The sequence below is a fragment of the Peromyscus eremicus genome, chromosome 12, assembly GCF_949786415.1.
Source record: "Peromyscus eremicus chromosome 12, PerEre_H2_v1, whole genome shotgun sequence".
NCBI classification, from domain to species: Eukaryota; Metazoa; Chordata; class Mammalia; order Rodentia; family Cricetidae; genus Peromyscus; species Peromyscus eremicus.
The window spans coordinates 10,768,592-10,840,680 of NC_081428.1; the positions used below are offsets into that span (position 1 = coordinate 10,768,592).

At 44.0% G+C, this 72,089-nt stretch overlaps 1 protein-coding gene across 1 annotated transcript; it reads right to left on the reverse strand.

The window, feature by feature from the left end:
* Positions 1 to 14,700: 14,700 nt before the first annotated feature.
* On the reverse strand, positions 14,701 to 53,348 carry Bach1 (BTB domain and CNC homolog 1). Its single transcript, XM_059277588.1, has 5 exons — positions 53,235 to 53,348; positions 34,364 to 34,657; positions 29,697 to 31,043; positions 27,304 to 27,510; positions 14,701 to 15,445 (listed from the first exon to the last, which is right to left on the reverse strand). Exons 2-5 carry the CDS (start codon positions 34,595 to 34,597, stop codon positions 15,002 to 15,004), a joined length of 2,232 nt encoding a protein of 743 aa, XP_059133571.1. The 5' UTR covers positions 34,598 to 34,657; positions 53,235 to 53,348; the 3' UTR covers positions 14,701 to 15,001.
* Positions 53,349 to 72,089: the final 18,741 nt, after the last annotated feature.

A 72,089-nucleotide genomic window follows, 5' to 3' on the forward strand; every position in this document is an offset into this window, starting at 1 on the left:
TGGGTTTTTAATTATAAGACCATTTAGGATTCAAGCAACAGTGTGTGCAAGTGTGTGTAGGGGTGCACATGAGTGTTATAAAAGTATAAAGAGGGCTATGCATGGGAAGGAAGAGATCTCAAGGAGATATTGGAATAAATATGACATGGACACAGACTGATTGTAGGGAGAACGAAGATCAGCAAGAGTAAGTGTATTGGGAAATGGAGCTGTAAAAGAAAAATATATGAATATATTTGTGTATTAAAATGCCATGAGGAAACATCACTTTGTATGCTTACTTAAAAAAAAAAAAACAGCAAAGAGGAGGCTAAGTCTGGTGTGACAGGTCCATAATCCTAACACTCGGGACTCTGAGGCAGGAGGATTGTAAGTTTAGATAGGAAGCGATATGACTGGGCAGAAAAAGGAATATAAGGCAGGAGGAGACAGGAATTCACTCTCTTGCAGAGGCTCTTTCAAGCTGAGGAGTTGGTGAGGTAAGAGGTGGTGGCTGTGGTTTGCTCTGCTTCTCTGATCTTTCTGGATGGGCTACAGGGTGAGTTCAGAGCCAGCCCGAGCAGCATACCCTCTCAAAAGAAAAGGAAGAGAAGAAGGGCTAGCGATGAATCTCAGTGGTAGGGCACTTTCCTAACTACGCACAAGGCCTGGGTCCAATCCCCAGCACAGAAAAACTCAGAATAAACTAGTCATGAGGACTGGGAGAGGAAAATTAAAACCATAAAGAACATTAAGACACATTGTTCTTCAACATTCCGTGTAGCCGGGCATAACCGTCAAATCTCCGTACTCCTGAGCAGGACAAAGGGGGCTCCATCGTCAAGTAGCGGCCCCCCTGAGCAGTGCTGCGCTTTCCCACTCTTCACGCTTCTGAACTCTCTCCTCCCACTGCCAAGCAGTGTGCCCCATGCAGCCACATAAAGGGGCACAGAGAGCTCACAAAAGGACCACTGTGTTATTTAGTCATGACTTAAACACGTTGACCCTTCAAACAAAAGAACTGCAGTGTGTGACAGAAATCTTGGAGCCCCAAGCAAAGAGCTCAGCTCTGAATCTTCAAAGGGCGGCTAACATGGTGGACACGCACATAACCACACAAGTTTCTCCGACGTGATAGTTTTACGGCAACTTGGACCCACGGAGAGCCAAACCAGCCCTACAGAAAGGATTCTGTTGGAATTTCAGCTAATTACTACATACATAGATCATCCTGTCCATGTTTCACTTGCTTTCTCCTGAGATCCCGCAGCGGAGTCCATCCCATCAACTCCCTAAAACCACAACTCAATAGCTGTATGCTCATCGCTAGGTTCTACCAGAGTTCCTTGAACCTTTGCCCTTATGAGTCACCATGGCATTCTCTCACTCACTAGCAACATCCTCCACTCTGTTAGTCAGGAAACAAATAGGATCCTTGCCCATTGACTCCTCTGTTATTTTATTTTATTTATTTATTTTTAGCCAGCTTTTCTCCATTCCTCAGATCTGTCATTCCTACATTTCATAAATCTAGCCTCCTTTGCAAGCACATTTCTACTCCAGCCTACCACAGCTTTGGCCTGACCCTAGCCAAAGCCTCTCATGGGTCTCCCTAATTCCATTCATTCATTGTACAAGCCACTGCCCTCTAAATAGCCAAAGAAATGCTCAGAAACTCAAAGCTGGTCATATCACACAGTTCGAAAGTTTCCCCTTAGAATGAAAGAGATCCAGAGTCTACACAATACCTAAGAAAATTCAACAGTGGTGCCCCTTCCTCGGTTCATGCATCCCACTCCTCCATTCTGAAGCCATGCATACCTCCCCTCGATCCAACATACACAGCACACAACCACAACAAACATCTTTCCTCCCATGCTTGGTGAAACCATCTTGCCTCTCTCAGCATCTGCATATGCCTTTGCCTAGGCTCTGAAAGCCAGTCCCAACTTTCTGCTCATCTCTTTGAATTCCATGTACTTGCACCCCTCCTCCGTCCTAAACTTGACCGTCAATCTCAGCTTCCTTCTTCCGCTGCTCCCTCACTCCCCAGAAGCCCCCTATGTGAAACAGAATGTAGAGGCAACAAGGAGTCCAATGAGGAAGTCCTCCGGGCTCAGTGGGGAGACAGAAAAAGCTCAGAGGGGAATCTGGGCATCATATAAGGAGCACGCAGGCAGATGAAAGCAGTTTTGTTGTAGAACCAACACGCACTGCTGGTATTTTGGAGATGAGAGAGGAAGCAATGCGAGAGATGACTCCACGACTTTGAGTCAGCAAAGGAATGAATGAATGGTAGTGCAATTTGCTAAAATGGAAATGACTCAAAGAAATGCAGGATTTACATCAGGAAATCTTTAAAAAAAATCCATCTTGGTTAAGTGATGGGATTATTACACATCTAAGCAGAAAGACAGCAAAGCCACCTGGAGTCCAAAGTTGTGATGTCTTAACACCTCAGACAACTACTATGTATCAAATCACTCCTGAAACACGGCCCTATAACAACAAGGTTAACTCGTTAATGCTCATGGACTCTGACCTACGTGACTGGTCTCTGTCCTGTGTACCTGAAGCTTCAGCTGGGAAGACTAACGTGGTATGGTGACCAGGGTTAAACTTATCTGGAGGCTTTCACTCAAATATGAGGCTCTGAGTTGGAAGCCAGGCTCAGCTGGTAATGTCAGTGGGTGGGGTCCATACACATGGCCTTTCCACATGGCTTCCTCATAGCATGATGACCTCAGAACATCCCTGCTTGTTCATGATGACTCAAAGTTCCAAGAACAACTGTTCTGGAGCCGAACAAAAGTACAAATAACCTTCTGTGCCATCACTTCCATAGAATAGCACCCTACCGATCAAAGCAGGAGTGAGATACCCAGGTTATAGGCACCATTGCCTCTAAAGAATCGAAAACATCAAGCTGGTGAGGTTCAGACAAGAAGACCAGGAGTTGAAGGCCGGCCTGGGCCACATGCGACCCTGTAGCGGGTAAAAGAATCTAGACTTTCCCTGCACGTGATAAAGAAAATGGGAAGGAGTTTCTGAGTTTAAGAGGCCTGCTTCATGCTCAGCCTGGAGGTGCAGCCCACAACTCCAGCTACTTAAGCTACCGAGGCAGGAGGATCACAAATCCGAAGCCTGCCTGGGCTACACGGTGAGTTCAAGGCCAAGCCAGTCCACTTAGTGAGACACTATCTCAAAATGAAAGCTAGAAAGAAGACTGGGGATAAAGTTCAGTGGAGTGTGTTTGCTTAGCAAGCAAAAGCCAGGGTTCCAGCCACAGTTCTGCAAGAGCAGAACAAGAGAGGACAGGGGGGAGAAGGGAGGCAAGGAAGGAAAGAAAAGAGCAGCTTCCTATGAGAAAGGTCAGGCGGAAGGAGATGAAACATAACTTTACTAGCAGCGGCCTCAGGCTAACAGTAACTGAAAACAACTTTGGCTTATGCTACATACCTGGTGGGTAAGAGCAACCAAATGCAGGCGATACAATGAGGTCGTGTTTTTGTAGACAGTCCCTTCCTGCCTCTCGGAGTGGGTATGGCTTTGGCAAGTCTCAGAACCCCAGCAGCAGCTTTTGCTAAGAGGGTAAGGACAGTTGTATTTTCAAACAGTTAAAAACACAAAATGGAATGTTTAAAATATTCGCTAGTTTGGGAAATTGGACCGTGTCCCAACGGCAACTCAGCACTCCAGCTGCCTTTGAAAATCATGAACTACAGCAGATAGCTGGAGCCTGGCAACACATTCCACATCTCTGTTTGTCTCACTTTGTGAATCTCGTTCACTCCTGCTTGGTCTCAGGACCCTGGGATCAGCCCCGAGGGACGGCACGTGGTCATTTCTTTCTATCCCAGCACCACAGTCCCCCTTCACTGGTCTCATGGTTTTTTCTGCTGTGGATCCCTCCTGTCGAGGCAAACCATGAAATGACACCCTCCACTGCTGCATGGAGAGGCATCTTGTAACCGACATCGGGCAATGGCCACTCCACCCAGGCTCTTCCCTGTACAAACACAGACTTTGTCCCTTATCGTGAAGGCAGGTGCTTTATATGGCTTTAGACTGGCTGACCCCTGTGGCATGCTTAAAGTTCACCCCTATGTGGGCACCTCCAGAGTGCGATGCATGACAAGGTAAGCTGCTTCTCCACCTCTCTCTCTTCCACCTGTTCTCACGGGGAGCTCTGCCAGCCTCTTTGACATTACATTTCTTCAAGGAGATGCAGGATTTTCTGGCATGGTAGAGACCTACATCCCAAATTACATGTCAGAGGAACTAGGGAGATGGTTCAGCAGGTAAGAGGGCTTGCTCTGCAAGCATTAGAATCTGAGTTCAAATCCCAAGCATTCACATAAAACACTAGGCATAACTCTGCATGCCTGTAGGAGGAGGAAGGGTAGAGACAGGCGAACCCTGAAAGCTCATTTGCCAGCCAATCTGAAACCCTGAGTTTCCAGTTCATCAAGAGGTCCTGTCTCAAAAGAATAATGGAGGGTCATGGAAGAAGACACCCTACGTCCTCCCTTGGCTTCACACAAGAGAGGAAGATACTCTGTGTCCTTCTCTGGTCTTCATTTATGCATGCCTGAGCATATATACATGTATACAACACACACAGATATACACACAAGCTAGCATGCACATGCACACAGAAGCACACACCATGCTTTCATATGCACATACACACCTTGCTTATGAACACACACATACCCATGCCCACCCACCCCCAAAGGACTCACATATTAGCCTCACCCAACCAAGGACCACTCAAAGAACAGAAAGTTCACACAAGTCTAACAAAGGAGTAAGATGTTAGTCTCTTCTGCCCCTTGAGAAGCCCACCTCTATAAGGGGCTCCGTGGAGGTATCTCTACTTGATATTACTCCACAGTACTCTCCACTCCTAAGAACCCGCTTAAAGAATCTGGATTCTTGATGAATCACAGGGTCCTATATAGGCTTAGAACCAGAAACAACCTAGCCAAATGAAGAATTTCAGTACTAGTTTCAAGTCCTGTATTTATCATTGTTGATTCTGTCTGTCTGTCTGTCTGCCCCCCCCCTCTCTTCTTGTCTGTCTCTCGCTCTGTCTCTCCTGTGTCTGTCTGTCATCTTCCTCTCTGCCCTCTCTTTCCCTTTCTCTCTCTCTCTCTGTTTTGATTTAAAATACAGTCTCATTCTGTAACCAACGTTATCTTGGAACTCTCTATGTAGTCCAGGCTGCCATGGAACCTGTGGCAATTCTCCTGTCTCCATGTCTCAGGTACTGGGATTGTAGGTGCACACCACCACACTCAGCTGACATCTCTAGTATGTGGGGACACTTGTCTCCTGTTATCCAAAGTTTTGAGGCTTGCACTGAAATTCCAAGGTGGCAAAGCCCCAGCACACCCCTATTCTAGAAACAATTACATTTGCCTTAATTTATCAGTGCTACACATTCTAATCAGTGTTGCCAACAGAGCTTACCACAACAATGACAGCATTCTAAGTATGTGGTGTGGAAAGCAGAGGCCAGCGAGCGCTTGAAATACAGCCAGTGACATTAAAAATTTACATCATGCTTCCAGCCTTCATTAATATAAAGCAGCCACATGTTTATTCTTCTTATGTCACTTTTATCATCCAGTATGTGCATGTTTATGTCTCTGTTAGTTTTTCATCTATCTCAGTTACAGCATAAGCTAGGCAAAGGCAGAGATTTTGTCTCTTTCTCTCAGGCAGTGGTTCTCAACCTCGCCAATGCTGTGGCCCTTTAATACAGTTCCTCATGGTGTGGTGACCCCCCCAACCATAAAACTGTTTTCATTGCTACTTCATAGCTGTAATTTTGCTTCTGTTATGAATCATAATGCAAATATCTGAGATGCAGGATATATGAGATGTGACCCATAAGGAGGTCGCGCCCCACAGTTTGAGAACCACCGCTCTAAGGTATCTTTAGAGCCCAAAGCGTGTGTGGCTTTTCCTGGGGTGTGACAGTGTTTTTCTGTGTGAATGAATGAGTTATCTTCTGGATTAGGCAGGCACTCCAAGGAAGGAATGCCATGTCCTCTGAACCCTGGGTGGATTTATGAGTGAAGGTCTGAAGCCAATATCAGAGGCGGAGCCTGAGGAAGGCTGAACTGTGTACTGCCAAGAGAACCGAGCAATGCCCAGAAGAAAAGGGGGAGGTGCCAGTGTGCTGGCACACGGCTAACGCAGCATGAGATGGACAGACGATGAAGACTCCCGGGTGCAGCATTCCGTTTGAATCTATCTGTGGTGCTGACATGTAAACACAGCATCGCCCTCATTTCCAGTCAAGTCTAGTCAAATCATAGATTAACTTCTTTACTTACCTAATTTGATGGCCCTCAAGCAAGTGTTGGAGAGGCATGCCCCCACCAACGTTAAACATAGAATAAGACAACTGAGACGCTCAAAGCGCTTGATGGAAGCAGGCACCCAGACAGCGTGACCATGAGACTCTAAGTCAGGCGGAGTAATAACACCCACACAGGCCACAGAAATGTCACCTGCCCTGACTCAGGCACATGTAAGGAAACCATGTCCAGGAGAAGTGTGTTTTCTTTTAGCTGTCAAGCTGTCAAGCATCAAACCCAGGCTCCAGCACCCGGTGTCTCTTATGACCAGGACCATGTATTTTTATTCCTCACAGTCCCTCTCATGAGGGCTTGGATCTGTGCCTGAGCCATTGCCTAAATCTGTGTTGTTTCTTTAGTTCTTGAGGGCATACTTCATCCTGACGCGACTCCGAGCATGCCGCAGCCCTCTGCCCTCCCCGACTCCGATGAACACAATCCGCTGCTACGTACACAATCCGCTGCTACGTACTTTGGCTGGCCGACTTCCCCACCTTATCAGAGCAGCTACGTGCTCCGCTCCTCGTTCCTGTAAAATCGAAACTCCAAGCATGGCTCCACATGGAGCTCCACTCCCACATGAACTCCTCTTTGCAGCTGAAACAGCGCAGTCTGAGCAGACAGACATCCTGCTCTCGAGGAAAGCTGTGGAAGACGTCTTGGCAGATTAAACTTCCCACCGCGCCCTGAAAGACACCCCTTAAGGACTGGGCACTTGTAAACACCAGATAAAAAGCTCAAACAAGGCCAAAACCTGGCTCACAAAAGTGACCTCCCTCAGAAAACTTTCTGTTAAAGGCACTAACGGGCTAGCCTGCATCCAACCTTTAAAGCTACCGTTTAAATCAAGGCCAATGAAACCTTCCGCGTGAGTATATCACAAAGCAAGATTCCAGCAGCATTTCCTTTCACACGGTGAATATCATATCCGAAGCCTGCTATGGAGATAGCAACTAGAAAATTGCTTGGGTCCCGGTGTTCAGAAAGGAAATGAACTGTTCAGGCTAGTGCTGACTTTCTAAGAACTATTCAAAGTAAACTTAAAGTTGAAAACAGTCAACGCGAAGAAGATGGCTGTTTAAATGAAGAAGGAATGCACTCTGCTTGGTTCTGAAACCCTCTCTGATCTTTTCATTTAGACCCGAAGAGCAACATACATAATAGAAATGAGGGAGATGGAGGAAATGTCTCAGAAGCAAATACTTTGATTTTCAACCCTGGACCTGTGTCCCTTTTAGAAGTGCTATAAAGATGGGAAGGCAAGTTCGGGGCTTTTATTGGGGTCTATCCCCCTTGAGGGTACCCTGCTGTCTCCCTCAAACTTTTCCACGTAATTTCCTCCACATCTCCCCCACAACAATCTTCTGATAAGTTTCCCCTTAACCTCACTCCTCACTCCAGCCCTTGAGAGGTGGAGTGCCTTGAGTAACCGCTAAATTAGGGAAGAAACCTGGTAGCTCTCACTTCTCCTCAGTCACTTTTCTCCTTGGAATAATGTTCCCCCCCACCCCCCACCCCCACCCCCACCAGAAGCAGTACAGGCCATGCTGTGCTGACGAGAGGAAAACTTCTCTCCATGAAAATCAATGTAGGGAAATGATTTCCTTCCAACAAAAAGCCAACTGCCATTGAACGTCTGTTTGCCTAATCCTGGAATCTACCACTCAACACTTCACCATCATCAATGGGTTTAATTCGGTTTTCCTTCAAACATCATTTTCTTTCTCTAATCTTAACTCCAGGAGTGTGAAAGACATTTAAGAGGCACTGTAGAAAGAAGGTGTGAGAAGCAGAATTTGAAAAGTGAAACATACATGTTTATGATCTCTGAGTCATTGTGTGCTGCACAGGCTCAGAGAAGGCATGACAAACTGCTTTGGTAATGAAGTTGGTCTAGGTGAGCATTTTTAATCTGGAAGGTGGCCAGAGTGTAGTGTTTTAGCCAGCAAATGTGACTTCCTGATGTGTGATATTTTGACTGTGTTCTGACAAATAAAGCTTGCTTGGAGTCAGAGGGTAGAGCTAGCCACTAGCTGACCTAAATTAACCATAGAGGTTTGGAGGACTGTAGAGAGGAGACAGGAAGTAGTAAGGCAGGGCAGAGAGAGGATCTCAGCCCTTTTGGACTGAGGAACGAAAGAGGTAGGAGGCGACTGGTGGTTGTTCCCTGCTTCTCTGATCTTTCAGGTTCTTACCCTGATATCTGACTCCGGATTTTTTCTTGATAAAGATTAATTGGATTAACACTTCAATGGCCTGTGGTATCATTTCCTCCCTTCCTTGGCCCTTAGAAAAGACCATTTAGAGACTTCTAAGCCAATGCCACTGGAACCTTAGCAGAAACATGGTCATCACTCACAGGAGAGTCCTTCAAGGAGTCTATCATATTTGGCCCAATGCTAAGAGTCTAAAGAGACTGATAACAATGATACACACACAAGATGATCACAGCACTGTGCCACCCGTGTTGAAAACACGCAAATATGCAGGGACTAACAGCAGTTATGCCGGGAGAAGTGATACTACCAGAGTGCAGCACCTGGCCTGCTCAGGACTCTGTAGAAGACACTCGGTGTGTCTGCAGGAAGGAAGGTCAACCATTTCATCAGCCTTGCCTTGACTTCTGCCAGTCACTTTCTTTGGGGAATCTATTACCTTCAGAATCTGCCCCCCCCCCACCCCAACTCCATCTCCAAACCCATGGGCTTCCCTTTGAAATGAGTGTGCAGTGTGACTAAAGTCAAAACGTGAGCAGTGGGCTTGTGGGAGTCCTCTCCAGCTCCAGCAGCTGTACAAGGCACAGCAACACCCCAGCAGCAAGCTTTGTGTGGGGGGAAGGAGCTTGGATGCTGCAGCTGCAGTCTTCAGTGAAAGAGAAATTGTATAAGACTTTAAAGTATAAATGGGAAGAATATGTACTGATTATTCAGTTTCCAAGGCAACTGGGTTCCAATGCAGAGTACTCTTAAGGTTCGAGCTTTTGAGAGAGAATTCCAGGCGAGTGGGGCACACCAAATTTCATACTATTAGTCAAGGAGTGAACAGTGGAGATTCCAGCCTTGAAGACAAGTAGCTTCTCTTCAGTAGACTTTGTGTTGTTTAAACCTACTTAGAGAGCAGCCAATCCCAGGGGCAGCAACTGTCTTAGACTACCTCCCAGTGGCCCTGGCCTGATCACATCTGTGCTAAGGAAATGGGCTTCAAGCCCTGCGGGAGCTTGCTCAGGCCCCCTCAACCCCCAGAACTGTCCTGTTGGAACAGGAAGTGTAAATCAAGGCATCATACAATGGTGGGTTTGTCTCCCACCATGCTTACAGTAAAAACCAAGCTATATCTAAGTAGTCCCAGTAGAGATTCTGAGCACAGGTTGTGAGTTCCAGAACAAACGAATCTCTCAGAAGTAGAAACCAGAACTTTTTTTTTTTTTTCAGATATCACTGAATTCTCTTATTACATCGGCAGTACTAGGTACTAAGTTCAGGGACTATAGCTGTCTAAGATAAGTGATTGACAGCTTGGGAATTAGCTTACTTCAAATAAATACGGCTGTGGGCCACGCCTGTGATAATGGTATAACCCCCATAGTCTAAACCAATGGTTCTCAACCTGTGGGTCATGACCCCTTTGGGAGTCAAACAACCCTTTCACAGAGGTCACCTAAAAACCACTGGAAAACAGTTATTTACATTACGATTCACCACAGTAGCAAAAATACACTCACGAAGTAGCAACAAAATAATTTTATGATTGGAGGTCACCAAAACAGGAGGAACTGTATTAAAGGGTCACAGCTGAGAACCACTGGGCTAACAGGTGATCACACCAGACACCCAACCTTAGCTTTAACCCTTTCCAGGTTCCTCCGGGAGCTTCCACAGGGCAGCAAAGCTAAGGCTGTCCTGCTATGAGTGAATGAATATCCGGCAGGGCAATTTGGGGTTCTGTTTTTAAGTTTTTGAACTCTGAATTCAGGTGGGCAAATTAATTCTTTAATTTTTTAATTATTTAATTCTCCTAGACTTACATTTTTAAGCTCTGGATTTTAACTGCCCAAGGGACTGGATCTTTGAATTTGTCCCAACTAAAAGCTGATCAGACTTTTGTTCATCTGCAGAGTAAAACCGCTGTACAATCTTTCAGGTGCACCTCTCTAATGCGCATCTTCCTGCGTCGGCATTCATTTGCTCCCAGTGCAGAATCCCTGACATGCTACTCATGAATGGAAGGGGCAAAGAGAGAGGAAGGAATTATGATTGGAAGGGGCAAAGAGAGAGGAAGGAATTACAAATGGAAGGGGCAAAGAGAGAGGAAAGAATTATGAATGGAAGGGGCAAAGAGAGAGGAAGGAATTATGAATGGAAGAGCTGAGATTTCAGACTGGAGTACACAAGGAACTTCTGGGTTTATTTAGTTACTACTGTGTTGTCGGATCCACTTCAGAGCCTTCTGAAGGACCAACTTATCTACCAACCACCCACAGCCCAGAACATGACAGCTTGAAGCTGGAACCTGATAGGGGAAGTGGCTTCCTCCTCCTGGGTGTCATTGAGAATTCCCAGAAAGTAGCTGTGTCTGCAGACGGACTGATTAGAAGTTGGAAATGTTACAGGTTCAAATGTTAATTACCTATCTCAGGCTAACTTTTTACTCTTGGATGGCCTCAAAACCAGGCAGGTGCTCATAGCTCAGATCTCAAGGCCTTGTTGGAGCAACAGATTTGAGAAATCTGTGCGTGCGTGTTTCATGGATAACTTAGGATGTCATTCCTCAAGATACCACAGTGTCTCTCACTGGCCTGGGACTCACCAAGTAGACCAGGCTGGAAGTCAGAGAGCTCTAAGGATCTGCTAGACTCTGCGTCTCTCGATGCTGCCGTCACTAGGCACCCACGGTTCAAGCACCCATGGCTATGCTTGACACTTTTTAATATGGGTTCTAGGAATTGAACTGAGGTCCATGGCAAGCACTTTACCAACAAACCAATCTCAGACCCTTTACATGCACCTAATTCACTGAAATTAAGTAAATCAAATGCAAGGCTGAAATCTGTGTTCAATACCAGAGCACTGGGGGTCTTTTTTTCAGACATAAGATAATCAACTAATCAAAAATTCTCCCCTACCAACACATAAGCTGACTTGTAGTAACTGATCAAAGGATTAACATTCGGAAGTTCACATGAGTAGTGAGACATGGAATGTACAACTCTATTCCATTAAGAGCAGTATTAGGAACTTTATTTAACTGTCAGTCTACCATCAGCATCTAATACTTATATTTTGACACATTTAGACAAGCATATTAGGAAGAAAATGTAAATTAAATATTATAAAGTGTACTTCTAATGAAACATGGGCTTAATAGGACATGAATATATAAGTTCAGTGGTTTTATTGCAGTTAGAAAAATTATATTATGAAAGATACAAAAAAATCAATATTATTATTTCTGTTTATTTTACAATCAGTACGCCATCTTCTACCGTTATGGCTTTAAATTTTCATTCTATCCAACAGGTGCCAAAGAATAGTTTAGTACATGCCTTAATAAAACAGTTAAAATATTTACAAATTCAAAATAGATGTTTTTGTAACTGAAAGGTTCACCTGAGAATTCACTGTAACATCGCCGTTTGCTTCTCTTTTTTTCCAAGTTGTTAATGTGGCTGAGTGTCCTCACGCCATCTCCACTATCCCCTGTATCATATATATTGAATTTCTAACTTAAAACTGGCTAAGCATCAAGCTACAGTAAATTGTTATAAAGCCTGCAGGTGGAAAACCAATGTTATATCCATATTTATTTTGAATATAACAAGTTAACAAAGTATTTGCTTGTAGCTATAGGATTCAAATAAGGGGCAAAAATTTAAGATGACATTATTGTATTGAGTCAGACATGACAACTTTAACAAAAAAAAAAAAAAAATCACCAGGCATTGAGAAGGCTGGATCATACAACAAGGAGCAACGATTGTGTGACTAGGCAAAACACAAACTAAAAACATTGTCAAAACACTGCATGAAGGAAAAGGCATACGTTGTACACATATCCTATCATTTGTCTTCGGCATCCCCCCCACAAAAAATATTGCCTTAAAACAAATTTTCTTAGAAAAAAAATGTCTTTAAAAGTTCACGTTAAAATAGGCATAAATGTGTAATGCTATGCAATATACAGAAAACTTACCCACCTTATGGCCAAAAGACAAAGGTAAAATCTTTCCTGTCCATCTAATACAACTTGAAAATCACAAAGGTATGAGGTAGTGTAGTTACTTGTATTATATGCTGGCTGTTAAAAGTAATGCTAAATTTTAAAAAATAATACACTTGGCCAATTACCAAACACCATTAAAATTAACCCTTAATGCTAAACTGTTCATAGGTAGAGAGAAATTTAAACCAAGTGTCTTAAAAAAAAAATCTTTAAATTGAGGAGAGGGTTGGGTTTTATCATAAAATGTTAAGTAACTTTCCAAAGCAAACATTTACAGTTACATTTAAAGCAAAAAATTTGTCATATGTACACACAAAAACCGGTGGCGGACAGCCGAGTGTACAGTGAGGTAGGAAATCAAGGATTCCATTGGCTTGTATAGGATTTTACACTTTGTAAACCAGAGTTGTTCTCATATTATTTTATGTTAAGTTGAAATCTAAAATTACAAGTATCAAACAGCTGCGTGGGGACATATACATATGTACACAGCTCTTTTGTAACATGGGATGCACTGTCACAGTGAGCTTTCTCCCAGAAGAACTGAGTGGACTTTTCAAAGTTTCTAGAAAATAATCCTTTCAAAGATAAAATCCACACTATCCTTCCTCCCTCCCTGCACCCCAAGAAAAAAGGGCATCATCCGACAACTATGAAATTATGAAATATTGGTGCTGGTCCCCGTAGCTTCTCAAGCAAACATCAGCGGGCTACCGACCGGATACCACACTCAGGTGGCTCTCCGGTGTGAGTGCCCGCCTCCCCCTCATTAGATGCAGCAGACAGTGAAGGTAAGTCTCTTTCAGATATGTGACTTGGAGAGATGAAGTCCTACTGACTGTTGCCCTGTGCTTTCAAACAGGACTCTACAAATGCTTCTGGAAGCATCCCGAGAGACTCCCTCATCAGAGGTGTTTCAGAACAGAGGTGTTTCACACTTCAGATTTTTTTCCTACTGTCAAATATCCACTTCTACAGAATGTTATGAGATAGCTTGAAGATTAGATCCTCCCCCAAAGTCTTAATGAACTTCCTATGTACCTTTTACATATAGCTTAAAGAAGCTCTCAGAAGATTTTGAATATCCTGTTTTGACTGTAACCTGCCTCATGCGATCGGGATTGGAATATCCCACATCTGCTATCAGCTCGGTACTCAGAACATTTCCAATTTTAAGGCATTTCACATTCCTTGAAGAGGGATATTGAACCTATATATACAGGTTCCACTGCTGAGGTCTACAGTGTGAGATTCCAGAATGGTTAAGAATCACTGCAAAATGTTATGGGGTAGATGCTCAGATTATTATAAATTCATTTTCTACCAGCATTAAAATAAGCACAAGACTGACTTTTCAATGTCCAAGTCAAAGTGATGTGTGTGCCTTTACACCACACCAAATAAGGGGTGGGGAAAAAGAAAAGGATTCGATCTGCTTCTCAAGTGCAAACCCATATTGGACTGAGACCGAATTCCATGGTTTGAAACACCAGCAGAGCTGTGGACCCACGTGTGCTCCAACAAGGCTTTTACATACCACAGCTCCTCATTAGGGTGCCAGTGCCCTCTTGGGCATCAGTGACCTGCGACGAGATGCTGTACAGCCTCTCGCAGTGTGCAGCTTTCCAGATCTGTGGCAACTATGGCTCTGGCCAGCTCGTGCACACTCATACCATTCAGCCTAACTCCCATTTCTTCCTCCAAGGGACAAGAAGGGAACAGAAAGTTCCTCCCTGGCCTAGACATGGCAGAGGAAATGACATTTATCTACTGTTTATGCAGCCAGAAATTCTAGTCAATACTGAGGAGAGGAGGTCTCCAGCTCAGGCCGGCTGTGGCTCTTCACTAAGTCCTGCCAAGGTAGCCTCGGGGTCACCAGGTCCAGCCCATGCTGGACTTTGGTAGAAGCTGAGGAGTGGAGCGTCAGAGTTCAAAGATGATTTCTTTTCCACGTTACAGCTCTACCCAAACACTCTCAGTGCTGATGATACCACCTTCCTGTCTACAGGAGTTTGGGATGAAGGCTCCTGAGTGACACCACCGCCCAGCTTGGGGAGGATTTTTCTTTTTGATCAGTATACTGCCGAAAGGTAGATGCTCGAGCTTCTGCAGGTCAGGCAGACCATGTGCACATGCTTCGAGCTGTTGAAACGGATACAGCAGTTTTCATTGTCGTGGTTACTTTTGAATACTGGGAGATTATTACTCTCTATTTTTACATGTGATTTTTCAGCATCCAAGAGGTAAATCATGTCATATCTCCTGTGAAAATCAAGGAGAACTCAGGGTCACCTCAAAAGAGAAATTCCCCCAATAGGAAGCTACCAGGGGGAAGCAGGGCTACTAAGCAAGAAGACATGGCCATATGCAACTCTCGAGACAATGCCAACACTTCAGTAGGAAAACCATGGGCTGAAGGGTGCTCGTGCGGTTTACTCATCAGTAGTACACTTGTCAGTCATTTGCTGACAGAAGTCTGAGATCCCGCCACTTTGCCGACAGGGTTCCAATAGTGTGGCCTGCTCCAGGGCAGCTGCAGCGGCTGGTGCTGTCCTCGGGGACTCCTGCGCCAGTTCCTGGCCTGCCTTGCTGTTCCCTGGCCTGCGGGGAGGTGGTGCAGCCGGAGGCGCATCAGACAGGCTGAAAACTGAAGGAAAGGCAAGTTCACCATCGGGAATGCTTTTTCCTTTCTCAGAAATTAAAAAAGAGAGCGGGCAGTCTGAGGCCGAGTACTTGGCGAGGATCTGGATCTGCTCTTGACTCAGCGCGGCTTCCTTGCACACTTGTTGGCAAAGTCCCGTCAGGTTCTGCTTTGTTTCACCCAGCGTTGACAAGATGTGATCTCGTTCCTTCAGCAGGCTCTCCTTTTCGCTTTGCTGTGCAGAGGGAGAGAGAACACAGTGGCTCGTGTTTATTGGGTCCACCGACACTTCGAAGGCAATCAAACACTCAGCAGCTACCGTCTTCACACGGCACACTTCCCTTCAATCAACTCCAATACACATCCACGTCAACTCACCCCAGAGATACTGGCGCATCAGGGTTTACGTGCAGCACTACTCACAGGAGCTAAGTCACAGGACTGACCGAGGTGTTGAACCACAGAGGAAGGGATGGTGTGGCATAAATACACAACGCAAGTTTTTCCACCACAGAGAAATGAAGTTATGTGACTTGCAGGAAAGTAGATGCAACTGAAGTTTGCATTAAGTGGATTAATGCTACAAGCCACAAAAATATACAAAGTGGGATTTTAGCTGATTATGACAAAGCTAATATCTGGAAGAAGCCAAGAGCCTTCCAGAGGTCAGGCTGAAGCTCAAGGAGCCTTGGTGATATTTATCTTTTGATTATCAGCCGTTTCCTGCTATGAGTTTCTTGTGTGCTATTGTAGCTTTTCCCTCAATTACTGGGCACCTTATCCCCTCTACTAAAGGAATATTTAGATAACTTTGTGTGCTGACAGCTATGCACGGCCAGAACCCCAGTTCAAGCCTCCCTGTAATTATCATCATTGGCAGCATCCGGCCAGGGCCTTCCCCAGATGAAGGAAAGTACCTTATCAGAGATACCTTTACTCTCTAAGAACAGAGTTGAGTGTCCAGACTACCCATTTGAGAAGGCCTGGCGGATGTGCCAATTAAGCTTAACTTCCTCCTTTCCCAAATCTTTCCTCTAGTTCCAGATCTCTCTTTAACTATCACCAGAGGCATCTAGCTGTACACAGGTTGCCTAGCGACCAAGCACACTTTCCCCCACCCTGCAGAAAAATGGCAGATAGCTTGGACACATAAGAGCCACGGGGAAAAAAAAAGGCAATTTTATTTTCTCCCATTGACCTAGCAACTTATAGATTCTTAACATTTTCTACCAATCACGTTTAAGACTATAGTGGAGCAAATAAGATCCCTCTTCTTAGATATTACCCAAATTTAGCCTTTAGTTAATTCATTTCCCCATTAGTCACTTCCCTTTTGGGTTGCAAATGATAATTAACAATTACTGCCCCTCTATGTGATTCTTATCACCCCTCTGTTTGACCCTGGAAGCCTGGCTTTGCACTGCCAAGGGGTTACTGCTTGTAAGTGTGTATATATATATATATATATATATATATATATATATATATATAACTGGGACTCCCTGGGCACAGGAGGATGGAGAAGATGGAAGAATAAATGACTGGACAAAGAGCCCTGGGTGCTGAAATTCTATTTCCCAAAAGTAGTCCTCGCCATTTGTACTACTCTCTTCTGAGCCCCTGGGATGTGTAATATTAAGGCTGGTCCCTCTAATATACAAGAGATTAAACCAATGTTTGAAACACAAACGTTCTCTCTCGTATGTAGGTCCTAGATTTTAGATAAGACACATAAAAATCACCTATGATATGAAAGCAGAAACAAAACAAGCCTAGAGAAACAAAGGAGACTCAATGAGTAGGGGGTGAGAGAGGGGATGTATTCAGTGTAGAATATGCACTTGTATGACAGCATCCATGTAGTGTGGTACCATGTACCAGGGATATGTAAAATTTAAAACTGAACACACACATACATGTTAAATACCAAAAGCTCAGGATCCTTCCTCCAAAACTCCTACAGACAGGCCTATGTTGGAATTCATAACTTTTCACATTATAGAAAGATAATATAGGTGTGCACACAAGTGCTCCAGTGTGTGCGGAGTTAGCACCCATCATTAAACATCTTTATACTTTTAAATAAAACACTGAACTATCAAATTAGGCAGAAAGTATGGGGAAACTATTTATAGCTGGTTATCAGATTTGACTGGCTTCTAGCCAAGATGCTAAGACAAACTCACTGTTCTCAGTGTTTGAATTTGAACTGTGGAAAAGTGTGACCTTGACACTGTGCAGACACCCACATGGTATTCCTAGTTTAAGACTCACCCCACTGTAAGATTCAGCTAATGCCTGCTTTCCTGTGACAATGAGCCCAAGATTATGGTCAATGTTTTTAAATATGCCATCTCAGCTATATAATCCACACAGTGAGTTGGTAAAGAAGGAAGACTTTAGCATATCCATATATAAGATGGTTGGGAAGCGAGTTTCTATACTATAAGGAGTGAAGGGGTTAATCTGTTTGTTTTCATTAGTGTGGTTTTTTAAATCTCTACAAGTCCACCACAAAATGTTTTCAAGTTTTCCCGGTTCTGTCCCTTCTGCCCACATCAGGTATCATCACCACGAACAGCATGCCCCTTCCCACCCATATCCTGCCGCCTCTTTCACACTCCACCATTTCACTTCTGACCTAGAATGAGCTGGGCAACCTCATCCTCAAGCTGCTTGTAAAGTAAGAGTAAATACATGTTAGCAGACGGCCAAAGGTTTCACCTGTGAAAACTACATGACTCAAGTCTGGGGGAACCAGGGGCCACCTCTGTCTCCTCTCTGCTCAATGGCAGGTTCTGGAGAGCAGGCAATGCTGGGGAACACTGAGATGAGGTATTCACAGGGATAATTTCTAACTGTAACAGTGTATGTCCCCTCGGACACAAAAACAGTTTAAACGGTAGTAAGAGCTTTGCTGGGTGCGTAAGTACTATTACAGCTTCACACATAAATAGCTCTATGAGGCTATGTGAGAATTCAATTATTAGTTGTTTTTTTTTCAAAATATTAAGATATATAATTTTTAAAAAGGAATTCCTTTGTTACAAACACAATATAAATTTTTATAATGCAAAGTAATTCTCCAATTTGTTCAGATTTCTAGGTTTGTTTCAAAATAAAAATAAGAGCAGGTCAAGAATGAACACGTGCACACTTGTATGTCAAGAATGAACACGTGCATGCTTGTGTGTCAAGAATGAACACGTGCACGCTTGTGTGAACGCTAGGTCCACATTCACCACTTCCTCTTACACAGAATCTGTCAGTTACATGCTTCAGATAGAATCAAGCTGCAAGTGTGAGAAAAAGTACATTTAATGCCATTTGTACCCTCTCTTTTTTGGACCTCTCAGAAGCTCATCTTAATAGAAACAAAAAACAAAGACCCCAGAAGAAGATGAGAACCCTCTTTTCTCGTCTCTTGGTTCTTCTGTCAAAGCTGAGATGAAGTCATTCTAAATAGCAACAGAAAAATGCCAAGAAATGTTGGTTTTTTAAATTAGGAAAGATTAACTTTAACAGTGACCATTTGGGCTTCCTCCCACAAATAGGAACCATTGCTTAGAGATGGCACAAAGATCATAAATACAGCCGGGCGGTGGTGGCTCACGCCTTTAATCCCAGCACTCAGGAGGCAGAGCCAGGCGGATCCCTGTGAGTTCGAGGCCAGCCTGGGCTACCAAGTGAGTCCCAGGAAAGGCGCAAAGCTACACAGAGAAACCCTGTCTCGAAAAAAAAAAAAAAAAAAAAAAAAAAAAAAATCATAAATACTATGTAATTTCTGTATCTTCATGCAAATATCTATCTATATGATCCCTCCATATTCACATTCCTCCTGCCCGACTAAGTAAGAAATGACTCCATTCATTAAGAAAAATCCAAGAAGAGTCTGGGGAGATGGCTCAGTGGGTCAAGAATGCTTGTTGCCTAAGTATAAGGACATGAGTTCGAATCCCCAGAAACCTGGCGAAAAGCCAGGTGTGGCCATACATTGCTGTGGGCCCAGTGCCGGGGTGCAGGGAGGAGGGAGGACTACTGAGGCTGTGGCCAGTCAGTCTAGCAGAAAAAGGGCAAGCTGCAGGTCTGGGGAAAGATCCTATCTCAAGAGGGAAAGGCAGAGGGCAATGGAGAAGGGCACCCGGTATCTTCCTCTGGCCTCTCATGAACACATGGGCACACACAGCAAACACACATGCATGCATTGAGTGCGCGCGCACAAAAAAACACACAATTTTAAAAATAAGAATGTCCCACAGAAGATGACTTGTGCCCAGAGCTCCAGGATCTTTCGTCTGTTCCTCTCACTCCAAGCAGCTCTTACATGGCCACATCTGTGGCGGTTAACTGGTGTTTCCATTTCATTCAAATTTTAAAACATAAATTTACCATGGCAAGTCAGAATAGTTGATAAGTAGTAAATTAAAGGAATCCAACATAATCACTTCATAGCATTTATTATCAGCACCCCCCAAACAAAGGTGGTTCAGGAGTTCAAAGCCAACCTAGGAAACTTAAGTGAGACTCTGCCTCCAGACTTTTTCAAAACAGGGGTGGCAACAATTCTGTGCTTACTTTTAACAAGCACGAGGCCCTGGGTTCAATACGGGGGAAGAGGGGCGATGATGTCTAAGTACCCCATCCTAACTCCTTAAGATTATAGTCATGTGTGGTCTTTGACAGGAACATGTCCTAAGACATGTCTTAAGAGGCAACCGGGTCACTGTACAAACATCTCAATGGTGCCACCTGCAACACAGCTGGGCCGAGATACCGCCTGTTAGCTCCCGGGCTACAAACTTGAACAGCACGTTCCTGACTGAAGCCGAAGGCAGCAGCACACACTCTAAGTGTTTGCGTAGCAGCACCTATCTAAACACGAGAAGGGCAGAGAAGGATATGGCTGAGAAGATTAAGAACGTACACTTGCACGGGCCTTGCACAGTGCAGCTTCCAGGCCTGGACGCCGCTCTGGGTGGGAGGGCGGGCCGGTGAAAGGCCTGGGAACAGTACCTCGTACACCAGGGCCCTTGCAACTACACATTCGGGCATTGCCAAATGTTTCCAATGTTGGGTTTTTTCTTCAGTAATAAACTTAGTTTATTGATGTCCAAACCCTAGTTCTATGTCGAACGGCAGCTTTGAATGCATGGGACAAAGTTGAAGAACCAGGAAAAAAAACTGAGTCATTTACAAAGGTTATACAGGGCCCAAAAGAATCTTTCACAGATTTCTTACAAAGATTGACTTCAGCAGTACAGAAAATGGTCCCGAATTCAGAGGCTAGTCAGATAATAATTGAATCTTTGGCCTTTGAGAATGCAAATGCAGCATGCAAAAGGATAATCAGGCCGTTAAAGGCAAGATCTGCACCTTTGGAAGATTGGATTAGAGATACAGTTAATGTTGAGGCTTATGACCATGATGATATGTGGGTAGGAAAAGCAATTTCAAAAGGTTTGAGCAATGTTAGATGTTTTGGATGTGGAAAGCAAGGACATTTGAAAAGGGATTGTAAACAGGTCATTCCTAGAAATAATGTTTCTTCAAGGAACACTGGCAACAGAATGCCCCTTCCTTCTGGAGTATGCAGAAGGTGTGGTAAGGGAAAACACTGGACCAACGAATGTAGATCAACAAGGGACAGACAGGGTAATCCTCTGCCTCGAGCCTCGGGAAACTTCCAGAGGGGCCTCAGGCAGGCCCCCACAGTAAATCCAGTTCAAACCTTTCCTGCAGTTGTAGAGGAAACCCCTACTCAAAGCAACTAAATAACCAAATGTCTATAGGAATAAATCATGTTAGTCGAGATGATGAAACAGAGAAAATAGGGAATTCAGGAAAAAACATAAAGAAAATTTTTTGGCAAACTTCTATTAATGAACAAAGACCAAAACTAACAATAAAAATAAATGGTGTTTTGTTGTCTGGTCTGGTAGACACAGGTGCTGACATTACCATAATTGCACCAGAATTTTGGCATCCAACTTGGCCTCTTCAGGAGGTAAACGTTCAACTGTTAGAAATTGGGACATTATCTCGAGTGAAACAAAGTGCAAGATGGCTTGAATGTATAGGTCCAGAAGGACAGAAAGGAAAATTAAAACCATATATGGCTAACATAGCTATGAACCTGTGGGGTCGAGATTTGTTACAACAATGGAATACTCAGATTAATATCCCTCCAATCTCAGAAACAAATCATAAATTAGTACATGTTTCTGAGAGAAATATTAAAAGATATTATTCTAATGAGTGCTCACCAGCCATCCACGTCATACAAGAACAGGGCACAACTGATAATTTTCCAAAAACACCAACAGCTCTACCTTTAAAATGGTCAACAGATAAGCCTGTATGGGTTCAGCAATGGCCTTTAACAACAGAGAAACTCCAGGCTTTACAAGAGCTGGTGGAAGAACAGTTAAATGCTCATCATATTGAAGAATCAACCAGCCCTTGGAATTCTCCTGTATTTGTTGTTAAAAAGAAATCTGGTAAATGGAGAATGGTAACAGACCTTAGAGCAATTAACAAAGTAATTCAGCCAATGGGCTCTTTACAATCTGGAATTCCTTTGCCTACTCTGTTACCAAAAGGATGGCCTCTCATAGTTATTGATTTAAAAGACTGTTTCTTTTCAATACCGTTACAAGAAAAAGACAGAGAAAGATTTGCTTTCACAGTGCCTACTTATAATAATTCTCAACCGGTTAAAAGATTTCAATGGAGGGTTCTCCCATAGGGAATGTTGAATAGCCCAACTTTGTGCCAATATTTTGTAAAACAGCCATTAGAAGTGGTACGTAAAAAATTTCCTAAATCTATAATTTATCATTATATGGATGATATTTTATTAGCTGACTCAAATGCAGATACTTTAGAAAGAATGTTTGAAGAAGTAAAGAAAATTTTGCCTTGCTGGGGTTTACAAATTGCCCCTGAAAAGATACAAAGAGGAGATTCTATTAATTATTTAGGATATAAAATAGAACTTCAAAAAATTAGACCTCAAAAGGTGCAAATTAGGAGAGATAGACTACAGACTCTTAATGACTTTCAAAGATTATTTGGAGACATTTCTCATCTAAGAACTATTGTTGGGGTAAAAAATGATGAACTGAATAATTTGTTTAAAACCTTAGAAGGTGATAAGGACTTGAACAGTCCAAGAGAATTATCACCTGAAGCTGAAAAAGAATTGGCCTTGGTAGAAAAGAAAGTACATGAAGGGCACGTAGATCGTATTGATCCAAAGCTGGATTGCATTTTGGTTATTTTACCTTCTAGGCATTCTCCAACAGGAATATTAATGCAAAGGGAAGATATTATATTAGAATGGATATTTTTACCAAATAAACCAAATAAAAAATTAAAAACTTATGTAGAAAAAATCTCTGACTTGATTTGGAAAGGAAAATTGAGACTTCGTCAGTTAGCAGGAATAGACCCAGCAGAAATTGTTGTACCTTTAACTAAGGAGGATATTGAAAAATTATGGATAGAAAATGAAGCTTGGCAAAAAGCTTGTAGTAATTTTTTGGGAGAAATTAACAGCAAATATCCCAAAAGCAATAGAATTGATCTTATAAAGAGAGCTGATTGGATCTTGCCTCGAATTGTGAGGAAAAAACCCATATCTGGAGTTCGTACATTTTATACAGATGCCAACAAACAAGGAAAGGCAGGTTACAAATCAGAAAATTTAAGTAAAGTGGTTCAAAGTCCTTAAAATTCAGTTCAAAAATCAGAATTGTATGCTATTCTGTTGGTATTAATGGATTTTTCAGAACCTCTCAATGTAGTAACTGACTCTCAGTATGCTGAAAGAGTAGTATTACATATTGAGACTGCAGAATTTATCCACGATACTTCAGAATTAACTACATTATTTATTCAATTACAAGATACAATCAGAAAAAGGAGTCATCCTTTATATATAACTCACATCCGATCCCATACTGGTCTGCCAGGCCCTCTAGCACAAGGCAATGATGAGATTGATAAATTATTGATAGGAAATGTGCTGGAGGCCTCAGAATTTCATAAAAAACATCATGTAAATAGTAAAGGTTTAAAAAAGGATTTTTCCATAACCTGGCAACAAGCCAAAGAAATAGTAAAGAAATGTCCTACTTGTTCCTTCTACAATCAAACGCCATTACCAGCAGGATGTAACCCAAAGGGTACTCAGAGGAATGAAATCTGGCAGATGGACGTGTTTCACTTTGCAGAATTTGGAAAATTGAAATATGTACACCACACTATTGATACTTATTCAGGATTTCAATGGGCAACTGCTTTGAGTTCTGAAAAAGCTGATTCTGTAATCACTCATTTGCTAGAAGTTATGGCCATTATGGGTATACCTGCACAAATCAAAACTGATAATGCTCCATCATATGTCTCTGTTAAAATGAAACAGTTTTTTGCTTATTATAATATAAACCATATTACAGGTATACCACATAATCCTACAGGTCAAGCAGTTATAGAAAGATCAAACAGAACTCTAAAGGATATGCTAAATAAACAGAAAGGAGTAACAAAAACCCCCAGAAATAGACTACATAATGCTCTATTAACTTTAAATTTTCTCAATGCCAATGAGAAAGGAACAACAGCTGCAGAGAGACACTGCCAGCCACCACCATGATAAGCTGCATGTGAAGATCCTGGTAAGCCACGAGCCATGTGGCAAGGGATAGGTTTATGGAAATGGATTAATTTAAACTGTAAGAACAGTTAGCAAGAAGCCTGCCACGGCCATACAGTTTGTAACCAACATAAGTCTCTGTGTTTACTTGGTTGGGTCTGAGAGGCTGTGGGACTGACAGGTGAGAGAGATTTGCCTTGACTGTGGGCCAGGCAGGAAAACTCAAGCTACAGTTTATTGTAAATTGTTTCCTTTATACTTTAAATTTTTTTTAACTTTTGACTCTTTTGAAATAACACTTAGCTTACAACACAGAAAAAAAAACAAAATCAAATGGTGATGACAGGGAGTTCCGGGCTTGTGCCTAAAATAAGTACAAATACTGTGCAGCTATACCAAAGGATTTCTCTGTCCTTACCCTTTCTCTATTTTCATTTTTCCTTTACTTTTTAAAGTGTTTCATTAAGAACTAAGACACATACACTGGCCCAGCCTGCATCAGTGTCCCCGATGACACCGCCACACTTTGCCCCTCTGGAGGATCTTCAGGGGTGTGACACACACGGACCTGCCCCCTGCTGTCAGAGCACCAGGTCTGCCAGACTCCTCCTGAGGCCCTGCCGATGCTTTGCTAAGAAGGCTCACCCTGCAGAAATCAGTGCAAGGTGGTGTGCTTGTCTCCGGACTCCATCCTTCCTGCAGATGAGTGGGTAACGAACACTCCTCTCCGTGAGGAAAGCACTCCGGGGTGGGGGCGCTTTTTTTTTATTACTATTACATGTATTTCCTTGGAGGGGTCCCGTGCCACGACACATATGCGGTGGTCAGAGAGCAGTGTGTGAGAATCCTCCTGATCCACCGCGTGGGTCCCACGGATTAAACTCACGCTGTCAGGCTTGGCGCCAAGCTCCTTCCTCATCGAGGCAGCGTGCTAGCCTGGGAGCTGGGAGCAACCCCCTCATGGGTTCCTGGAGGCACTGCGGGTTCTGGTTCTATGCTATTCATAAGACCGGGAGCCTTTCTCAGGCCTCCAGCACCGCAGCTTACTCCATCCCCTCTTCAGATGCTTCCTGGTTTCTAGCCAGAGTCCAAATCAATACCACAGGTAAATAGGAAGCCAGCCATTTGGGTTTCTGAGTTCACAGAAAGGTCTGAGGACTACCAGGCTTGCGCTGGAAAGCAAGGATCTTTCTGTTGACCAGATGAAAGGAGCCCTTCTGAGCTGAGAAGAAGGGAGGGGAGGAGGGCCTCCCGGAGTTCACAGCTGTGCTGCTTAGGTTTTTGTCAATTTGACACAAGCTATCGGCATCCCAGACCTCAACTGAGAAAACACGTCTGACTGACTGGCTCATAGGCAAGCCTGTGAGGCATTGTCTTGATTAATGATTGATGTGGAAGAACCCCGCCCATTGTGGACAGTGCTACTGGTCTCCTCTGCCTCAGCTCCTGCTTCCAAGTTCCTTGAGTTCCTGCCCTGGCTTCTCCTGATAATAGACTATGATGCAGAAGTGTAAGCCAAATGAACCCTTTCCTCCTCAAGTTGCTTGTGGTTGTGGTGTTCATCACAGCAATAGAAAGTGAACTCAGATGACAGAAGACATCAGGAAGGAAGCCAACAGAGGCTGAGAAAACCAAATATAAGTGATGATATGGCCGTACCAGGAAATACTAATATTTACTGAGTGTTAACTCTACAGCAGGTACTTGTTGGAAGTTCTTCTGACACATTAATCCATTTGCTCTTTACAAATGAGCATCTTTTTTTAAATTTTATTTTATAATTTAATTTAATTTTACATATCAGCCACGGATTCCCTTGTTCCCCCCCTTCCCCCCAACTCTCCCCCCCACCACCACCCACCTACCCCTGTTCCCATCTCCTCCAGGGCAAACAAACGAGCATCTTAACTGTAAAGTGAGAAGTAACATTATCCCACCCACATCCACACTTTAAACTGTATCTTCTATCCTCCTCATCACCCCAGATATATGGTCCAGCAACCCAGTTTCTGTATTCGCCCCCAAATATGGGACCTTTGAGCCAGGCAACGGAGAATCACCAGCTACTTTCAAACACACAGCACATTCCCTGTGCATAAAATAAAGTAAATCTTCATCCGTCTTGTTTATTTTTAGGAGAGTGAGAAAACTGGGTAAATGCTACAGATGACTATAAATTATGACCACTTGAGGGGAAGAGAGAGAGAGAGAGAGAGAGAGAGAGAGAGAGAGAGAGAGAGAGAGAGAGAGAGAGAGAGAGAGAAATGTAGGAAGCAGCAGAGAGCACTGTAGTTCAATCCTACGCCAGCTTCTAATAGTTGCATGTGGACCAACAGTGTGAAATGCAGCTATTACAGTAACTAACAACAAGCGACACTCTATAAACTCATCCACCCAGAGAAGCTGAGCACTGAAGTGGGATAATAGGAAAGATTACAGTGTGGAAAGGTATGCGTAGGCCAGCTGGCTCTGTGAAGCTGTTCTGTGGTCCTAGGAACTCTGTACTCTCATCCGATTTTTCCTTATCTTTTTAGTTATACTGTACCCTTTCCTTAAAGTACATGCATAATATATACATAATAAAATTTTATGTTTCCACTACTCTGAAAACCACAAAGACATCTTTCCCATTATACTGTTTCTAGTCTCACTCAGAGCTACAAACGTTCATGCTTGAAGACCAGTTACAAACACAACTTTAAACTGCCACCCATGATTAGCAAAGACACAAAACCGAGTATTTAAGGACTCTTTTGATTGCCTCCAGGCTGCTGCCCTGGTGCCTGGCCCATAGGTAGCCCTCAGCTGGCCTAGTACCATAGTTTCCTCTCACACAATACTTCCACCAACCACAGGAGGGAAACAGAAATGGGAGCAAACTAATATATCTTCCAGTTAATTTACATTTTGATGCTGGAAGAGACAGGTCCAATAAGCAAGCACTCCTCATACCGAGGAGCTTGCTGTATCTCAGAAGTTTCTATTCAAACCACAACTTCACCTTGGGATTTTTCCCTTGGCAGAGACACTGGCTCATCTGCTTGGTTTTGGTATCAACCCAAACAGGTAATTCAGGTCCACAGTTCTACCCAACTGGAAAACAAGCTTTTATAGACATCAAACATCATAAAGTACTGTATAATTACTTTAATCTTTATCCAACCACTAAGGATTAGAAAGAAGTCATTAAATTGAAAAATCATTAAAAAAAAAAAACCTACCCAGAAAGAGTTTCCCACCTCCACATTTGAGTACATCATGCTAGAAATGTAGAATACATACATAATCAAATAGTCACTGAAAACCTTATTCTACATCTTCTTATCTTTCTGCACACCTTAATTTCTCTTAAAATGGTATTTGGGATTTCAATAACTATTCATTCTATAAAATCAAAGAGCTGGGATTTAATAGGATCAAGAAACCCACTCACTCACCAGCTTCTCAATCTCGGACTCCAGGTTCTGAATACAGTCAAGTTTCCTCTTGCGACAGCGTTGCGCGGCGATTCTGTTCTTACTCCTTCTGCGGATGTCATGGATACAGTCCAGCTGCTCTGGGGTCAGCTTGTGCATCTTCAACAAGGACTGGAAATCATTCCGGGAGAGCGAAATGATTCGTTGAGCATTAAATGGCAGTTTTACCTAGGGTGTGAAATAAACATTAGGAACTACAATGAAGACATGTATTACACATTAGCTATAGATGAAGACATGCGTTATATTTTTCAGGGGGTTTAAGACGGTACCAAAAACACAGACCTTGGAGCTGGAGGAATGCAGAGGTTCCGAGTGCCTACTGCCCCTGCAGAAAAGCTGAGTTCTACGCCCAGCCACCACGTCAGGCAGCTCACTACTGCCTCTGACTCCAGCATCAGAGAGCTCCTACCCTCTGCTCTCTGGGGGTACCAGCACACATATGCACATACCCACGCAGCCACACACATATGCACCGAATTAGAATAAACCCTTAAAAAACAGGCCTCTGTTTTCCAATTTCTACCCAATCCACCCCATAAGAACTAAGAGTTCAACTGATAACTCCTGCCCTAGGAAAGTTGTTAGAAGTCAAACACTTCAGCAAACGAGACATACCCATCACACAGTACTGCATTCAAATTGGAAATTATCTTACTATTCTGTATTAACATGGACTTTACTATCTATTATGTTAGCAACTTCTTTAAGTTTCTGCCTAAAGTATTTTTAATATGTGCTCCTCATTTCCCCAAATAAAACCCATTTTATCTTTGAATATTACCACACAGCAATGACACTAAACAGTACTGGAATAATTATGCTAGACATTGCTATAGCACTTCAGAAAATTTCATATGACTTATTAAAAAAGCTATACATCTCACTTGCCAATGGACTATTAGGGCTATTTTCTCATCTGCCTGTTTTGGTGGACCTAATGACTAATCCCTGTGGCCTTATAATCCACCTCCTCCCAAAGCCAGAGGATTAACACCCTCTAATTACTACAAAGCAAAAGACCATGAATGGGACATGGAGAAATGGGTCCTTTGTACATGGCCGGTGGGAATCAGTAAGCTACTATGAAAACCAGCATCGAGCTTTGGAGAAAATTAAAACCGTGTGCGTGCCATGGAGCTCATCATCCTACTCCCAAGAGTTTGTGCAAATGAACTGAAATCAGATCTCCAAGTGATGTTTGTCTTTCTACACTCACTGCAGCATTCACTCTCACAATGGCCAAGACGGATAGACTGCCTGAACATATCCACGCACAAGTGACTGGGTAAAGAAAATGTGGCATACATGTATACTGTGACATACTATTCAGCCTTATAAAAAAGAAAGCCTGCTATTTGAAGAACAGTATGCTAAGTAAAATAAACCAAATTCTGGAGAGTGCACCCTACATTATCTCACCTACTCTAGGCAGTAACTGTAACAGCAACCTATAGCAACAGTAGAATGGTGAGCCACAGACTGGGGTGGGGGGGAACCCAGGGGTTCAGTGATATGCCTGGGTATTAATACAGTGTTAATACAATGGCTAGAGCTAACACTGTGCTGTGCACTTAGGAACCCTCCCAAGGACAGGCCTTGTGTCATCGCAAACTTAAAAAGCAAAGAAAGCACACAAAAAGCAAAGGGTATGATTAGAAATTACTTAGAAAAGCCAAGTGAGAATTGCCACTGTAAAGAGAACGCTGACTTTTGCAAACTAAAGAAACCTAATTCCTAATGCATGGCTCCCTACTTACTATTACTGAAGCAGAATCTTACACAAAACAGGTGTTAAGTAGTAAATAGAAACTTATACACACCGAATGCACAGGTCAAGCTTGACATGGCTAATATAAGTCAGTAGCCACACGTAAGTCATGCTGAATTATTAAGATATTCATTAAACTAATGCCTAAGACGGCTAAAGAAAAATAAAACAAAATAATAAATAAAAGCAATAGCCATGAAAAATTAGGTCTAAGAAAACTTGCCCTACATGCCTGCAGCTCCTCACAGCCAACCACAGACTGTTCTCAGGTTTGACAGACTATGTGATGCTTTCACACAAAAGTTACCATTAACCACCAATGACAGAACTGCTATCCTCTCTCCCTCCAGAGGCATCTGATTACAAAGTTACGCAGCCCGTGTGGGGGTGTCCTCCACGATCTGTACATACACCCCAATGTGAAATACATGCACACGGCAGTTTTTCAAACGCCATGCGTTCCATACCACCACTCTGGCATCGGTCACGTGGTCTCCTCCTTCCTCCCTCCCTCCCTGCGCCGGGCACAAGTGCACCTCTGGAGAAATGGCTGTCTCAACAGTGAGAGCACACTTCCACTCACCTCACACTCCTGCTCCCTGGCGGAACAGGACTCACTGTCGCCTTCTGTGTCGGTCTCCGAGTCATCACCCAAGCTAATCACGCAAGCGTACGGACAAGGCTCCTGCTGGGGCTCCGAAACGTAATCGTAGTTTCCAATTTCCAAGTTGCTGGAGCAGGCTTCGGAACTCAGAGTACTTATGAAAGGGCAGTTGACGGAACTGAGAGTTGTGAAAGTTCGCTGGCCTGGCTCTGGGCTCTCGCTGATCCTGATACCCAACCAGGGACACTCGGACCGCCTCTGCGGGTAGCCCTGCTCTGAGCCCTCTTTGGCCGCAGCGGGTGACAACTGCATTTGGCAGGTCGCCTCCGTGCTGCAAATGTCACTCCAGAAGCCTTTGGCCAGGTGCTCTGCCACCTCCCGCTCCACACTGCTCCGATCACCGGATGCAAGGCTGCTGCTGTCTTCTTTGGGGCCCGTGTCAGATTTCAGGTACAAATCCTGATTTTCACCAAACGGCTTCTCGTCCTGGGCATCTGGACCTGACAAAGGCTTTTCTGTTTTCACTGTTTTACTTTGCATCCCAGCAAAGCCCAAGTCACCAGACTGGTCATATGTGTGTAACAGTGAGAGGGAATAGAAGCCATGAGGGTCTGCAGAATTGTGAGGGAAAGAAGCCGCTTCCGTCTGCTCTGCGGGGCACTGGGAAGCGGGGTCTTTGCGCTTTGTCTCCTCACTCTCCATGGCTGGCTTCGTTCCTTCACATTTTAAGATCACTTGTAAATCTGCACAGCCTTGTGCTCCCCCTACACACTCAAGTTCAGACGTCTCATTTGGTTGGACAGAAGCAGCATGGACATCTTTGATGCCCGATTCTAGAGTACGGATCTTGTCAGTTCCAAACGCTTTCTGGAATTTTCTGTATTTGGGGCATAAAGATGGCAACGCCGGGGCACCATCCTTCTCCAGGCACATGGACTGGCACGTCTGGCTGGCACTGTCCTGGCAAGAGGGCGATGCTTTCACATCACCCTGACACCTTTGGGGGTCACACTGAGGAGTCGGAACACTCTTCTTTTCCAAGAACTCCTCTGCTTCATCGATTTCTAGATCTTTCTGTTCTGAAAGTGAAATTTTAAAGTCCGCTTTCTGACAGTGTGAGGAGAAGCATTTTTTTCTTGTACATTCTTGCTGCTCTGCAGTGGAGTCCAAAAACTTAAACTTGAGAAACTGAAAGCAGGCTTCCTCGATATTGTGCACGCTCAGAAACTCCACACACTTGCACACCTCCTCAACGTTGTCCTTACTTAAAATGAGTTTGGCAGTGTAGGCAAACTGAATTAAAGGTTCAAATCCTTTAACTGTCACCTGTTAATACACAAGATTAAACGGACACGTCATTTAACAGCTGTCTAGCCACGACAACGGTAGAGAGCAACAGGGAGATGCCAGCTTCTCTGTGATAACCGAATGGGTCCTTTAGTTTGTAAGAGAAGTTCACCCTCTACGAAACGCACAACCAAGGGAGACTGGTAAAGCGGAGCCCACTCAATTCACCAGGACTAAACCTCCACTTCAGGAACTCCACTCCAACACAGTTTACTCATGAAGACATCATCTATAAAATAAAGCAGGACAGACCCACCCACAGCCCTGCTATGGCTCTGCCAGGTGTCTGAGGTTAGCGCAGCTCCCAAAGGCCAAACAATGTGAACAGTAATAAACTATAGAGTGGAATTTTTAAAAATGAAAAGTACTTATAAAAATATCTTAACTATCAAAAAAGCACAATAAACCAAAGTATTGGCTAGAAAGAGAGGTCAGAGATCGTGGGCACTTGCTGCTCTTGCAGAGAAGCCTGAGTTTGGTTCTCGGCATCCACATGGGAAAGGCTCACAACCACCTGTAACTCCAGCTCTGGGGATGGATCGGGTGCCTCTGCTAACACCTGCACTCACATCATACACACACACACACACACACACACACACACATACACACATACACACACACATACACACACACACACACACCCCTAAAAAAAATAAAAATCTTTAAAAAAATGGTAAGTACTGTCTTGTGTTAAATATTTCTAATAATAAAATTTTTAATGATCCAGAGTGCAAAGGTTCGAAATCTCTGCCTCTGTCCTGCTTCAGCAAAGACTCAAGAGCTCTGGGCAGCAACGCCTTTAGGTAGACACCTGTGCATTTATACTGAGACTGTATTTGCAAGGCTGGGGTGAAAGAGTCTGCAATGTGCAAAGAATGTTCACTCTGAGTTCAAAATACAAATTACACTTAAAACTTGGAGTTACTGTCAAACTGACCAAAATACTAGGACTCTTCTAAAACATGCTAATCTCACAGCATTTAGCTTGAAACTGCTAATATAAACACCACCAAATTCTTCAAGAACAATGAAACTGAGTCATTTCCAATGCTGGGAGTGATATCAAATGGACACCCACTTTAAAAAATCACTGCCGGGCGGTGGTGGCGCACGCCTTTAATCCCAGCACTCGGGAGGCAGAGCCAGGCGGATCTCTGTGAGTTCGAGGCCAGCCTGGGCTACCAAGTGAGTTCCAGGAAAGGCGCAAAGCTACACAGAGAAACCCTGTCTCGAAAAACCAAAAAAAAAAAAAAAATCACTAGGTAGTTTCTTATCAAACTAAATGTGCAAAACTACCTTATGACCAGAAATTATACTTCCTTTTTTTAATCCCTAATTAATGAACTTACTTTCACAAAAAACCTATACCAACTTTTATCTGTAGCAGATAAAAACAAACTAATCTCAGTTCCTTCAATGATGGAAAAGGTTTTAAAAAGGAAAATTAAGACATAACTATTGTAGTATTCATGAGCAACACAGAATAAACTATTGGTACGAGAAATTGGAATAATATCAAGGAAATTATCCTAAATGTGAAAAAGGCAACCCTAACGGGCACGTAACACTGCACTATCCCACTTACAGACGATTTTGAAATGACAGAGCGTCACACAGGGACAGATAAGTGGTTCCCAGCATCCAGAGACAGAAGAGGGCAAGGGAGTATGGGGCCCAAGCATGGGACGGAATTAGAGTAAGAAACATGCAGGATCCTTGGGTGTTCCAGATCCTAACCGGTGGTGAACAGAAACCTTCCCAGAACCTCCAGAACCTAGTTAATGCATGTGACACTACAGCCATTTGATCACCAGGAATGGATGGTGTCCACATCAACATTCCTGTTGGAACATTATTCATTTTTCAAAACATTATCAATGGACCACTGAACAAAGAGTAAAAGGCAATTCTGCATTACTCCTTAAAACTGTACTGAATTTATAATAATCTGAATAAAAAGTTCAATTAAAATTTCCCAAAATATGCCAAATCAACCAAATAACATATGCAATGTTTTCAACTTGTCACTGTGATGAAACAGTTCAAATATTTGAAACCTTGTGATTTATACTTCATCAGAACAAATATAAAACATCCAAATATACACAATACATATGTATGTGTATTGATATATACATCGTCTCTTAAAAATCCATCCAACAAACGTGGTCCTACCTGTAAAGCCTTATGAAATAGTTTGAAATATGAACTGTAGAAAGCATGCCCTATTGTGAGTCATGTTCTTCTGTAAAATCAATGATCCGGTACCCTTGACTCACACCCCAACACTACAGCCAGAGTCACACACACGAGGCGCAGCACCAGCAACCAGCTCCACTATAGATCAGTTTGCAGTTCATCCAGTTATGCCCAACATCACACAGTATGTCATACACAAGAAGTTCTACACACTTTCTCCTCCTCTCCTTAAAAGTCCTTGTGTCCAATGTCAAAATATGCTAAGAGCAGTGACTGCCAAAGCACGTGCTCCAATAACAGAGTCAGAAAGAATCAGTGTAACCAGCCCCACCCCACCTAAGACAAGCCCCTTCGGGCTAGCACAAAGACAAACACCCTAGTACTTACACAGACTGGGGGGTGGAAAGGCGTATATAAAACAGAGCTCTACAAGTAAGACAACAAACTACTTCGGTTTTTAATGTTTGTTTGTTGGGTGGGTGGGTGGGTGGGTGGGGGATGTGGGAGGGTGTGTGCCAGCATACATGAGGTCAGAGGACAACTTGCAGGATTCAGTTCTCTCCTTCCACTATGTGAGACCAGGGAATCGAACTCAGGTCAACAAGCTTGGCAGCAGATGCCTTTATGCTGAGCCATCTCACTGGCCAAGACAACATACCACTTCTTTCCTCCCAAAGTATAAGGACCATCTCAAGAAAAAGGAAACCAGGGAGAAATACACTTGCAGAGTGCCTGCTTTTCATGGGAGATGTCTCAGGAGAGAGAGTGCACACAGCTTGAACTTGTCACGGTGTCCCTCAGAAGACAGAGTCACACAGCCAGCACCCAAGCCAGAACCCTTCCAAATGCCTGTAATCTATCAGGTGGACTAAGATGCAGGTATTGTATCCACATATTCTACTGCTCAACAAGTATTAACATGCAAAGCGATCATTTCACATGTAAACATTCCCGTAACAAAAGCCAGAGAAGGGTTGCTACAGAAATGCTCCTCGAGATGCCCATCTCCTCAGGGAGACTAGAGTTTGTGTTCAGCTTATAACCAGAAGGTAGCTAGGTAACAACAGGTTGTGATTGCCAGCACTGTGGCCCCTCACCTCTTCAGGCAGTGTGATGGTGAGCTTGGCATCAGTCTGGCCTACGATTCTCGAGTGGAAGTAGCTGCTGCATGCAGCCAGCACCGAGCGGTGGGCTCGGAACCGCTGGCCCTCCACCACGACAGTGACATCGCACAGCACATCCTTCTTCCGCTGGTCATTGAGGCTGAGTAAGACGTTGGTGCTGTGCACAGAAGACTCATAGGCAAACACTGAGCTCTCACTCACAGACATCCTGGGTGGCAAACGGGATCAGGGAGAGCAGTGGAAAGCATGCTTCTAACTGTCATCGACCTGCAAAGATACAGGGAAGATGTCACTTAACAAATCCTGTGGGGAAATGTGTTTTAAACAACAAACTGTCAGCATGAATTAAAATACGTACTTGTCACCAACACAAAAGTGGAGACAAAAGTCTCCAGAGGGACAATGTAGATTCATTCAACAAACCTCAAGTAAAGCAGGCTGATGATAGTAATTCTAATTTCAAGGCAAGGATCTTAGAGAGAAAGAGTAAGAACTTCCTGAGCCCAGGACTTCCTAGACGTCTGAAAGTAAGTTCACTCTGAGAACAGGTCTGACAGGAGCCATAAGCTGGCCCAAACCTTCAGTCCAAATCCCACCCTCTACTTGAAGACAGTTCACGGCTGTGGCCAGGGGAAGGTCACATTGGGATGGGGTACTCCACCATTCTCCATGTCCTGTTCACTACAATGGAGAGATGAGGCAAAGGCAGAGCTTCCCATCCAGAGGCTCCAATCAACACAAGGTCAAGTTCATTTGGAAGCACAGGAAAAAAAAGGTTCCCATGTGTCAGGACACATTTTAGAACTCGCTTTTCACATGCTGCATTCTGTGAGGCCAAAGTCAGGCAAAGCCACATTATCACCAAGAACATGGTTTATCATGCGCAGAAAGCCTTGGTTTCCTCAAAACACTACAAAGTAAGTCAAACTCATCATCATTTGGACATAAAATGGCTTCGAAACATTTTTTGAGCACATGCACAATACTAGCACTCAAAGAAAGGAGGTACCCCCCAAATACACATATGCATATTATCTCTGACATGACTATTCTGATACATACACCCTGAGACACACAAGAAACCGTAAGAGTCTAAGTAAGGGATGCTATTTTCCTGCAGTCCCCATGGTCTGCGCTGAGCACTCCCAGTAGTGTGCACCTCAAAGATGAAGCCCATAAGCCTGCTGTATCATTCATTCCTTCTGACACTGTCTGACCCCCAGAGGGTCTGTGAAGGAGACACTGCTGTGCCTTCAGATTTGATACAACACAAGAAAGGAGAAATCAGAACTACTCAAATTCACTCAGACCACAGATGGGTTCCACTTCAAAGTTCTGATGTTTTAGCTGCAAATAAACAAATCAATCCATAAATTCTCTTATACTTTGTGTTTGCTTTTACACAGGTAAAAGGTTAAACTCCACAGAAGTGTAAATGAAAGTACAATCTTTCAGGAAACTCTGTCTCAGGTTAAGGATCCAGCCTTCCTTTAGCTGACCCAGCATACCACATAACATCATTGGTGACTTCAACATTAAATGTGAAGGTGAATGGAACTTTGGGATTATACCCTTACAGAAGGAGCAGTCAGATTCTTCTTAAAATAATTCTTCATGATTCAGTTATCAACAAAAGGAATTACTAAGAACTGCTAGGAACAGTAGAGATGAACTTTCCAAAATCCTGTTATCTCCTATAGGTGGGAATTCAGGGGCCACGAGTGTCCTCCTTCAAGGCAGCTGTCCACACTGGCCTGCCAGCCAAGGCCAACGCCAAAGCTACCACCCGGCCCATGATGGCTCTCACACTTTCCAGCCACCCAGGTTAAAACCTTTAAAGTGTGTTAGTCTTATACTTATCACTGTCGTTCTAGTGAACACCACACAGCCAAGGGAAAGTATAAAAGCTTAGGGATTGATGTTGCCAGCAGTGTGTGATGTCGGGAACTCCACCTGTCCACCAAAGTTCTATACATGCCCTTCTCTCGCCTCACAGTGGCTTTCCAACTTGCCATGTTTCTCTTCTCCTTGGAAAGACAGATGGCACACCATAACCTTAAGGTTCTTTGGATCCCAAGGTGACTCCAGCAAAAGCCACCCCACCATTGGTCTGGTGGCCCCCCCTTGCTTCTCTGAGGTACAGTGGGCCACAGCTTACTTCAGACTCAGAGAGAATCACATCTGGTTTATCACCCCTGCTCAGGCATTTTTCGGTAACAGATTACGTCACGGTTCCCATCCTCGGGTAGGATGTGAACATTCACACTGGTAGGATGCCAACCCCAGGTGCAATCAACCGCAGCTGAGAGCGGCTAGCATCGGGAACTGAAATAAACGTGAGGACCCACTAAGAAGGACCAAGTACAGCTCACATTAGGAATTTCACTGCTCCCACGGAACTCTGGGACCCACTCCTCACACTTTTCTCAGCCAGGTACACATATACAACTGTACAATTCTATGCTGAGTCCTGGGGCCTCTACCTTACCACTGAGGGCTACACTTCTCTCCAGCTCTAACCCAAGCACTCAAGTCCTACTTCTACAAATGTTTATCCTTCTACACAGCTCCCAAGTTTACACATGTACCAATGCAGTTACATAAAATTAAAATATAAAAAAAAAGCTTCATATATTAGCATTTAATCCTTACCCCATACAAAGTACTCAGGTATTTTCTACTTTTAAAAAAATAGTCCAAGGGACTGGAGAAATGGCTCAGAGGTTAAGTGCTCTTGCAGGAGGCAGGAGTTTGGATCCCAGCACCCACTCTGGGCAGCTCACAACTGCCTGTAACTCTAACTACGGGGTATAATGCCATCTTCCAGCCTCTGAGATCATCTACATACTGGTGTGCATACACTTACACAAATGCCCACACAAAAAAAAATAATTAAAAATCTAAAAAGTAAAATGATACCAGTTGTGATCTGCTCAGTTTAAAGATTCACAGATGGCTGGTACTAACTAACAGCTTGGGACTGAGAATCTGAGATTAACTGGGATCGAATCCCAGCTCTACAACAGCTGCATGGCTTGGACAAGCTCATCAATGTGCTGTAGCCCAGCCCCTCCATCTGTAAATCAGGGATGATGTCACCAGCTCCCTGAGAGGTTGGGATGTTTCTGTGGGGTGATGAACGAAAGGGACTGAGCTCACAGCAAGCAAACAATACACACTAGCTGTTCTTTAGGAAGACTTGACATTAATGAAGCTCACACCACTCAAGTAACCCTGTTTCTAAGTGATCTTCCTTGCTGAAAACCTTAGGATAACTCTTCAAGTTTATCAAAAGTATACCTAGTTCCTTCACATGTTCTTAAAAGTCATGTGGTTGGTGGGCTTCCGGTCTATTCACCAGCCCTCCCCTCTCTCAAATCATTTTTTCTTGTCTGTGCTACGCTCCAGTCACACACCCCTTCCTGCCTGCCACACTAACACCCTCTAGACCCCAGAGTCCTCCCTCTCAATGTGCCTGCCACTTGGAAGACTTCAGGCAGCTGACTCCTCACCTTTCAGGTCTCAGCCTAAATGTCACAACTTTGTCTAGACTGCGCTCTGCCACAATCCAAGTACTCGAGCCAGTACTTTACCCGGCTATGAGTACTTGCTGCTGAATGACTTGACACTTTTAATACAATCCAAACCCAGACCATATACACTTTCCAAACATTCCATTTGTGGATGGCAATGCACTAATCAGGGCTCACAGAATGAAGAACTTAGGTGGCTTTTCCAGAACTACAAAAGGCCAAAAAGATCCCAGCTCAGACCTCTTGGAGCTACGAACACTGCAGAAGTGGCTGAGTCAGGGCCGCCAACTGTAAACACCATCAGGACAGTGACTTGAGCAACAGAGACACCTTGACCTCTGTCCTCATTACAGCGGGCCCTACCCAGGGGTGTTCTGAACTGAGCAGTCAATAATCCTTTTTACCCAACACCTTACCTACGCAATGACCCTGCACAGCTCCTATCCACATCCACCAGGCACAGTCTCACACTTCTCAAACCTAAAAGCAAACTACCGCATCCCAGCCGCTCACATCTGTAACCGTTAATTAATTAAACCCAAACTTAGACTCACTGCACTTGAATGGTTCTGTATTCTTGGACAGACACCATTGCCTCAACTCAAGCCAAGGTGTGCTGACCTTCACAAACTGCTGATTCACTCCCTCGCGTTGACAAAGGATGAACATGCATTTTAGAGCTTCCTGAAGTTCAGATTCCTGGTGTTCTGTTCTCCACCCATGATGGACAAGTTACATTTTAATACAGTTACTGTTTCGCTGGTGTATTCACCTTCAGAAGGACACTTGAAAAGTAAGACAAAAGGCTAGGATTCGTTGCGTCTTAATAACTTTTCAGATAATTTACAAAGGAGAGAACTCAGCCTGAGATGATCTAAGATGGCAGGGCCAGGTCTGTAGGGTGTGGCTTAGCATGACTATAAAGCCGCAAGTGTACACAGAACTACTTGCTACACGAATCTCAAGACGACGATGTGTGTTACGTCTCAGTATGGGGGTACAGTAAATAAAACTACCACCCAAACATTCTGTTGTCACTGAACAGTGACACAGGTTCTTTGTACGAGGGTTCCCTCCCTGTGTGTGCCACCCTATGCACCAACAGCCACAAGACCACAAACGAAGGGAAGGCCCAGTCAAGAATGTGACTTAGACGCTCAGAATGGGAATGAGACCGCAGGGTAAATAAGGCAGCAGCAGTCACCAATTCACACAAGACACCCAAAGGTATTTATATCAAAATATATCAAAATAAAAGCTGGTCATTTTTCATTTAATCGTACTATTTAATTAATGAGAAACAATACTGTCAAAGGAGTTTTGTTAATCCTGTGTGTCTGTCTGTGGGTGTTGTCTGTGTGTGCATGAATATCCGTATGTCTAGACAAGTACTGACCAACAGACATCAGAAATCATATTTTAAAACATTCATCATGGCTTTTCTTTCTAAGTGGAACCCTGGATCTGCAGCTGATCCCGCCTCCTGAACATGTCTCCTCCTTTCTGGTAGATTCTTCTCAAGGCTTCTGCCTCTGCAGTCTTTATCACCTGTGGTGACTTCACGTCCACCTACCTGGAATGCAGAGTTTGGATGGCAAACTCCTGTACCCGTTATCTTTTTTGATCCTTCTAATTCCCCAAGTCAGTTCCTGTATTCCACACCGAGCTACCCAATGTGAGTGTCCTGAAATCTGGTAGTCAGCCTTATCATCAATCTTTCACGTAGGTGACAGACAACTGACACACTATGGTATGTACACATTTAGTCCTTCGCCTCCGGGGCCTTTTTTTCTTTAAAACGTTAAAAATTGAGATGAGGTAGCCCATAGAAAAGAATCATGATGTTTTCATTATTATTCTCAAGTTTTCAATAAACCTTAACATCCAAAGCTTTGTGGAAATATAAACCAGCACCGTCTTCCAGAGCCCTTGAGACTTGCCTCACTGGCCAGGGAAAAGCCAGAAGGAAAAAGAAACCAGTAACCGAGAGCTGCTCTTTCCTTTAACCTCTTGGAGGCTTAAATATCACAGGTGTTCAGTCACCCACACCTGACAGCACATCTCTGAGGGCAGCTCCCTTAGCCTCAAGGAAACCTAAAGTAGGACTCGACAGGGAGTGCTGGTGAAGTTACTTTTTTTAAGGAAGAAGAAGGGCAAAGCAGAGTTGCCCGCAGCACCATCCAAAGGGGCGAGTTTCAAAGCGAGGAGCTCAGGAGAGCCTGGAGAGCTGGAGTCCAATGTTCTGCAGCTTACGAAGCAGAACTTCTCTAAATTAACACTGTACGTCAGCAAACATAGCGGTAGGCTTCAGCACAGCCCTTTCAAACACTTGGTTCTAATTGCCCCCCACGCCCTCCCCCACACCCCACCCCTGTTGTGTCTCCCTGCCCCCCACCCACCTGCCCTGCTTTTGCAGCACTGAGGTGCATCTTGACTCGGGCTTTTCCCTTTCTTAACAATTACGTAGTTACGTAATGCCGGCTTCGTTAGTTTTGTTCTCTTGGGGGTTTTTTCTTCGGGTTTTTGGTTTTTTGAGACAAGGACTGACCTGGAACCCACTCTGTAGACCAGGCTGGCCTTGAACTCAGAGATCTGCCTGCCTCTGCCTCACAGATGCTGAGATCAAACATGTACACCACCATGCCTGGTCTGTCATATATTTACTGGATTAAATGTTGTATTTGAAATCTTAAGACAAAGTCAGGCTTAAAAGTGAGGAGCTGGAACTGTCAGAGAACCTGAAGAAAGTTGTCTCCTGCTCAGACATCAGCAACAGAAGGTTCTTCATACCGCAAATCTGCAAAGCTACCTTTGCTCGTTCAGGTTCCTAAGTTTGGAAAAGCCTGGAAGGCAATTCTGGAACAATATGAAAGAAAACAATAAACATTAAAAAAACAAAACAGAGTTCAAGCTGCAGAACTGAAAACAAAAGAACCACCACTTTACCTGCCAACCTCCCTCAAAGAACTGTAGGAACACTGGGCCTTCTGTTTGCCCAATGCACGGGCCAACGACTTAAAGTTTAAAAGGACTGCTGCATCTTTTAGGAAAACACGCACTAGCCGCTCCAACTGGTCCATACCAACAAAGCATCCTTCCTGAATCCAGACTTCTCATGAGCATCATCAGTCACCGTTATCATCTGTGGGCTACACATGACACACGATGAGCTGCCTGTGTTTGAGTTATACACTACAGTGAGCTTTCACTTTGGTAAGATTGGTTTGTTCAGACATGTCTCATTATGTAGCCCAGGCTGGCCTCAAACTCCAATTCTTCTGCCTCAGCACCCCAAATTTCAATAAGCTTTGAAAACTGCATATACACATGAGAGCAACACCAAGGCATATGGGTTTCTGTCCCTCCTCAGAATCCACATGACTCTTTCAGTCATCTCTTCTGTATGCCTCTGGCTATGGGGAGCCAATGATCTGTGTCTATCACCATCACAGTACAGTAACATGAATTTCCCTTTTAACATGCAAATAGATTGTATCATGTACTCTTTTTTAAGTTTCTTTCACTCAGCTGAATGGTTTCAATACACACTGATGCTAAGAACATCTGATGTTTCTTTTTGTTGTTGCTGGTAGCAAATATTCCATTATACAAATATGCAACGATTTGTTCATCCACTTAATTGGTGATAAAGATAGATAACTGACCTAGTCTCAGCTTGAGATGATACTAAAATTTTATTAAACAGCTGCCTGGACATATACTCACTCCACGTTCCCGGGGTAATTACCTAGGAAGACAGGAGCTGAGTGATATGGGAGGTGTATGCTCTTTAGCAATCACACAATAGTTTCCCAGATGGACTACATCATTTCGCTTTGCTACCAGCAGTGTGTGGGCCCATCCATACCAGCTCTATACCAGCACTAACCCTTGGCGCTAATCCTCTGAATCTTGGCTCTCCCGGTGTGTGCAGAGTACTTCACCGTGGTTCTTATTTGTCTTCCTGGTGCTAATAACACTGAGCATCCTCACATGTGCTTGTGTTGGCCATTTTTCATCTCCTTGCGTGAAATACATTAATTCTTCCTAGACATTTTTTTTATTATCTTTGAGTTGAAAGAGCTAGTAGAATTATAATTAGGGTTGCAATAAAACTATATTTATTTAGGGGGAACAGCTAACAAATCGAACTCCCAGCTCATAAACAGGGCTTCCCGCTCCATGTGCCAAGGACTTCTGTAATATCTCTTCATGTTACGATGATGCTGTCTAGAGCAAAGGAGGTTTGTGCATCTTCTATTAAATTTATTCCTACGTGTTTTATGGTTTCTGGAGCACTGTAGATAGATTTGAGCTTTTATGCTTTATTTTACAGGTTTACTACATAATTGCAACTGTATCTCTGAGATATGAACCAAAACCCAACTGAACTAATTCATTCATTCTGGGGCTTCTTTGTAAACTCTTTACTGTTTTTCTCTGTGCACAATCACGCCATCTGAAAACAAACGAGTGTGCGTCTTCCCGCCCTTCCTGATGCCTCCTTTTCTCCCCTCACTGCAGTGACTGACCACGAGTGGTGTCCCGACTCACTGCCTTATCAGGAAGTGTGCACTGCCCGCCTCCAATGTGGGAGAGCTATAGAGTTTTGGTTTTTTTAGATGAACAAGTAATGGGCAGAAAATGACCGCCCCAGTTAACTTAAGACTCCCACAAGAAATTCAAAAGGGGGAAACTGAAAATCTCCCAAAGAGTGAAATTCTGGGTCACTCTGCCTCCCCCAAGCCTGTGTCATGCCTAAGTACGCACTTCAGACATCCCAAAATCCACAACCAGATGCCACTAAAGAGAAGGCAAGAGGATTCTTAGAAAGGAGCGAGGACCCTCTCAGAGTCTCACATGTGGAACGGCGGCCGCTGGGGGACAGAGTAGTGCTTGAAGTACTCCATGTCTCCCCAGCCCACTGAGCAAGCTCCTTCATGTCTCTTTCTCTTAAAAACAAAAACAGTCATTTTTCTTGGGAAAAAGAGAAGGTATACTTAATATGTTTAGGATAGCACCTGGCATATGATTTTATTTTTATGTTATACACATGTGTTTTTAATGCACAGGGTGACACCAAAACAATTCAGAAAGAAACGCATTACCACAGTTTGTTCACACTCAATATTAACACAGGTAAAAATCACATAAACATTGTTAATTGGTTCTCAGAGAATGGCATCACAGTTATAGGACAGAATGAAAGTTATTACCAGCCTTGACAAAACCAAACTTTCGCTAGGGGATGGAATCCAAGAAGCCAGAAAAAGAGGTAGTATTTCTGCATGACTTATAATGTAGGGTTCAACTGATCCTGTCATATTAATGAGCCCAAGAAAACAATAAAAACACATTTAGAGTCGAGTGGGAGAGGTTCTCAACAGCAGAAACAAAACTAACCTGACTATGGGGGGAGGGGAGAGAGAGACAGGAAATCAACAAAGTCTCAGACTGACACACAAACATCTTACAGACCCAGAGGTGGTCACCAACAAGTTCAACACCAGACAGGAGTAGACTCTGCATCTCCGCAGAATTACAGCACAGTGAACCAGGCTGGTCCCTCTAACTTTTTATTCATATTGATTTCACTAGAAACAAACTTGAAAGGTGTTTACAAAAAGAGTAACAAAGAACAATCAGATTCAGTTCAATAGAAATTGCTGGTAAATTGGCTGTGAGAACTGATGAAACTTTTAAAGATTTTTCAAATAGGAAAGGCGTCTAAAAAAGAGAAAATCAATCTTAAACTACGATCTTAACAAAAAGTAGATTTTAGCAAAAATGAGGAGTTAATGGAAGGTGGTAAGATACCCTACAGGGACCAATATGAGGATTCCCATCATCACAGCATAATATCCCTCTCGAAATTTCTTGACACACACACCCCCATCCCCTTTGTGATAGCTGATCAACCTGACAAGATCTGGAATCACCCGAGGCAAGCCCCTGGACGCACCTGTGAGGGCTCTTCTCGATCAGACAGACAGACCACAGTGGGAATGCCCGTCCTAAAGCGGGCAGCGAGCGCCAGCCGGCAGCAGCCGAATCTAAGGAACGGCTTCGGCGCTCTGCCCGCTTGCTTTTGTGTCTTACCAGCTGCTGCTACCACAGTCACTGTCTCTCCCCTGCAGCCATCATCCCATGCAGGTATCACAGCTCAGATTCTTCAGCCTTCCCACACGGAATGAAAACCAGCTCTGGAGGAATCCCCCAGGGCTTCGGCACACGATTGGGACTGCTGAGGCATCCAGCCTGGTGTACTGAAGAGCTCTGGTTCTCAGCTCCACCTTCCCCTCACTCAGAGGGCGGGCAGTCAGTGTTGGCCCACCCAGGCTATATCATGTAAGCCAATCTACTTAACCCTCTTTCAATATACCGCATCAACCCTAGCCAATACCCACGGATACCTACAATCCTCTTTTCTTCCCCAGGAAGAGCAATGCACACTCACACTGTCTCCACTTCCCTCTCTGCAATTTCATGTGAGTCCACCAAAGGGCAAACTGTCAGTTTTCTTGCAGTTACCTCAGCAATATTCAACAGCTTTTTCATCTTCTCCCTGCAATCCTTAGGCTTCCAGGATCCCACAGCTCATGGACTTCCAACCTGCCCTCTGGCATCTCAAATTTGACATGTGAATAATACTGGGTGCCAGCCATCACCAACCACACTCATTAGGATATTCATCAAAATATTGAGGTAATTTTTTTCTTTTTCTTTCTTCGGTTTCAGCATTCAAACTGTCAGCTATAAACACATATTACCTTATAAATTTGAAGCAATAACTATAAGCATAAAAGTATGCCTTGGTTAAAAATGTCGCTCACGTTTATTTTAAATGTCGATTAAATTAAAGGACAAGTAACATTTCCGTCTTCACAGTGGGATTTTCTGTACCCACCAACGAGGATTCCATCAACACTGGAAAACCCACCACTGAAGCCCACGGCTATCACCTCACCATGACTACCAAAATACATACTAAGTTTTACTTTAAAAAGTGGCTGGGGGCTAGGGAGGTGGCCCACGTTAACTCCGCAAGCATGGGGATCAGAGTTGGGGTCCCCAGCACCCAGGGTGACAGTTCACACTTAGGAGCCCAGCACTGAGTTGGGGAACACAGGGAGGTGGAGCCAAACACATGTCTGGATTGTACTGACCAGCCAGGCAGGCCAATCAATAAGGTCCAGATTCACTGAGAGACCCGTATCAAAAAAGAAAACAAAAAAACCAAGGGGTGGGAGTGATAGAGGAAGACATCTAGCTCCCACATACACAGACACGTCATTAAAGCCAATCAGAGGTGCCATTCATTCGCCTTGACACTGACATCTCTATGTGAACGCTGGCTTGGGGGAACACAGACACAAAGGAGAGAGAAGAGCTTTAGGGAAAGTTTTACACACAGATAAAGAAGCATCCCGTGGCAGGGGTGGGTATCGTCTCCCTGCAGAGAACTGAGTCATTGAGATAAATGAGCTGGGGAAGCTATCTTGCCACTGGAGGAGAGCAAGTGCTGCCGCTGTCTCCAGCCTTGATCCACAGCTAAGCTTCTGCAGAACGTCTGACTTGCCAACGAAAGCAGCATCCTCCAGCAAACCACGCAGTCATCTTACCACTCCTAAGGCTCGTCTGACTTCCCCAAATGCAGGCTTCTCCTCATCTGCGATCCCCTGGCTCATTTCACTCCAACTGGCCATCCTATGACAGAAAGCTGGGCTCTTAAGGTGTAACTTCTAGAAAGTTCTGCCAGTGTCTAGAGAGGTTCCCGGTATATAAAGACGTAAGTTTACATTACATGTAAACCCAGTATCTGACAAGCTTCGATGTCACAAATGCTGAGATAAATTTAGCAACCCACCCTACTATCTACAGACTCAACAGATGTGTATCTGTGTGTGAGTTTGGGAAGAGCAGCAGCATCCACGGGAGACAAAGAACAAGGCACCATTAAACCCAAACACTCAACACCCCCACCCTCAACTTCAGAGTGAGAGCCGCTGCAGTTAACAGCAGAGGGCTTGGGTGGAGGGGCAAGCTCCTAGCTGGGCTCTTCCACCAGGAACAACTCTTTAGGTCAACCTACTCCAGTGACTCGGTGCCCCAGATGCCTAAGGCCTGAACCCAACTAGACCAGGGATGAAAGGCAAGCCCTCAGAAATAAAACACACCTCACAGAAACTCAAAGAACTAGAGTTTGATTGGTACTTGGGGAGTCCTTTACCACAAAGACATAACGGAGTACAGAAAGTCGCCAGTGGTCACAGTCTCAGCATCAACGGGAATTTCCTTGTATTTCTCTCAATGACAGCTACAACTTGAAGGCATTTTGGTGAAGATGCCTCCTCAGCAGGACGACATGCTTTTCACCATTAAAAGTCTTGCTAAGAAAGACTGGTGGTAGTGGCGCACGGCTTTAATCCCAGCACTTGGGAGGCAGAGGCAGGTGGATCTCTGTGAGTTCGAGGCCAGCCTGGGCTACAGAGTGAGTTCCAGGACAGGCACCAAAACTACACAGAGAAACCCTGTCTCGGGGAAAAAAAAAAAAGTCCTGCTAAGCCAGGCACACCTATGACCCCTTCTCAGTGGAGAGGCGGAGGCAGGAGGGTTGTGGCGTTCAAGGCCAGCAAAACCCTACCCAATAACAAAGTTTTTTACTAAAATGAAAAAACAATTCTTAAAAGAGCCATAAACTAGTTTGCTGATTCTTCTAATTTAACAGACGGCTCCTACACAGTGGAAAACTGTGTGCTGTGCCGAAAAGACACCCCAGGAAATACAGTAAATAAACATCAGTACCTTGGAAATGACACCTGAGCCAATACACAGTAACAGCTTTTCACTGCAAAACCAGTGCTTAAACATAAAATATATACTAATAAAATTACTGTTCTTACTGAAAACCACTTACTCTGGAATTACAACCTAATAAATGTACTAAAATGTTAATAAATGTTTATAGCTAAGTATTTTATAATCAACTCTCTGAACTGATGGAGCTGACTTCTAAAAGATGTTGGCATCCTCAGCAGAGGGAGAAGACATTAAGCACAGGAGGACACCGGCAAGCAGGGAAGTCAGCGGGTTGGGGGGGGGGGGATCTCCCTACTTCTTCAAGTGGATGCTGAAGACTTCGCCACCTCAGTCAAGAGCACCTTCCTAGGGTATCCAGGAGGCAGACAGTCAGTTAGATTAATGGAGAGGAGTGAAGGAGGGCAGGGCCCTCGCTCTATTATTTAATCAACAGCCTGGGAAATGGCCCATTGCTAATGTCCACGCCACGAAGGACAACCAGCAGAAAAGGACTCTGCTATAAAGAAGGGAGGAGAGAGCAGAGCGCAACCGTCCAACGCCACCGACCCCACCTCAAAAATGAACGAAAGTTGTTTGTTTAAAATGACTTCATTGGATAGTTTGGTGGTCTGAATAAGAATTGCCCCCCCCCCCATAGGCTCGTAGATTGGAAGGCTTGGTCATGAGGGAGTGGCACTACTTGAGAGGAATTAGGAGGCGTGGCTTTGTTGAGGAGGTGTGTCACTAGGGGTGGGCTGTGGGGTTTCAAAAACCCAAGCCAGTCCCAATGCCTCTCTCCTCCTGCTGTCTGTGGATTCAGATGTAGAACTCTCAACGACTTCTCCAGCATCATGTCTGCCTATGTGCCTCCATGCTCCCCGCCTTGATGAAAATGGACTAAACCTCTGAAACTGTAAGCCAGCCCCCATATAAGTAAGTGTTGCTGTGGTCATGGTATCTCTTGACAGCATAAAACTGACTAAGACAGATAGAAACCAGGAATACTTGTTACAAAAATATTCTTTTGAACAAAGACTATCCCAGGGCTTTTAAGAAGATGCATCTAAACTTCCTTTTAACAGAATATAATTTGCACACAACGTCAGTGCATTATGAACATGTCCCAACTGCCCCAATGCTGAGAAGGGAACCTGCATCTGGCCAGCTTCAGGGCAGTCTTCTGTGCCCTAACAGCAGTTGGTTAGTGGGCAGCCTCTGTTTCTTTGTTTCCCAGGTTTGCCTTGGGGCAGGTTTTAATACCCTACAAATGCATCCTAAACTCTGAGGTTCTGAAGAGAACTAAGAAAGGTCTATTCTGAGAGTTGCTGTGGGATGGTCTGTATGGCAAATGTGTTGCTGATTAGTCAATAAATAAAACACTGATTGGCCATTGGCTAGGCAGGAAGTATAGGCGGGACAAGGAGGAAAATAAAGCTGGGAAGTGGAAGGCTGAGTCAGAGAGACACTGCCAGCCGCCATGATGAGAAACAGCATGTGAAGATGAGGGTAAGCCACGAGCCACGTGGCAAGGTATGGATTTATAGAAATGGATTAATTTAAGCTGTAAGAACAGTTAGCAAGAAGCCTGCCACGGCCATACAGTTTGTAACCAATATAAGTCTCTGTGTTTACTTGGTCGGGTCTGAGTGGCTGTGGGACTGGCAGGTGAGAGAGATTTGTCCTGACCGTGGGCCAGGTAGGAAAACTCTAGCTACAGAGAGTGATGATTTGAAAGGTGTTAGGTATACAAGATGGGTAACATCTCCACCACCCAAATGGTATTTGCTCACTCCAAGTCACTGACAAGTAAAAAATAAATCCCAAGACCAGTTTCCTTTTTATCTCGAGAGGTAAATTAGAATAATGAATTAATTCCAGCCACTTCCTCAGTCATCACAATGTATGGAAGAAGAAGAAACTCAAAATCTGTTTCAAATTACTATACAGTCAACAAGTGCACAAAATACCCGCTCCTGCAATCTGCTCCAAACTGCCAAGGTTCAAAGCCCACAGAACCAGAACTGGCCCATACTGGGTCACTCTGCAGCCATCAGTAGACATCTTAGTAAGCAAACACAGCCAAGGCACACTGAAAGACAGCTGTTCACCAGCAGGACACTCACGCGGGGGTGAAAGGAAAATCCAAGTGTCTGACACACCTTTCTGAACAGAAACAACTACAGCTAAAAACACACTCACTGTCTTTGGGTCCCTAGCACGGGTAACTTCTTTACAGGCTCGCTGTCTAAAGACAACACGGGACTTACAAGCTGCGACTGGAGGGTGCATTACACGTGCTCCCCATAAACTGACAGAGTCCAGGAAGTAGAACTGAGAGGCCAGTTCCATCCCAGCACTAACAAGCAGAGAGGGAGTGGCCAGGCTGCTAAATCCAACGGGTCAGAGCATCCTCACCTGGGATGCAAAGGAAGAGCCAGAGAGAAAATTCTAAGTACTCTTTATTTCTTCAAACACCAGTTACATTTAACTGGCAGGACACCATGGGGTGCTCCAGAGCTCAAGGCTGAGTCCATAAGTACCAACCTGAAACCCTGCTACCACCTTACCAATAGAGTCCATTTGAGTTGTATTTCTAGTAACACTACCCGCCCAATACACGCCACCAGCTCATCTGTGGTGGTGGCTGCTAGTTCAGCTCCCAGAAGCTACCTAATGAGGCCCTGTAAGTAAGAACACAACCTGCCTCATTCCGGACACCATAAAATAGGACCTAACAATTTATGTCCTGACACTTGGTTCACAGTAACACACTAGATGCTCACAGCAATCTATGATACAGATATCATCATCATCATCATCATCATCATCATCGCCACCATTTTCCAGAAACACAAGTAAATTAACAGCTAGCTCCAAAGCCTAAAAGATGATGACTTAGGCAAAACCTGATATTTAGCAATACAGTTCTACATCTCCCACTAAGAGTTCATAGCTTCTCTGTCAAATGTACAGGGACCCCAACTTCAGATCTGTTAATGCCATGCACTATGGAGGCCGGGGGTCCACCAGGGTGATGCAAAGTAGTAATTTATCTGCAGTTTTGAAGTTTACTCTCTGCAAAGGGCCTGGATTTAGGAAACAACACTCAAATTATCCACGCTTTGGCTATCAGTTGAGTCTCACCTTTGGCATATTTTTCTAAAATCAAAAGGATCTCATATATCATCCATCCCACCACCTAAAATAATCTTTTCATTTTGCTGGCTCTTCAAGAGACACAGGGTTCAGGGTTCAAGCAAGTGTCCTACTAATAGAAAGTCAGAAAACTGAAGGGGGGAGGTGACTGTTAAAAACCTCAGCCATGGGCAGAGCAAGCCACGCTGTGAAGAGTCCTCTGCCATCTGGTCATGTCAACAAGTTTTGTAAGCGTTATTGTGAGAGTCACCTCCACAGTACAGAGGTACAAAGGCGTAGGCCTTGAGGTAGGACTGAATGGCAAATAGTAGCCACACCTCCTGGGCCAGCGAGATGGTTCAGTGGGTAAGGGCACCTGCTGCCAAGCCTCAGGGCTGGAGTGTGATGTCCAGACACATGGGATGGAGGAAGAGAACCTATTCCCACAGGTTGTCCTCAGACCTACACACACACACACACACACACACACACACACACACACACACACACATACCATGGTACCTGTGTGCCCATACACATAAACAGAGAGAAAAGAATACATTAAAACAAAAAAATGTAAAATTAGTAACCTCTCCTAAAAGGCTGACATTTTATGAAATACCACTTTCCCAAGGGATTATCTAAATGCACAGTTTTAATAATTCTCACAAGAGTATGAAAAAAGGGGGAAAACACATAGGCTCTCTTAGAGAACACTGTCACTTTAAAAACTTTGCTATAAATATTACACTCCAACGTGTAAATTATCAAGCAAGTGTTCCTGCTATCCCTTCTGCTACTCTCCAGATCACACACATTCAACCACCTACCCACTAGTCTTACCTTCAAATTCAATAAACATTATCAAATTTAACTGTATCGTTTCTTATTTCTATCACTAACTTCAACAATGTAGCCAGAAATTACCACCTTCTATTCTTTACAATATAAAAACTATATATGAAGTGAAAATTAAATACTAAGAGTATTTTGAAGTAACTACAGCTCGCTGGAAGAGATCAGAAATTAAAAACAAATAAACAAAATAAAAAAACCTGTTGCAATTTTGGAGTAATGGTATTAGCAGTGGAAAGTGAATTGTGGATCCCTCAAGAGAAAACAAGATAAAAATGCATATAACCACATTACTTAATACACAAGTAATAATGTCACTCTGCTTCTTTAACTTTTTGTCTTTTATTTTTAAGTATTTTTAAAAGCAAAGTTTGGGTGTTTTCACCTCAGATAAATCACCCTGTATACTACCTGACAGCTCCTAATATCTGAAAGATGCATGATTGATAATCCCTAAATCTAAAGCAACAAAGTAACTGTTTTCCTACTACAAATGTTTTAAAGGAATTGACCATCCATAATAAAGAATGCATCATCATTCTTGGGCCCATAGAATGGCTGAGTGGGTAAAGGCACTTGCCACCAAGCTAGATGACCCGCGTGTGATCACCAGAGCACACGGAATGGAAGGGGAGAATGGTAACTGCAAACTGTCTTCTGACCTCTGCATAAATAGATGCAGAAAGCAAAAATAAATAAGTAAACGTAAAGAAAATTTACAGGGAAAAAAATCTATTATTTTGGTAAAGGGGAAGAAGAGAGCTCTCCTCCCCCTCATACACGTTTCCATTTCTAAACTTTGCACTGAGGACTGACTGGTATGGGTATGTATGTGCTCGTTTTTTTCAAGCAAAAAGCAATCACACAAGATCCATAAAATCAAGAGAGTGAGACAGACACATTCTGTCTTCCCATAGACCCCTCGGTCTAGGCTTGACCCAAGAGAACCTGCAGACTTCGTCCTTTACCACCTCTCTGACCCTAGAAACTAGTTATGCAGGAAAACCTAAAAACCCTGAAAGGAAATCCCCTTTGTGGCCTCATCAAAAACAAACTTTCACAAAGAATAACTTAAGCGTGTGTCTTCACCACTCAGCATCAACACTAAAAGCGAAACAATTACTTAAGGACATCAAGAGAAGGGAATGTTTCATTCCAATACTGTTGAATGCCTTCCTTCTATCTGAAATCTCTCCAGCACAAATTGTTTCTCCCGCAGTAGGCCACGAGGCTGCTGTTTAAACACCACCTCGGTGTTATACTTGGCCACGTCCTAAGCGTGCTCTCCCACGTCACCCACTGATTACCTGTATCAAAACACACAGCCCGCAGCGGGGGGGCCCCCCCTCCGGCCTCCAGAAGCAACCCCTCGTGTGTGCAACTCAGCCTTTTATAGTGGAGGCATGTGATGAGCGTATCTGCACCAGCTGTTCCTAATTACCTCTCAGACTGGGGTGAATGACTCAGCAACACAAACTCTTTTAAAGAGTCACCCTACCTTGTTATCCAACCGACGTTGCGAACAAAGGGAAGCCACTTGACAGATCCGTCGGTTAAACAACAATACAAGAGGCGATCACGCCTCCAAAGCCACCCAACTCCAAGATGACTCACCAGGAGCCTCCCCCCCCCCCCCAGACTACCTTACGATGTCCAAAGCCAGAAGTGGCAAGCGCCTTCAAGCCCAGCCCAGAGCTTGCACCACTACCACCGCCAGAGCAGGAAGAATAGGCCAACCCATACCCCTTCCCATTTCTCTGTACGTGTGTAGCGTTCAAAGGCTCGGCCACTAACAAATCTAGGGTGTCCATCCTTTAATCTTTCTGAACTGCCTTCCATGTAAACCCAGTGGGCTGAAGAGTGCTCAAAAAACCTAAACAAAGACCCAGCAGGGGCATCCTCCACGGCGAGCAGTCACAACTGTATACAATTCTCCAAAAAGAGCAGCATCCTGCAAAAACAGCCTTTGTTCTTCCAAGCCTGTCGCTGGAGCTGGATTTTTCCCACACACGTTCTTTCAGAATTACTACGTCTGCCTCGACTCAGCCCATGCTGAACGTAGAGAGCTCACTACATAAAAGCCATCGGCGCAATTCCACCAAATGACACCAAAGTGCCGGAGAATGCTGAACGAGAACGCGCTGGCCCTGGCGCTACCGGACACGGACACAAAGCTGGTGTCGTTATTATCATCGAGACCCACTTCTGCCCAGGCAGTGAGGAGTCTAAACCACAAACGTGCGTAAAGCTGCAACAAAGGGAAGCCCGGAGACCGCAGGGTGGTCCCGGCGTCCGGGCTGGCTCGGCCTGGCCCCCCGGCACGCAAGCAGAGCGGGACGCGGCCCGCGGAGCTCGGTGCAGGGCGGCGCCGGCTCGGCCGGTCCGGAGAGTCCGCGCAGCGCGTAAACAGCGCGCAGCCTGCCGCCCCCCACTCCCAGGCCCGCGCGGCCGCCCGCCACCAGCCTGGTTGACCCCCGGGAAGGACGGAAGGACGACAGCCCGCACCGACCGAGCCCACTCACCGGAGCCGAGGCGCGGCGCGGCCCGACTGAAGGCTGCAAGCGGCGGTCAGGTGACTCACTCCCTCCGCGCGGCCGGCCGCCGTCCCCTCCCCTGCGCTCCGCTCCACTCCGCCACCGCCGCCAGCGCCTCCCGGCGCTAAAGCCCCGCCCCGCCCCCAGACTCCGCCCCGTGGCCGAAACCCCGCCCCTTGGCTGAAACCTCGCCAGGCCCCCCCCAGGCCACGCCCCGTTCCAGGCCACGCCCTCCACTGGTAAGAGCTTCCCAGTCTCTCCTGGAGCGGTAAACTGTTGCGTTCGGGAGCTTGGAGCTGAGAGCCAGGCCTCCAGCCCTGTCTTCCTACCTCTGCCTTCCGTGGTAAGGTGATAAACCACCGAGGACCACCTCCTCCTCACCTGCTGAGGGAAGAAAAGAAAGGCTGACGCCTCCAAACCCCCAAGGGTTGTTGCATTGCTCAGGGAACACCCCACCACCATCCCACAACAGGTCAGATAAGGATCTTCGGCCCCACGCTCCCCAGAAACCGTGGAAGCTCGGTTCAGCCATGCTCCTGGGCTGCTTTCCAGTGGGGGTGAGAAAGCCTGGTGTTTGAACTTGCCGAAAGGAAAGGGGTGTGTCAAGAACTTTGTCAAGTGCTGGGCGGAACTTTTAGAGCAGGTTTGAGAGGAGGAGGCTGCTGCCCATCTCAGTGATCACAAAGTTCAAGTACTGTCCGATGAGGCCTTTCCTTGAAAACCACAAGGCATGTGACCTGGGGTGTACTTTGCTCATTATAACCCACTAATATGAAGGATTCCTCCGATCAAATCCCTTTGCTGCGTGCATGCCACACACACTAAGTCAGAGTTATCCCTGTGCCCTTCATACTTGCCTGAGTAATCTGCACTCTTTTTCTTTTTGTTTTTGTTGTAGTTGTTCTTCTTTTCAAGACTGAGTTTCTCTGTGTAACCCTGGCTGTCCTGGAACTCACTCTGTAGATCAGGCTGGCCTCAAACTAGCATATCCACCTGCCTCTGCCAGGTGCTCGCTCTAGGATTAAAGACCTGCGCTTATCTGCTTGCTGTGGTCCGCTGCATTCACCAGGGAGCAAACACATTGTGCTCGACTTCACATCCGGAATATGCTACAAAGTGTCTGGCATCCCCATCTACGCTGCAGCTACCAGGAAATATGGACCCAGTTCCAACGGCTGGTGGTGTCAGCCCTCTCCTCTCACGCCCTGGTCATGCTGTCATCCTCAACTGCTTATTCAAGCACTTATCCAATTGTTTTTTAGTTTTTATTATGTTCACTCTCAGGGAGCAAACACATTGTGCTCGACTTCACATCCGGAATATGCTACAAAGTGTCTGGCATCCCCATCTACGCTGCAGCTACCAGGAAATATGGACCCAGTTCCAACGGCTGGTGGTGTCAGCCCTCTCCTCTCACGCCCTGGTCATGCTGTCATCCTCAACTGCTTATTCAAGCACTTATCCAATTGTTTTTTAGTTTTTATTATGTTCACTCTTGTTCAGAGCAGTGTCTTTCTGCGAGGCTGCATGCACACGTGGCAAAGCTTACTGGTCTGTACAAAGAGTGGGCTGCTCTGGCCAACCTAATTAGACATAAAGAAGGAATCACCACCCTTAAGGCCTGTAGGCTTAGCCGTGGAGGGTTTGTGGAAGGGAGTCATATTGCTGGCTTCTGAGTTCAAGTGGGAAGATGGAGAAAAAATGGGTAGCTAAAACACCAGCAACCCCAAAATGTATGTACTCCTTAAACACAGGCAGACAGCCCAGGGACTCCAAGAGAGGGGTTGCTACCAATAGTAATATCATTTGCATGATTGCATCTGTTCAGTGCAGAAGCTCTTGTGACTTAAGGACATTCAGTTACCTCCAAAATAGGTGAGAGGATGGCATAAGTGACCGGAGATGACAATGTGGGTGTTGAAGTGATGGCTTCGTGAGGAAGGAACAGCAGAATAAAAACCAGGCCTTAGTTGAGATGAATGTGGTCCAGCAGGCTATGGAGGGATCCAGAGATGGAGGTAGGTGGCATTTTCAGATGCCTGAGTTCATGATACAGGTATTTATTTAGTGAGAAATGAGGGAAGACACTTAGGGAGAGACGATGCAAGAAGGATGAGGGCGCTTATAGACACTCCGGAGTTCTAAGGTTTCATTCACTCTCCTGCCGTTCTGAGCCAAGGGAACTATAATCTGCCTTCTTTTCACACCTCTAGCGTGCATTGCTTTGATAAACGGCCTTATGCTGTATGGTATTAGCTCACCCAGAAGCTTCCTCCAAGCATGCTTATCCTGACTTGTCCTCCAAGAACATCTCTCCTAGCACGGGCTGCCCTGGCCCCCAACTCTGTGGCATGGAGGAAAGAAAAGGTTACTATTGCTTCTCCTGTGATATGAAAAGGTCTACAGCTGTGGCATAATCCTTCTGTACACTGTGAGGATGTGTTGCTGTCATTGTTAATAAAAAGCTGATCGGCCAATGACTAGGCAGGATTTATTAGGCCAAGAGAATGCTGGCTGGGGAGAAGGAGGACAGAGTCGAAGAAGACACCATGAGACTCAGAGCCAGCAGAATAGGAAGTACATACATGAGGTAAATGAGCCTCGGGAAACACATAGATTAATAGAAATAGATTAATTTAAGTTATAAGAGCTAGCTAAAAACAAGTCTAAGCTATCGGTTGTGCATTTATAATTTAGTAATAAGTCTCTGTGGTTATTTGGGGAACAGCTGTCAGGACAAAGCTGATCAGCAGTCTAGATGGAAAACTCCAACTACAATTTACAGTGGAAAAAGAAGTCAAAGTTCAGCCATGGGAGTCTCAATCATGGGGAGAAGGCTCAACTGGGAACTCCAGCCGACTGCTTCAAATTCTGTAGTCAGCCTCTGTTTGATGTTGTAAGAGCTTTTTTTGGGGGGGGGGTTGGTTTTTCGGGACAGGGTTTCTCTGTGTAGCTTTGCGCCTTTCCTGGAACTCACTTTGTAGACCAGGTTGGCCTTGAACTCATAGAGATCCACCTGCCTCTGCCTCCCAAGTGCTGGGATTAAAGGCGTGCACCACCACCGCCCTGCTGTAAGAGCCTTATTTGATGATGTCATCTCTAAATCTTAATTAGTTTTCTTTACTTAGAAGGGACACTCTGCCTGGGACTCTTGATGGGGAACTGCAGGTACCTTAAAGGTACTTGCCCAGTCTATTTCTGTTGAATGTTTTGAATGTTTTGCGTACCCAATTTTATGATGTATTAATCTGTCCATTTACCCTTTGCTATTTATTCTTTTACTTTGGCTTCTGTATACTGAATAAATTCACTCATTCAAAAACAAAAGTATGGCTATTATAGATGATTCTCCAGACAACACCTATGCAGTCTTTCTCTGGTAGGGATGCACATTCTTCTCTCCTCTAGACCATGACTTTGATGCGTTCTCACCTGATCATGATGGTCATATATTCTGATCAATCCTATGGAACTTCCCTACAAAAGCATCCCGAGATGTTGAGGCTGTCGGGACTGTGAGGAGCAACTCAAATGTCAGCGAGTAAGAATTATCTACAGGACATTAAAATGCAGACTTCTGGTCCTGCCTCCCTGACATTCTAATTCCATAAGACTCAGTGGAGCTCAAGGATCAGCATTTTGAATATTGAGGCAGGTAGGCTTCAGATCACCATTGAGAAACCCTAACAGAGAATGAAAGATGTTCAAAAATAAAAGCCACACCAGTGGGAAGGACCATGCACTGTGCCTGAAGCTAGACTTCATCCCTAGGCTGACGAGAAGTCTTTAAGTCATGTATTATTTAAATTAATTCTGAAGTTAGGGGGAATAGAAAGGGTTGGATAGGTTGGATGAAGGAAAGGGTGATAATTTTCAATATTCTTTGCTTTGAACCAAAACCACTTTAAAAAAAGAAAAAAGAACACATCTTTCTTTTAAAGCTTGACTATCAGTACAGATATTCACAAACAGCTATATGGTCTGAGTCAATCTTCTGGACTTCCTGAATTAGCATAGCAGATTAGCTGCTAAACCAACCACACTTGGGCATTTTCCTTGGTTGCAGGTTCACTGTACTCCAGTTTTTCACTCACCCTGCTGAACATGTGCACAGATTGAAGAACACAATTTTCTATATTCTTCTAAGAGTCTCTTTCATCATTTTGGGTCAACTTTTAAAGATACCAGTCTTGGGATCTTCTGCATTATGCCTTCATTAAACATTAATAAGAATTGCTCAAACTTATCTTTGACTCTCATGAGATTTGGTGCTTCTTCCCAATTTTTAGTGGAAAAAAGTTTTTAAGATTATGAGGAGGCAGCTGAAGAGATGGCTAGGTCATTAAAGTGTTTATCTTGCAAGTGCCAAGACTTGAGTTCAAATCCAGTACTTACTTGTAATCCCAGCACTGGAAAGGTGGAGACAGCTGATCCCTGGAGCTCTAATAGCCAGCCAACCTAGCCAAATCAACAGGCTTCAGGTTCAGTCAAAGACTGTGTCTCAAAAGCAAAATAAGGTGGAGAATTGTTACAGAAAAACCCAGGGTTGACGACTGACCTCCATATACACAAGCACATGCATACATGTGCATAGACACAGGAACACATTCACCTATATCTCCTATACACACACACACACACACACACACACACACACACACACACATTGTAGGAGGGGAATTTGATTGGTTGGTGCTTCTTTGTCCCATAGCTATGGATTCCTAGTCCCTAGGAAGATTTGCCTATGAAGCAGAGACATCCTAGCCTGTCAATCACTTATGCTCCTTGCCTAACAAAGTGATGGCGAAGTTCTCTGTGTGAGCGGCCTTTGTCAACACACCGTCCTTCTCACACATCACTATACATGTGCATTATCACATTTATTCCAAAAATAGTGCTCTCTTTTCAAACACTTCTCATCTTTATTTTCTTTTGAAACATTATACTGGCTTTATCACAAAAAACAAAATTGTGTCATTAAATTAACACTGAAAAGCATTTAAACGACTCCAAGATTCAAGCCAAGACGAGATTTGTTCAAAGAAATCTAAACATATCCACCATCATTTTCTCTTCCAGGGACAGAATGCCTTGCATGGCTCTCAACAATGAAAAATCCAAATCCTACCAGAAAGCAGCACGTGGTGACCATAAGGGAGAAGAACATGGCACAATATTTGAATGAGACATAATATATTCCATATTGAATGATAATTGGACTCCTTCTTTTTCCCTTCATCAGGGGAGATCTGCACATTCACATTTACTACTCACCCACACTCAGCTCTGTGTCTTAATCCTAGGACACCCTCCTCATTCTCTAACCCTGGCTCAGGATGTCCATCATCGTGCCTCCAATGTCTTGAATTTCTGTAAGTAACCATCCTGGATGGGGGCGAAGTCCAGGCTTTAACCTGGGAGTCGGGGGATGTTGAGATAAACAAGCAGCTTCTACCTGCAGAAACACTGCTATTTAACGCTCCCCTTGGAAGTAAAGAAGACTGAAGTCATAGCCCCCCACCCTTCATTTGGAACTGCAAGAGAGAGAGTGTGTGTGTGTGTGTGTAAAATGCATACTTTATTTGAAGAGAATGAAAGACTCCCTGGAGAGCAGTGTTCACCTGGTAGCTGAAATGAAAAAGAAGATACAGAGAAGATAGCCTCTGACTTGTGATGCCCACGAAGTCTGTAGTGACGATGGAAGGCAGAAACCAGGCACGGTGGCACACCCCTGTCGTCACAGCTCTTGCCTCATCATAAGGTTGAAATCAGTCTGGCCCCTACAGTCATACCCTTTCTGTATTCCAGGTAGGGTACTAATGATAGATCAGAGTAATGACTCTTTCTCCCTATCTTGGTGAATCAATAAGTTTGAGGATTACTTATAGAATGATGAGTGAGGGGTGACTTACTAGGTGGGAAACCCCAGAACAGCAGTACAACTGAAAGATATCAACCTGGTATGCATGACTACTTCTCCACAGAGGTACTGGTGGAGTCCTAGTTTTCCAAATGCCTAGATAGCAGACAAAGGAAAAGGGAGTCCTGGAGCAGAAAAACTCCATGTGACGAAGACCAAATCCGTGAACAAGGCGATACTGAGACAGCAGATTTTTTTCCCCCCTGGCTGTCATCGAACTAGCTCTGTAGACCAGGTTGGCCTCGAACTCACAAAGATCTGCCTGCCTCTGCCTCCTGAGAGACAGAAGATTATTGACCACCAAAGTGAATCAAATACAAGAAATATCCGCACTTCTACAGTCCAGCAGAAGGCTGGGCTAAAGATGGCCATGGAATTTGTCATCCTCCCTGTCCTCTCAAATTTGGGCCTGCCCCGAGGAAAGCAAGGCTGGATCTAATCTTTCAAAGGAGTGGCAGTGATTTCCTCTTCTGAAATGACCTCCCTTAGAATGTCATGCTGAAAAAAGAAAAAAAAAAAAAACAAGCCACTTTGCTGTTAGAAGGCCAGCATGGGATGCATACCGCCTCTTCCTTCTAGCCTCAGCAGTCACCAGCGTCAAATCCTAGTCTGGTGAGTGGGCCTCTGCTGTGGAGTGCTGTCCTCCGGGCATAACAAACCATCACCAACGTTATCAGAGCAGCTGGGAATATCTCCAGGAGACCTTCAAGATGGGACCTACTGATGTTCCCTCATAGCCGAAGGGGAAGCGGCTCATGAGCCCCTCCTCTGAGATGTCAAGGACTCCCTCTTGCACCTCCTTTCTGCCAGCTGTTTGCAATTCTTCTCTAGCTGCTTGTTGTCTTGGGAGATGCTAAAGTAAAGCATAGAAAGTTCACTGAAGGCTGGAACTCCACCAGTGCCTCTGTGGAGAAGTAGTCATGCATACCAAGTTGATATCTTTCAGTTGTACCGCTGTTCTGGGGTTTCCCACCCTCTAGGAAGTCACCCCTCACTCATCATTCTGCAAGTAATCCTCAAACTTATTGATTCAGCAAGATAGGGAGAAAGAATCATTACTCTGATCTATCATTAGTACCCTATCTAGAATGAAACTGAAAATATATATCCTTGACAAACGGGGGTCCAGGTAAAACAGTACTTGAGCTTTGGACTGGGATGGCCACAGGGAGAGGGAGAAGTACTGAAATCCTAGAGAAGGAAAGAGTCATCATCATAGACTTCCATCACAACAGCCTAGTTCCTGGACTGGAATGCCGTGAGTAAGAAATACTTTGAGTAAAGAAAAGAATACCCTCTGAGATTTAAAATCTATAAATAAGATCTGGGATGGAAGAGGAGAGATGTCTATACTACAGAGACACGGAGAATTTAATTAATTGGAAGTGGCTAGTTTGCACCTCTAGCTACTCCAGATTGCTCCTTCACCTTCTCCACCCTGTCCTGTGTTCTCGGAGACATGCCCCTTAGCATGCAGGTTTCCCTGATCAGTGTCTGTGTAATAGTAGGAGACGTTAGCAGTTTAACTGCTTCCCTACTGCACCATGTGGGGAAATGTCCATATTCCTCTCTCAAAAGCCTCAATGCCTTCCAGGCCACCTCACCTATCATTGTAGCCAACAACGGCATCGCTTTAGGGGTGGTGATACCTCCGTCCCGTTTTTCTTATCTCCCACGTAGGATGCTCCACCCTCCCACAGCATGTTCTGTCCTCCTCCCTGGAAGTGGTCTCATCTGGCTCTTGCCAGTTTCCCCACTGATCATCAGGTCAGGAGTTGGATGAAAGTGCAGTGAATACATTAACGCATATAAACAAGAGACGAAGCTGTAGGGAAAAGAAGTTGACCCCTGAAGCCAAGAAAAGAAAGCCTAGGGTACAGCTGCAATCCTGTACGCTGCACCTAGAGGTGAAGATGCACAGCCATAAGCTTAGTAGTTGATCCCAGGCACTCCTACCTGGGAACACAGGAATGCAGATGGCCGTGATCTGAAACATCTAGACCCTAGCCCTCAAAATCATTCCACTCACATTCCTCTTTGATTCTTTCTACTGACACCTGGCTTTGCAAGTAACATACATTTGCCTACAGAGAGACAGAATAGTGGGTAAACAGTGCTATTTGACATACATACTGGTAACAGTCTCATTGTAAATTACTCATCTCTCCAGTGTTCCCACCGCTTCTGCAGCTTTGTGAGTGTGTCTTTGAAAACAAAATCACCACTGATATGTTTGTAGGTCAAGGTTCAGAATCAGCAAGTTCAGAGTCATAGTGAGTTTGATGAGGCAAACTCTGGTATAGTCTGGTCAGGTAGTCCATACTTCCCAGAAACATGTTTTCGTCATTGATATTCATTCATTCATTCATTCATTCATTCATTGGTATTCATGACCCCCTTATTCTCCATTCCCATTACCTTTCTCTAACTTCCTTTATGAGAGCCACTAGTAGGTGCTTGCTCAATATCAATTTCTCCTTCATCCTTTCTAACATAATTGTGATTAAGTATGCCATATACCTACTGAACACCTTCCCAGACTCTTTCATCACACACCTAGTTCTGTTCAACAGGAACTTTATGGGATTTTCAGAAAACCTCTTCATTTCCTGAAACCAAAAGACCAAAGCAGCTGGCGAACAATTTTGACCCTGGCCTTCCCTCCACTGAATGACTGGAGAAGGAGTCATTTCAATTAGTCAAAAGTATAAAAATCACAGCGTCTCGGGCCAGCAGAACAGAACATGTAAGCTGCAACTCAGGTCCTCAGCTGCTTCCTTGAATAGATGACCCATCATGGTTTCAGGATTTACTCTTCTTATTCAAACAAAGAAATCCTCAATTTTCTTAAGCTTCTAAAAGTGAGTTTCCATGATAATTGGCTAGAGAGTGTGTCCCTGTAATCTCAGGGCTTAATCTCGAGTCCCCCATATTCTTTTGATACACTCCAGGATAAGTAGGGGTAAGTAGACTATTGAGAAAAGAATGGATCCAACTGAACTTTTAGCACAGCCAAATTCATTTGTTGAATTCTACCCCCACCTTATGATAGGAGGATGTGAAATCTCCCGAAGGTTGGTAGGTGATAAGGATGTAGCCCCTGTGACTGTGCTAGTACCCTGGTACAGGATTCCTGGGGAACTCCCTCACCCTTTCTACCATGAGGGCAGAGAAAGAAGACAGCCAACTGGAAGGCAGAAGAGAGTTCTCATTAGAGCCCTGATCTGAAGGTGGGGTGGCCATGGCACACCTGAGAGGCAGAGCCAGGTGGATCTCTGTGAGTTCGAGGCCAGCCTGGGCTACAGAGCAAGACCCAGGACAGGCACCAAAACTACACAGAGAAACCCTGTCTCGAAAAAACAAAACAAAACAAAAAGAACCCTGATCCTAGAACTCCAGCCTCCGTGACTGTGAGACATAAAGGTTCAGCCACTGCCGACTGTGGCATTGTGTTATTACAGTGTAAACGCTTGAGACGCTCAGCCCCTGGGTGTGATCTGGAAGCTGGCAGGTGAACAGCAGTGTGATAGTGATGACAATAAGAGAGGAGCGGATAAATGGATCAGACCATGAAGTGATGGAGATGGTTGTTATTGACTTCCAGATCGCTACTTCCTCTTGGGGATCAGTAGATCCCCAAGAAGATTGCCGAGATGTCAGTAAAAATACTCTAAGTTTCAGGAAATGACTCTTTTGAGACATGGGACAGCTGCCAGAGAGGGAAAAGGGGAAGTTCCGGTCCTTCAAAACAAATTCACAAGTTTAAGCTCTGTGTAAACACTGGGAGAGCTTGAGAAACTGTGTGGAACTGTCCTGACACTTCAAACTTTTACCCCATTTTGATGCATTATAGAACAGAACAGCTCGTGAAGAGCAGCATAACTGACGGATTGCATCAACTGCTAAGTGGGCAAAACTTTAGAAATGGGGTGCATGTTAAATCCTCTGGTTGAAATGAACCCACAGAAAGAGGAGACATCAAATCCCATTTAGTTAAAGGACATATCTTTTATATACTAAAAATCTGACATAAGTCAAAGGAACATCTTAAAATTTGCATTAATCTTAATAATTCTGAAAGCATCAAGTTAAGTTAATTAGAATACTGGGAAATGGTCCATTGGCTAAATACAATCTTGGAGAAGTATTATGGGACAGGGTTGGGCAGTCGAAGGGCACTGGATGCTAAGTAGAAGAAAGATGACAGAAAAAAATCGTAATCGTTGCTAAGCTACCATTAGACCCTTTAGGATACATGTCGCCCACTCAGTAAAATTCTTCTTAAATGTCTATTTTTAAGTTTGATGCTGAAAATAAAACATATAAATACATTGTGATTAGTAAGGATGTGGACGGATGTTCATAGGAAAGTACAAACAGCAGGAAGGATGCAGGTAGAGCTTTACCCCATTCAGGATGCTGAATGTGTCCTAGGCTTTGTTTCTGTTGATACAGCAGATTTAAAAGGAATCATCCTAAATGGAAGGATGACTTGTCAAGCAAAAGGATCACAACAGATGCCATGTCGTTCTTTGAGCTCATTGGTCAGGAGCCCTTTCTTGCTCCAGAGACCTTCTCCAAGGATCTTGGAAATAAGTATAGGTAAGAGAACTCTGCCATTTTAAATGTTGCCCTCTTACACTGATTGACCTGCATGGCTAAAATCTTTAGTATGTGTGCCCTGTGGTGTGCCATCATTTCTAAAGCTGGACCGATTTCTTTTTTTTTTTTTTTTTTTTTTTTTTTTTTTTGGTTTTTCGAGACAAAGTTTCTCTGTGTAGCTTTGCGCCTTTCCTGGAACTCACTTGGTAGCCCAGGCTGGCCTCGAACTCACAGAGATCCGCCTGGCTCTGCCTCCCGAGTGCTGGGATTAAAGGCGTGCGCCACCACTGCCCGGCTGGACCGATTTCTTAACAAAGAGGGTGTTCTAATCAATTTTTCTGTCATGTTCTACAATGACAAACCCCTGGACTCTGTGGAGTCTAGCCTGGAGGTCATCTCAAGCAATCCAGGGATGGTATGGAAGAGAAGACAGGAGGGTGTGAAGTTGGACTTCCTGTTTCTGACTCATCAAGTTCAGAGAACAAGTACTAAGTACTAAGATGAGTACTTAGTAGTCCAATTCACAGTGACAGAATGTCACTGATGAGAAGGCAGAGGGAGCGCACATCAATGCAGGACCAGGAAAACTTGTGATCAGTAGTCATCAGGGTAAACCAAACCAGAACATAGGGATATTATTAGCTCAGGTTCTTCAAAAGGGAAATACCAAGATGAGATTAAACATTCAAGGATCTAGTCAGAGGGAATGTTTCTATGAAATGAAGTAGGGAGAAAGCTGGAAATGGCTGGCAAAGCCTTAATAAGACTCTGTAGCAAGTCTAATCCCGGAGATGAAGACTGTGCAATCTAATGAAGGGTCAGCAACAAACACACCACCAGGAAAACCCATGAGCCTAAGTCAGCATCAATAGAATGGTCATGGCTCCATGAACAGGGTTGCCAGAGAGCTCCTGCACTCTGCCACTGGTCAGGTGCAGCCCTTGGGGGCTGTGGCTTCAAGCAAAGTTACTCATGCATTTCCAAGATTAGTAATCAGTAGCGCTGATCTACAGCTATGCTCTATACCATTCAAGCATTGGGGCAGGGTGCATTCTCATGGCCCCTTTATCACATACAAAAAATGTCTCTGTTGGAACATCTCCTTTATTCTCAATGGTTTGAAGAAAAAAAAATTCAACTAGTCACCTTTTTTTTTTCTCTTGAGACAAGGTCTCATATATCCCAGGCCAGCCTCAAATTCACTATATAGCAAGCTTGATCTTGAACAGTGAATCGTCCTGCCTCTGCCTCCCATTGACTGCTGGGATAACAGGTGGGTACCACCAGGATCGATCTACACAGGACTAAGAATCAAACCCCGAGCTTCATACACAAGGTGCAAACACTCTAAAATCTGAGCTAACACCCCAGCCCATTGTTTAGTTTTTATTGAGGACTTACCTCTACCAGTAGCTCTGCTGAACACTTGATGTATTTTTTTCTCTTACAGTCCCACACCTGAGGGAGGGAGGAGATACCACCATTACCAGCCTACAGAAAAAAAAAAAATTCAGGGTTCAGAGATGTTGAAGAATGTCCCTAGTAATACAAACCCAGAAAGGAGTAATGTCAGGGTTCAACTTAGGTATCTGACTCCTGAAGCAGATTTTTGTCTTGAGCACCTGATAATACCAATTTCACGTTAAATAATGTTTTTATGAGAATCAGATGAAACCAGCCAGGTAAAAGCCCACAACGCATTGCTCAGGTAGTAAGAGCTCAAAGAATAGTATGTTTACTTAGTAGTTGAGCCTAGATTCAGTCCCTAATGCTAATGTCTGTGTCTTGGTCACTGATCTTGAATATCTATCCATGCAAAATCACCATTCCTATCAGATAGTGTTGGGCGTAGCTGGAAGGAGTATTTACAAAGCAAAGTGTAGCTGGAATTATCTGTCTTCTTTAAAGAAACACTATCAGTCACACAGATAGAATTCAATGATAGGGGAGCCTAGAAATGCCAGGTATGTTTCCTTTCATTCCCCAGGGAAGAAAGTCACACAGGTGTGGCCTGTTTCCTGCCTATTCATAACTGGAATTATGTAAGATTTATGAGACAGAAGTGCCAGTGAGAAAAGGATGAGAAGAATCACACTCGATCCAATTTTAAAAGAAAAGAGTGTGTTGTAGAAGCTTCAAGATCTTTACTTCTGGCCAAGATAGCACAACAGGAATAAGATTTCCTGTTCTACCAGAAACAAATAGGCAAACACTTTAAAAAGGAATGCAAATTGATAATGCCTTTATATGCTGGAGTCTAGACACATGGGACAGTGTTCCCTGAAAGAACAGACCTATCGAGGACTATGGGGGTCCAGCCCTTCGATAGTCCCCTCCCAGGGTCCGGGAAGAATCTACAACCAGCTGATAATTAATCTTTGATTAAAAGAAATGAATCTATGTACACAAAACTCCTTAGTCCATATACTTTATTATTCTCTGTGAGTCCTCTCTCTATAAGCTTCTATTCTGCTCTCATGCCTAGCTCCTTTCTTGCCTGATTTCTCTCTGTTTATTTACTGCTCCGTCTAAATTCTATCTTAATTCTGCCTCATCTAGGTCCTCATCTTCCATCTTGTCCACATGCTCTCTCTGAACAAAATCCTCCTTGTCCCTCTCCGTTTTCTGTCTCTCCATCCCCTTAAGGAGTCCAGTGATAAATCCAAGCAATAGCAGTCCCCTGGTCGAGCAAGGTCACCAGGCTTGAATTCTTGTGTGGTCATAAAGGTAGGTAAGAATTTTCCTCAGGCAGTGACCATCAGGCTTCCAGGGTCAAACAGAGGGATGATAAGAATCACATACAGGAGCAGTAATTGGTTAATTATCATTTGCAACCCGAAAGGGAAGTGACTAATGGGGAAATGAATTAACTAAAGGCTAAATTTGGTTAATATCTAAGAAGAGGGATCTTATGTGCTCCACTATAGTCTTAAATGTGATTGGTAGAAAATGTTAAGAATCTGTAAGTTGATAGGTCAATGGGAGAAAATAAAACTGCCTTCTTTTTTCCTGTGGCTCCTATCTGTCCAAGCTATCTGCCGTTTTTTTGTTTGTTTGTTTGTTTGTTTGTTTGTTTTGTTTTGTTTACAGGGTGGGGGAAAGTGTGCTCAGTCACTAGGCAACCTGTGTACAGCTAGGTGCCTCTGGTGATAGTTAAAGGGAGATCTGGAACTAGAGGAAAGATTTGGGAAAGGAGGTAGTTGAGCTTAATTGGCACATCTGCCAGGCCCTCTCAAATAGGTAGTCTGGACACTTATGTCTGTTCTTAGAGAGTACAGAGGTGTCTCTGATAAGGTACTTTCCTTCATCTGGGGAAGGTCCTGGCTGGATGCTGCCAATGATGATAATTACAGGGAGGCTTGAACTGGGGTTCTGGCCGTGCATAGCTGTCAGCGCACGAGGTTATCTAAATATTCCTTTAGTAGAGGGGAAATGGTGCCCAATAAATGATGGAAAAGCTACAATAGCACACAAGAAACTCATAGCGGGAAACAGCTGATAATCAAAAGCCAAATATCACCAAGGCTCCTTGAACCTTAACTTGACCTCTGGAAGGCCCTTGGCTTCTTCCAGGTATTAGCATTGCCATAATCAGCTGAAATCCTACTTTGTATGTTTTTGAGGCTTGCAGCATGGACCCACAAGGGATAAGTATTATGAGCATCCCTTGACTACTACACAGAGAATTCCCAGGCAGAACCAGGTAGTTAAGCTTAGAGCTAGCAGTCTAGGAAAAAAACAAGATAGCTAGAATTTACATAGCATAAAACAAGGGAAGGAGTTGTTGGGAGAGAGGGGAAAGAGAGAGATGGAGATGAGAGAGAGAGAGAGATGGAGGGAATTGAAAGAGTTCCCCAGCCCAGCTCTTGAGTTTTGGTTGGTGCATGCATTTGGAGAAAATGCTAGCAGATGGGAAAATAATTACACAAATTTAACAAAAAGGCAGAGAGAACAAATTCTACAAGGCACACAAAGCTGGAAATAGTTGAAGCATCTCCGTGCTACGGTGGAAACCCCATTCACAAAGCATACTGTAGAGCACTCATAAGGACATTGATTTAGAATTAGGGCAAAGTCGGCTCTGAGAAGTTGCTCTGGTCCTATTCAGAGAGGCTCAAAGGTTTGAAATGATCTATCAAATTCTTAATTATCAAATTCAAGAATATTTATGGAGGGTCAAACCTGTCCATTCAAAATGAACTGCTTAAAAAATGTTGAAGGAAATTAACAGTACATTAGACGTTAGGAAAGAAGTATTAATTTGGAGATGCATCAACAGTAGTGATTTGTGGCAGTTTGAAAGAAAATGGCTCCCAAAGGGAGTAGCAGTATTAGGAGTTGGGGCTTTGTTGGAATAGGTGTGGCTTTGTTGGAGGAAATGTGTCACTGTGGAAGCTAACTTTGAGGTCTCATGTATGTTCAAGCCACACACACCCAGTGTCTGAGACCACTTCCTGTTGCCTATGCAAGATGTAAGGACTCTCAGCTCCTGCTCCAGCACCCTTATTGCCTGCACGCCACCATGTTGCACCATGATGATAATGAACTAAACCTCTGAACTGTAAGCCACCCAGAGTCATGTATTACTGCTATCAAATATTATATAGTATACGTAATTGTACACTCTATACACTCTATATTTTTGTATATAGTAGGCTTTTTAGACAATTACCAGCACCAACCAGTGAGTAATGTATTGTGTGACAACACTAGAATGTCTATGTCATCATTCGCTAATAGGAATTTTTCATCAATATAATCACATTTGAGCTATCACTGACCAAAATGTTGCATGCAGTGTACACTATGTTTGTTTGGTTTTACTTTTTTATTCAAACGGTATTATTACAGATAATCCCTTGGCACTTAGTTCTTTTTACTTATTATATTTGTAAGTAAAATTCATCCATTAGTGAATCTTACAGTACTTAAGAGGAATTAATATTCCATTGTGTGGTTACTCAGTGGTTCTCTACTTCACTGTCTGATTGTGGGGCATTTGATTTCTTTCCAGGTTTTAGCTGTTATTGAATGGTGCTATAAACTCCCTTAAACATGTATAAGAGTTGCTTTATTTTTATCTTCCTAAGAGTAGGATTTATAGGTCACCTGGTATGCTGGTTAATTTTAACTGTCAACTTGGCGCAATCTAGAATCACAGGGGAAGAGATACTTAATGAGGAATTACCTTGATGACGTTGGCCTGTGGGCATGTCTGTGGAGACTGTTAATTAATATAGGAAAACCCAGCCCACTGTGGGTGGCAACACTCCCTAGGCAGGGCTGCCTAAGAAAAGAGCAGACAGTAAGGATGCATTTATTATCTCTGGGTTCTTGGCTGCGGATGTGATATGACTAGCTGCTTAAGTTCTTGCATTGGTTCCCCCAAAATGATGGACTGTAACTTGGAATTGTAAGCCAAAGAAACCCTTTTCCTCCTGTGTTGCTTTTTGTCAGGGTACTTGTCAGAGCAATGGATACAAAACTGGAACACCTGGTATATATATGCATGTCTACCATTAAAAGATTATACTATCTGCTTTCCTAAGTGATTGCACTTGCTTACGTGCCTGCGAGTAATGTGAAAGAACTGATTGAATTTTAAGGCTTTCTCTTTCTTTTTCACTAAAAACTACCCTAGCCTTACTATCCTTAAGTGTATATAAGAAATTTAATTCTTTCCTGGAAAACAAAATCTAAATTAACAGAAAAGCCATATCTGAGAAAAACAGCTAAGAATTCCGATATATAGAAATTGAGTTAGCTTCCAATAAGGCGATAATATTCCTCAAATAAGTGTAAGCTTTCACTTCAATTGCTTAAACAGGGAAAGTCTCCAGCAAACTGGGATGAGTTGATCACTGTGTTGACTCATTTTATGTCAACTTGACACAAGCTAGACTCTGTTGGAGGGCTGGAGAAGTGGCTTGGAGGTAAGAACACTTGCTACTCTTCCAGAGGACCAGAATTCATTTCCCAGAACCTATGTCAGGAAGCTCACAACAGCTTGCAACTCCAGTTCCAGGGGATTCATCTGGTCTCCATAGGCACCTAAACACGTGTGCCATACATACACATACCCATAAAAATAAATAAATACATAATTGAGACTCATTTGGGAAGAGGGATTGTCAACTGAGAAAATAGCTCCCTAGGATTTGCCTGTAGGCAAGACTATATAGGTGCATCTTCATGATGAGGGACTGATGTGGGTGGTCCCAGGTCACCGCGCATGGTACAATCCCTGGGCAGATGGTCCTGGACGGTATAATAAAGCAGACTAAGCAAGCCAGTAAGCAGTACTCTTCCATTGCCTCTGCTTCAGTTCCTGCTATGATTTCCCTGGATAATAGACTGTAAGCTCTAAGATGAAGTAAACCCTTTCTTCCCCAAGTTGCTTTTGGTCATGTTTTTCATCACAGCAATAGAAACCCTAAGGAAGACCTTGTCTGATGGTTGTTCAGCCGGTTGTCAGCCAACTTGGTCCCTGCATTGATTGGCTGTCATTATAGCAAACATGTGAGATGGTCCATAGTTTGGACAAAGGTTTGTTTCAGCCTCACAGCTTTAGGAACTCTGGTGCTTCTGTAGGGTTGCAACCCAGCATGGTACCAGCACACAGAGGAGCAAAACAGCCCCACTCAGGGCCAAGAATCAAAAGACAGAGAGAGGGGGAAATCAGAATCCCATCATCCCCTTCAGGGTCATAGCCCTCCTCCCAGCAGCTTCTCCAGCCTCCTACTGCTGTCTCCCTGGGAACTAAGCCTCTGAGGAACACTCCAAGATCACACCATCACAGTGCCTGGGTTCTTCTCTTTGTCTGAGCTCTCTACATAAGACCTCTGAGGAAAATGAGAAGGCCGGGAAGGGCAAAGCATAGGAATCTTGGGTAGTTTCTAATTTTCTGAATGTTTTCAGTAAGAGAAATGCCACAAATCTCTACTGAAGTCATACCTCAGGACTTTAAGTAGTAGGTTCTTAGAACTCCAAAGTAAACAAGATGAATTTGAATGCTAATTGTAGAGGAAACTTTCCTCAGAAAAAAAAACTGTTACATGTACTTAAGTAAAATTGGGTGGCTTTTTTGAAGTGATGTGGACAATTATGAATCTGCTCTTCAAAATGCAAGCATAATCATAATCATTTAATTGTTTACATGGTGCTTATAACAGGCACAGTACTGTAGAGAAAATTTACATTACAGTCATACTTTTATGTACTATATTTTTGTAGTACATAGAAGTTCTTTATATATGGTATTTTTATTCCCTTTGTTGGAGTCAAAGCGTTAAATTCCATATTTTGAAAGGGTTAAAGAAATTTTACTTACAGCGCCTCTTTTATGATATTTTCAGTCAGAGCTATGAATCACTTCGTGTTGAATCAGCAACCTAACCCATGATTATATCATTAGCACTATGACAAAACAGTGTTTTTAAGTGATGAAGTTTCTGCAAATACACCATTAGTCCATCTTCTGTTACTAATGGCATAACACCACAGATTATGTAAGTTATACATAATAGGATTCTGGCCAAAGGTCAAGGGTCCAGAGGTGCTGATGGCCTTCTTGCTGGCAGAGTTCAGAGGTGACTTGGGGCATCACATAGTGAGAAACAGGAAATCAAGAGACACAACCCATGCTGGTTTTTATAGCAGACCATCAGATACATGCATGGAGCATCAATCACATGATAAGGTCTCAATTGGCCCTACTTTTGACTCTCATAACGGAAATTAGGTTCCCACGTGAGTTTCAAAGGCAACAAGCTTTATTTAGGTCACAGCACACTGCAGATAAAGGAAGCATATACTTATATTGCAATAATATATCTCAAGATGTAAAGTCCATAGTTTCCATCCATGCACATATATTTAATGTATATAGCGCAAAGAGTCAGGGAAGAGAAGCAACAGGAAGTTGCTCTCTTTTTCTCTGTCTATTTTTAATGCATGCTTGAATCTTCCAGGAAGTTTGTTAAAACACACAGTCTGACTATGGAGTCTGTCTAGAGTGGTTCCTGAGATTTTCGGTGTTGCAGAGGCCACTTGTGAACAATGAGTCTCACCTATACGAAGCAGGGAGCACCTTTCCACCATAACTCCTGTGCCTGTTCTATATTCCTACAGCAGATAATATCTGCCTCTCTGAATTGTCTTACCCCTTTACTTTGTGGTGCTGTTTTCTGTCTCCTTACTGTATCCGGGAAGGCATAGAGCTTGTCTGTCTTCTTCACCTCTTTACTTCTGGTGTTGGTGACTTGATGAGCCATTGCTAGTAAAGATTTATTAGCTAAGTAATACACATGCACGAAGATATA

Coding starts and splice junctions, on each gene's coding strand:
- Bach1 (XM_059277588.1), bottom strand. CDS start 34,597: ATGTCTGTGAGTGAGAGCTCAGTGTTTGCCTATGAGTCTTCTGTGCAC. Junction 31,044..34,363: donor CCATCACACTGCCTGAAGAG/GTGAGGGGCCAC, acceptor GTGTATTAACAG/GTGACAGTTAAAGGATTTGA. Junction 27,511..29,696: donor CCAGGGAGCAGGAGTGTGAG/GTGAGTGGAAGT, acceptor TTCACACCCTAG/GTAAAACTGCCATTTAATGC.